Genomic DNA, 72,089 nt, shown 5'->3' on the forward strand with positions numbered 1-72,089 from the left:
CATGTGTTTTTAAAATATTTCTGGCCATAATCTGTAATGACTGAAAAACAGCCAAGTTGTTGAACAAGTCAGCTTCTGTGCCGGCGACGAAGGCGAAGTGGAGTGGGTGGGATAGAACCACATGGTCCTACCTAGGTTCCACAAACCAAATCTCAAACCTCAGACCTTCCCACTCTGACGCTTCGGGAAGTCATCGCGGAAAAAATGGGACGTAGTACTATAAACTCCGCCCTCCATTCATCCCAACACGAATAAACACACACACACACACACACACACACACACACACACACACAATCCATAGCATGTTTTTAATATCAAAGGGTTATTCCATACACTGGCACCTATGAAACCCAATGTCCACAGTTCTCACAGATTACTGAATAATTAATATTAACCTGTCGAGGTATTTTCAAGGGCTCTGTGTAACACAGTCGGAATTCTCACCACGGTTAACAAAGCGTACGCCCCATAATAAAGAAATTACAAGGCAAAGAGAACAGACCCACGCTAGGAAGAACACGGCGCTCGGACTGGATGATCCCCCTGCCCTTTCGACCTTCACTAATATTGCAAGAGCGAAAATCCACATCTCCCCCCACCGGGGGACCTGGCGGAGAGAACACGGCTGGGCACCGTCTGCCCCAGCTCCGCACTCTGGCCACGACACTCGCTGCCTTACCCTGTCCGTAAAGACGGTCGCCGGTGATGTCTGCGTTGTTCCTTATCCTTCGGCAGCTTCCCCTCTCCCCAGTCCGATCGATTAGTGCTTAGAGTCCGTGACGTTCCAATAATGGTCGACATCGCAACCCGGCACTTTTTTTCTTAGTTGTGGTTTCCCCCTCCCTCCTACCATCATCCACTCCTCCCTGCAATGTTACAGTTACAATTTACAGCGTGGACTGAGAATACAACACATACACACACACACACACACACACACACACACACACTCACTCAATCTCACACGCACACACTCTCACATACATGCACTCACAAACACACTCACACACACACACTCTCTCACACACATGCACACACACACATGCACACACACACAAACACACACTCACACACTTACTCTCACACACATGCACACACACTCACACACACTCTCTCTCACACTCACTCACACGCACACTCACTCACTCACTCACACACTCACTCATTCATACACACACACACACTCACACACATGCACTCACATGCACACACACTCACACACACACACACTCACACACACGCACACATTCAATCTCACACTCACACACACGCACACACACTCTCACACACATGCACACACTTTCACACACACTCTCACACACACTCACTCACATGCACACACTTACTCTCTCACACACGCACACACACTCACACACTCTCTCTCTCACACATACTCACTCACACACACACACTCACTCACTCACACACACACACTCACTCTCACACATTCAATCTCACACTCACACACACGCACACACACTCTCACACACATGCACACACTTTCACACACACTCTCACACACACTCACACTCACACACACTCACATGCACATACTTACTCTCTCACACACATGCACACACACACTCACAAACACACACACACTCATACACACACTCACACACTTACTCTCTCACACATACTCACTCACATACACACACTCACTCACTCACACACACACTCACTCATTCATACACACACACACACGCACACACACTCACACACACACGCACACTCACATGCACACACACACACACACACACACAGAGTCTCATCGGTTTGCACAGTCTGTTCTTTTGTGGGAGTGGTTATTATATTTAAATGAAAGCATCCCTTCGGCATTACTATCTCAAAGACTGCTCTAATTTAAAGGCTTGTATCGCTTCATAGCCAATCCACTACTTTTACACTGTCCTCAGAGGAATGTTGTGGGTTACATAGGAAGATCCCTAAATAACAGAAGTTTTGAGAGCAGCAAACCATAGCAAGTTGTTAGACCTAACACTTTGAAGGAGTAACTACATAAAATGCTGGAGAAACTCGGCAGGCCAGGCAACATCTATGGAAATGAATAAACAGTTAATGTTTCGGCTGAGACCTTCCTTTGGGATAAAACTTCCATGCTTGTCTTGACCATCAAAACATGGAGGAATTATCACGAACTCCCACGTTCCCCCAATGGGTCTGTGATTTCAGTCTCTGAGGCCGACATATGAGCATCCTTGAACCCACGAAAAGCATCCGGCCCAGACAGGGTGCCTGGCCAAGTCCTAAGGACCTGTGCTGATCTACTGGCTGGAGTGTTCACTGAGATTTGCAACCTCTCACTTCGGGTGTCTGAGGTACCCACCTGCTTCAAGCAGGTTTCAATTGTATCAGAGTCCAAGAAGAGTGTGGTGACCTGCCTCACTGGCTATCAACCAGTTGCACGTATTCACAGTGATGAAGTATTTTGAGAGGTTGCGATGAAACATATCAACTCCCACCTGAGAAGGGACTTAAATCTGCTCCAATTTGCCTCCTGGAGCAACAGGTGCACAGCCGATGCCGTCTCAGCGTCTCTTCACTCAACCCTGGAACATCTGGATAGCAAATATGCATACATCAGGATGCTGTTTATCGACTACAGGAGAGTATTCAATGCCATCATCCCCTCAGAACTAATCAATAAGTTGTTCATGGCCTCAATACCTCCTTGTGCAATTGGATCCTGTATTTCCTCACTTGTAGACCCCAGTCAGTTCAGATTGGCAACAATATCTCCTCCACGATCTCCATCAGCACAGGTTCACCTCAAGGCTGTGGGATTAGCCCCGAGCTCTACTCCACTTACACTTATCACTGTGTGGCTAAGCACATCTCCAATGCCATATTCAGGTTTGATGTTGTGGACCAAATCAGAGGTGGTGACAAATCAGCAAATAGAAGGGAGGTGGTGTCATAACAATAACCTCTTACTCAACGTCAGCAAGACCAAGGAGCTGATTATTGACTTCAGGAGAAGGTAACCAGAGGTCCATGAGGATCAGCAACTTTAAACTCCTCTCTGTTATTACTTCGGAAGACTTGTCCTGGGCCGAGCACAGAAGTGCAATTACAAAGAAAGCACAGCTGCATTTCTGCTTCATTAGAAGTTTGCAAAGATGCGGCAAGACATTTAAAAACTTCGACAAACTTCTATGGATGTGTACTGGAAAGTATATTGACCGGCTGCATCATGGCCTGGTATGGAAGCACCAATGCCCTTGAACAGAAAATCTAACAAAATGTAGTGGGTACAGCCCAGTTCATCACTGGTAAAGCCCTCCAAATCTTTGAGCACATCTTATATGAAATGCAGTTGCAGGAAAGCAGTACCCACCACTGAAGATCCCCACCAGCCAGGCCGTGCTCTCTTCTCTTTGCTGCCATCAGGAAGAAGATACAGGAGCCTCAGGACTCACAATACCAAGTTCAGCAACAGTTATTACCCCTCATGAACCAAAGGGGATAACTTCACCCAACTCAGCTTACCCCTTCACTGAAATGTTCCCATAACTCCGGCCATATTATTTGCCAAGGGAAATCTCGCATGTAATTGTTGTTGTTGTGTACATCCCTCCCTCTGCCAACCCGACGTCGGCGTGTAACATCATTTACACCGTCATAGCCAGATTAGAAACCCAGCACCCGACTCGGGTGACTTCAACCAGGTTACCATGGCTAGAACACTGCCCAACTTCACGCAGTATGTGAGCTGTACAACCAGAGGGGAGAGGACTCTGGATTTGATGTACGCTAACGTTAAGGATGCATACAGCTCCTCTCCTCTCCCCCCACTGGGAAGGTCAGTTCACAACCTGGTGCATCTAAAACCCTGCTACATGCCTCTGGTGAAGAGTAAACCTGCAACCTCGAGGACAGTGAGGGAATGGTCGGAGGAGGCTTATGAGGCGCTCCAGGGTTGTTTTGAGGTGACAGACTGGCAGGCACTCTGTGAGCCACATGGAGAGGATATTGATGGGCTCACAGAGTGCATCACTGATTACATCAACTTCTGTGTGGACTGCAATGTTCCGACAAGAACTGTCCTTTGTTATTCAAATAACAAGCCATGGGTGACAAAGGACATTAAGGACATCCTGAATGCTAAAAAGAGGGTGTTTAGAGATGGAAATAGGGAGGAGCTGAGGGCAATACAGAGGGACCTGAAAGCCGGGATCAGGGAGGCTAAAGACAGGTACAGGAGGAAGCTTGAGTGGAAACTCCAGCAGAACAACATGAGAAAGGTCTGGAGGGGGATGAGGACCATCCCTGGGTTCCAGCAAACTAGCAACAGAGGAGCTGAGGGCAGTGTGGACAGGGCCAACGAACTTAACCTGTTCTTTAACAGATTTGACATTGTGACCCCTGCCCATCCCCAACATGAGCCATCTGTTGTCGGCCCCCAACCAACACATATTCCACTCTCCCCTCCTACCCCTCCTCACAGTCCCCCACCCTGCTCACATGACTATACCCCTTCCCCACACAAAACCACCACGGTGGGCTTCACGGCTGAACAGGTGAGAAGACAGCTGAAACGTCTCAACCCAAGGCTGCAGGACTGGATGGTGTCAGTACCAGGGTGCTCAAAGCCTGTGCCCCTCAGCTATGTGGAGTACTTCGCCATGTATTCAACCTGAGCCTGAGGCTCCGGAGGGTTCCTGTACTGTGGAAGACGTCCTGCCTCGTCCCTGTGCCGAAGACGCCGTGCCCCAGCGGCCTCAATGTCTACAGACCGGTGGCATTGAACTCCCACATCATGAAGACCCTGGAGAGACTTGTCCTGGAGCTGCTCCGGCCTATGGTCAGGCCACACTTAGATCCCCTCCAGTTCGCCTACCAGCCCCGACTAGTAGTTGAGGATGCCATCGTCTACCTGCTGAACCATGTCTATGCCCACCTGGACGAGCCAGCGAGCACTGTGAGGGTCATGTTTTTTTTACTTCTCCAGTGCATTCAACACCATCTGCCCAGCTCTGCTGGGGGAGAAGCTGACAGCGATGCAGGTGGATGCTTCCCTGGTATCATGGATTCTTGACTACCTGACTGGCAGACCACAGTACGTGTGCTTGCAACACTGTGTGTCCGACAGAGTGATCAGCAGAGCTGGGGCTCCACAGGGGACTGTCTTGTCTCCCTTTCTCTTCACCATTTACACCTCGGACTTCAACTACTGCACAGAGTCTTGTCAGCTTCAGAAGTTTTCGGATGACTCTGCCAGAGTTCGATTCATCAGCAAGGGAGATGAGGCTGAGTACAGGGCTATGGTAGGAAACTTTGTCACATTGTTTGAGCAGAATTATTTGCAGCTTAATGTGAAAAAGACTAAGGAGCTGGTGGTAGACCTGAGGAGAGCTAAGGTACCGGTGACCCCCGTTTCCATCCATGGGGTCAGTGTGGACATGGTGGAGGATTACAAGTACCTGGGGATACGAATTGACAATAAACTGGATTGGTCAAAGAACACTGAGGCTGTCTACAAGAAGTGTCAGAGCTGTCTCTATTTCCCGAGGAGACTGAGGTCCTTTAAAATCTGCCGGACGATGCTGAGGATGTTCTATGAGTCTGTAGTGGCCAGTACTATCATGTTTGCTGTTGTGTGCTGGGGCAGCAGGCTGAGGGTAGCAGACACCAACAGAATCAACAAACTCATTCCTAAGGCCAGTGATGTTGTGGGGATGGAACTGGACTCTCTCACGGTCGTGTCTGAAAAGAGGATGCTGTCTAAGTTGCATGCCATCTTGGTCAATGTCTCCCATCCACTACATAATGTACTGGGTGGGCACAGGAGTACATTCAGCCAGAGATTCATTCCACCAAGATGCAGCACAGAGCGTCATAGGAAGTCATTCCTGCCTGTGGCCATCAAACTTTACAACTCCTCCCTTGAAGGGTCAGACACCCTGAGCCAATAGGCTGGTCCTGGACTTATTTCATAATTTACTGGCATAATTTACATATTACTATTTAACTATTTATGTTTCTATTACTATTTATTATTTATGGTGCAACTGTAACGAAAATCAGTTTCCCCCGCGATCAATAAAGTATGACTATGAACTGTGACCTAACTGATGGGCTCTCTCTCAAGGACCCTTCATTTTATGTTCTCAATACTTATTGCTTTCTTATTTATTATTATTTTCTTCTTGTATTTGCACAGTTTGTTGTCTTTTGCACTCTGGTTGAATGTCTTAGTTGGTGCAGTCTTTCATTGATTCTGTTATGGTTATAATTCTATGCCCACAAGAAAATGAATCTCAGATTGTCACGGTCCCGGTCGTTAATTCCCTATTTTCTCCTAATTTCCTTTGATCGGGCCACGGTTCCGAACGTTTATTTCCCATTTGCTCCTAATTCTCTTTGATGACGGCACACCTGGTTTCCATCAAGACCTGCAGCATAAGAACCCCGGCTTTACAACCACTAGTTGCCAGATCGTTGGTTTTGCCTCTATGGTAATTTAACATTTCCCGGCCGCTTAGGACCATATGTTCTAAGTTTTGCTCCTGTATCCAGAATTACCTGTGAAACTCAGTCTCTTTGTGTCAAGATAAGTTTTCTAAGTTCTACTCCAGTTCCGAGGTTTACCTGTGAAACCCAGCCTCTCCGCGCCAAGATAAGTCTTCTGAAGTTTTACTTCAGTATAACTCTGTCTCTCCATACTAAGAAGAGTTTTGTCTGCCCTTTCTTTCTCTACACTCCGAGTCAGGATAAATTCTGTCTGTCTCCTGCCTACCTGCTCTCTCTCCTGTTTTGCCGTTACTGTCTGCATAAAAACCAAATCTCAGTGCCTGTGTCCTACACTTGGGTTCGTCTCATTCGCTCTTTGCAACACAGATATATATATATTTACAAACGTTTGTATATGCACACACACTTTGGTAATAATTTTACTTTGAATTTGAAGATGCCGGAATAAAAAGGTGAGGGATGGGGGCAGGAGAATAGCTAGAAGGTGATAGATGAAGCTAGGGCGGTGGGAGAGGAAGGAATGTGATAGAAGAGGAGAGTGGACCACGGAAGAAAGGGAAGAAGAGGCACCAGGGAGAAGTGATAGACAAATGAGAAGAAGAAAGAGGCCAGAGTGGGGAATAGAAGAAGATGAAAGGGGCAGGGACATTTTTACTGAAAGGAGAAATTGATGTTCATGCTATCAGATTGGAGACTACCCAGACAGAATATGAGGTGTTGCTGCTCCACTCTGAGAGTGGCCTTATTGTAGCACAAGAGCAGCCATGGACCGACATGATGGAGTGGAAATGGGGATCGGAATATAAACGTTTGGCCACCAGGAAATTCTGCTCTGGGCATTATCTCAGGTTTCACCAATCGGGAGCATCGGGAGCAGAGTAGGGGTAGATGTCCCCAACAGATTCGCAGGTGAAGTGCTGCCTCACCTGGAAGGACTGTTTGGGGTCCCTGAATGGAGGTAAGTAGGCATAGCATTTCGCTGTCTTGCAGGTGTATGTGCTCCGAGGGAGATTAGTGGGAGGAATGATTGGACGAGCGAATCATGGAAGGAGTGATCCCTGTGGAAAGAGGAGAGTTGGGAGGATGTGTTTGGTGGTAGGATCCTGTTGAAGATAGCTGAAGTTGCAGAAAATGATGTATTGAATTTGGAGACTGACAGGGTGATAGATAGGGACGAGAGGAACTCAATCACCGTTAAGGCAGTGGGAAGATGGGTTGAGCGTGGATGTTGGGGAAATGGAGTAGATGCGGGTGAGGGCAGAATCAATGGTGGAAACTTTGAAAGAGTTGATCCCTCTCTACTGTTCTCTTTCCTCTGTCCCTTGTAAATGTGTTGTTTTCCCCAGCTTATATTCAATTACCTTTTGAAATGTTCTATTGATTGTGTTCCACCTTGCTTTCGCAAGAACACAACAAATAAACGCAGTAGGCCATTAAGCTTTTGGGCCTGGCCCCTCACTCAAAAGATCAATAGCTAACCTTTTACCTCAACACCACTTCCCTGGACTAAGCCCATATCTCGTGATTGCTTTAAAATCTAAAGATGGATGGATTGCAGTCTGAGTATGTTCAGTAACTGAGCCTTCATGAGTGGACATTTACAAAGATCCACAACTCCCAAGCTCCCATTTCTTTCTCATTCTTTGTCCCTTTTACTTTAAGACTGTGATAACCCAGGTATGGCAACTGCTCTGTACGTGACTGCGAGAGACTGTAGAGAGTTGTGAATGGGCTCAGTACATCACGGAAACCAAGGACTCTGTCTATACTTCTTGCTGCATCAGTAAAGCAGCTAGTATAATCAAAGACCCCACACACCCCAGACATTCTCTCTTCTCCCCTTTCCCATCAGGCAGAAGATACAAAGGACTGAAAGCACAGACTACAAGGCTCAAGGACAGCATCTACCCCACTGTGTGTGACTATTGTAAGATAATTGGGCTCTAAGAAATATTGTACGATGGACTCATTTACTCATCTTCTACCCTGCTGTTATGGCAATTAAATGATTCCCTAGTACGATAAGATGGACTCTTGACCTCACAATCCACCTCATTATGATCTTGCACCTTTTTGTTTACCTGCACAGCACTTACTCTGTCGCTGTTGCACTTTATTCTGCATTCTGTTATTGTTTCACCCTGTTCTACCTCAATACACTGTGCAATGATTTGATCTGTATGAACGGTATGGAAAAGAAGTTTTTCACTATATCTCAGACATTAATAAATAAACTTCAATTGCCAACATCTTTCCTGCATTTTGTCAAGTTTAATAAGAATTGTGTGCAATTCAATGAGATCCCATTCTTCTGAACTTAAGAGAGTGGAGACTTAAACCATTGTATCTCATAGGTTCAGTGGGAACATTTAATGTCAGAGAAACCTATACAATATACATCCTGAAATTCTAGTATCTCTCCACAGATAAAAAACCCTGCAACTCCAGGAAGCAAGGGTGATGGAACTTCATTGGCTCCTTACAATGACAATCATCGTATATCCTTCATTAGATAAGGATGCCAAACCTTACCAAGGACACAATGTACTTGTAGAATTAAAACCAGGAGAGGTTTTACACCATCAATGGTCATAAGAAAATTTAAGGGGAACTTGAGGGGTAACTTTTTCAGTCAGAGGGTCACCAGTGTGTGGGATGACTGGGCAAGAGGTGCATGCAAGCTCAATTTTAATGTTTAAGAGAAGTTTGGATGGTAAGGATATAGAAGGTTATGGTCCCGGTGCAGGTCGATGGGAGTAGGCAGCTTAAATGGCTTGCCACAAACTAGTTGGGCTTAAGGGCCTAAATCTGTGGTGTACTTTTCTTTAATTTTATGACACTAAGTGAGTGAAGAGAGCCAGCAACTTTAAACCTGAGCCCAGTATATAGTTGCAATCACAAGGAAAGGCCACCAGTGTCTTTGCTTTCTTTGGGTGTTAAGGAGGTTCAGCTTGTCACCAAAACCTTTGACAAAACTATGCTGACTGATTGCATCAAGAGCTAGCTGACAATTTTAAAGCACAGGAACATAAGAAGTTGCAGACTCTGCATCAAGAGCACGTCTCTCCCCACATTGGTAACATCTACAGGAGGTGCAGCCTCATCCATCATCAAAGATCCCCGGCATCCTGGCCATGGCTTCTTCTCTCAGTTACCATCAGGCTGGGGGTACAGAAGCAAGTTTCAAGGATCACTACCTCCCTAAAGTCATTTGATTCTTGAACTAACCAACACAACCCTAATCATTGGGAATTTGCAGCACTTTGATCATTTGCACTAAAATGGACTTATCTTGTTCCAGTTATAAGCACCAGATTCTGCCGTTGCTGGAAACCCACATATAAAACGATGTAGGAACTCAGCAGGCCAGGCAGAATCAACGTAGGGAAATAAACAGTCAACGTTCTGGGCCGAGACAGGACTACATCAGTAGCCCCAAATGTTGACTGTTTATTCCTCTCCGTTGATGCTGCCTGGCCTGCTGTGTTCCTCAAACATTTTGTGTGTTATGTTCATTCTTGTGAATGTTGTGTATAATCCATGTTCTCCTTGTGAATGCAGCTGATATAATGTTACATTCCTATGATACAGATGCAAGTAAGATTTTCATTGTAGTTGTGCTTAAATGCACTTGTCAATATGACAATAAACGAGTTCTACTTGTACACAAGTCCTCTTACAAAGCATCATTTCCCTTCCTAATTGCTTGGTGTATCTTCATGTTCACTTTTAATGATCCATGAATAAGGGCACTTCGATCTTTCTGAACACCAGTGCCTTTCCTAACAGCAGGAGTGAAGCTTTCTGCCTTTTTAACAGATGAACATGGATCATCCGATTCCTGCTGTCTTACCATCCACCTTGATGGGGTTAGACGTTCATCCTTCTCCTGAAAGGTCTTCAGTGAATTGACTCTGCAGCCTTTAGAGTAATGAATTCCATTGGTTCACTACCCTCTGAGTGAAGAAATGTGTCCTTATGTCAGGCCTAAAGCTCTTGCCTGAGAATCTGACACTGACTTTGGGTTCTATGAATTTCAGTTTATGGGACTTGACTTCCCTTAAATGTGTTTGCGGCAGCCAGGCCAGGATTATGCATATTTCAATCTGATCCCCTCTCATTCTCTATGGATGTACCAACCTTATATCTCCTTACATAACTGTCCTTCATCCAAATTACTGGTGGAGATTTGAAAAGCTGCATACAGCACTAATCCCTACAGCACAACAATTACCCATAGTTTCCCAACCATGTTTATTCCTAATCTTTGTTTACCTTCCATTAACAAATCCGTACTCAACACTTGCAGATGAGACAGGAACAGCATCTTCCACTCTGCCATCAGATTTCTCAACAGTCCGAGAACCTATGAACACCAGCTCACAATCCCTCTTTGGCGTTATTTATTTATAAGTAATTTGTCATATCTGCACTGTATTGGTGCCACAAAACAACAAGTTTCACGACTAATGTTACGGAAAATAAACCTAAATTTGGTTCTGGAAAAACAATTTCTCCTCATCTCCGTCCTAAATCTTCTCCCCTGAATCTTGAGGTAATGTCCCCTCGTTCTAGTCTCACCTACCAATGGAAACAATTTTCCTACTTCTATCTTATCTATCCCTTTCAAAATTTTGTATGTTTCTATAAGATCTCCTCTCGTTCTTCTGAACTCCAGAGAGAATAGTCCCATGCAACTCAATCTCCCCTCATAGGTTAACACCTTCTTCCCTGGAATCAAACTGGTGAACCTCCTCTGCACTGCCTCCAAAGCCAGCATATCCTTCCTCAAGTATGGAGACCAGAACTGCACACAGTACTCCAGGTGCGGCCTCACCAATACCCTGTATAGTTGCAGCATGACCTCCTTGCTCTTGAATTCAATCCCTCTAGCAATGAAGGCCAACAGTCCATTTGCCTTCTTAATAACCTGTTGTACCTGCAAACCAACTTTTTGCAATTCATGAACAAGCACTCCCAAGTCCCTCTGCACAACAGCATGCTGCAATCTTTCACCATTTAAATAATAATCTGCTCTTCTATTATTCCTTCCAAAGTGGATGATCTCGCATTTACCAACGTTGTATTACATCTGCCAGGTTGGCCCACTCACTTAACCTATCTGTATCCCTCTGCAGACTCTCCACATCCTCTGTACAATTTGCTTTTCCACTCAGTTTCGTGTCAGCAGCAAATTTTGTGATGCTACACTCAGTCCCCTCTTCCAAATCATCAATGTAAATGGTAAACAGCTGCAGGCACCCCACTCACCACTGACTGCCAGCCGGAGGAACACCCATTTATACCAACTCTCTGCCTTCTATTGGTTAACCAATCCACTATCCATGCCAATACACTTCCTCCGACTCCATGCATCTGTATCTTATAAGTCTCTTGTGTGGCACCTTATCGAACGCCTTCTGGAAATCCAAGTGTACGACATCCACCTGTTCCCTTCTATCCATTACACTCATTATATCCTCAAAGAACTCCAGTAGGTTTGTCAAATAGGACCTGCCCTTTCTGAATCCATGCTGCGTTTGTCTAATGGAACCACTCCTTTCTGAATGTTTCGCTATTTCTTCCTTAATGACAGCTTCAAGCATTTTCCCGACTACAGATGTTAAGCTAACTGGCCTATAGTTGCCCGCCTTTTGCCTATATCCTTTATTAAATAGTGGCATGACATTTGATGTCTTCAAATCCGCTGGGACCTGCCCAAAGTCTAGAAAGTTTTGATAAATGATTACCAATGCGTCTACTATAGTCTCCGCCAATTCCTTCAGCACCCTGAGATGCATCCCATCAGGACCAGGGGACTTATCTACCTTCAGGCCATCTAGTTGGCTCATCACTATATCTTTAGTGACAGTGATTTTATCGAGTTCCTCACCTCCCATTTCGTCCATAACATCCTTCTTTGGCATATTAGATGTGTCCTCCACCATGAAGACCGACACAAAATAGTGGTTCAATGCCTCAGCCATTTCTTTATCACCCAATATCAATTTCCCCTTCTCGTCTTCCAAGGGACCTACGTTGACTTTAGGCACCCTCTTCCGCTTTATATATTTATAAAAACTTTTGCTATCTGCTTTTATATTTTGTGCTAATTTACTTTCATACTCTATCTTTCCTTTTCTTATTTCTTGTTTAGTTGTTCTCTGTTGCTTTTCAAAGTTTTCCCAATCCTCCAGTCTCTCACTACTCTTTGCGACTTTGTACACATGATCTTTTAATTTAATACTATCTTTTATTTCCTTAGATATCCAAGGCTGGCTCTCCACACACTTACTATCCTTACTTATCACTGGAATATACTTCTGTTGAGCACTGTGAAAAATCTCTTTGAAAGTATTCCACTGTTCCTCAACTGTCCTACCAAATAGCCTGTGCTCCCAATCCACATTAGCCAACTCCTTCCTCATCCCGCTATAGTCTCCCTTGTTCAAGCATAATACACTAGTTTTAGATCTAATTGTTTCATCCTCCAACTGAATGCAAAATTCAATCATACTATGATTACTCTTTCCAAGAGGATACCTGACTACAAGATCATTAAGAGAATATTAAATACTGTCCACAGAACATTAACTACTGTCCACAGGACATTAATAATCTCCATAGAACATCATATACTGTCCACAGGACATTAAATACTTTCCACATCATTAAATACTGTCCAGAGAACAATAAATACTCTTAACAGAACATTTAATACTGTACCCTACATGAAATACTCACCACACAACATGAAATACTCTCTAGAGGACATTAAATACTGTCCATGGGACATTACATACTGTACACAGAATATTAAATACTCTCCACAGGGCATTAAATACTGTCCACAGAGCAATAAATACTGTCCATAGGACATTAAATACTGTCAACAGGACATTACGTACTGTCCACAGGACATTGAATACTGTCCTCAGAACACTAAATACTCTCTACTGAACATTAAATACGCTCCACAGGACAGTAAATACGGTCCATAGGACCTTAAATACTCTACATAGAACATCAGATACTGTCTACAGAACATCAAATACTCTCCACAGGTTATTAAATACTGTCCACAACATTAAATACTGTCCACAGGATATTAAATACTATCCAAAGAGCATTACATACACTACACATAACATTAAATACTGTCCAGAGAACATTAAATATTCTCCATAGAACATCAGGTACTGTCTACAAGACATTGAATTCTGTCCACAACATTAAATACTCTCCACAAGACATTCAGTACTGTCCACAGGACATTGAGTACTGTCCACAGAACATTAAATACTCCCTACGGAACATTAAATATGCTCCGCAGGACATTAAATACTCTCCACAGGATATTAAATACTGTCCACAGAACATTAAATACTGTCCAAATCACATTAAATACTCTCTACTGAACATTAAATACACTCCGCAGGACTTTAAATACTGTCTACAGAACATTAAATACTCTCCACAGGACTTATTTCTTCTTACAGAAACATCTGCATGATGCTAAGCTAGGGCACGTCATCAGTGATGGTACCTGGGGTCATCAGGTATTTCGGGTCTTTCAATGTCATACACCCTTTCCCAGGTGACCCGGCCTGTGCCCCAGCCTCAGCCCAAGGATCTGCCCTCTTTATCCAGTGCCACCTTGACGCTTTCTCTGCTGTATCTCTGGTGGTAGAAATGGCTCTCCTTCTTCCCTCTCCCGTGATTCCAAGTGCAGTGTATACTTTGCAGAGCAACTGGCCTGCAAAGCCACGACACCTGACCTCCACCAGCCAACACTTTGCTCTCCAGCCTCTTCTTTGGCAGTTGTTCTTCAGATCGTCATACTTGGCTCTTTTCCGCTCGTCGGCCTCCTCCATATGTTCTTCCCATAGCACAGTAAGCTCGAGCGTAAGAACGTGCTTCGATGAGTCGGACCACAACACAATGTCAGGCCGCAATGTAGTCTCTGTGATGTGGGGAGGAAACTGCAGCTGTTTTCCCAGGTCTGCTTTTAGCTTCCAGTCCTGCGCAGTGAAGAGCAACCCGGTTCTGTTGGTCTGTTGGCGGGAGGAGAAGATGGCTGTGCAACGCAGTGCGCACAGCTCTCCGGTGAAATGATATCGTATTTGTAAGTAGGATGTCGTGCACAATTCTGATTTGATGGAGACAGATGTGAGAAGCACAGAGGAACATCTGGAGAAACTTCTGAAATGCCCGGTTCGCTGCTTCTGCTACTGTGCGATCAAGAATCTCCGGAGGGAAGACCCCAAGATCCCCGTCTTTGCCTGCTGCTGCCGACCAAAGCTGGGGTCGAAGCGTTCAGCAGAGATGGTGCTCGGTACTCGGTGTCGGAGGGCTGTTCGGAGCTCAAAGTTTTCAGACAACTCAGAGTCGGACTATGGTCGGGCATGGCAGGGAGACTTTCGAGAGACTTGGAACTTTTTTACTGTGCCCATGGCCTGTTCTTCATCAAGTTATGGTATTGTTGCACTGTTGTAACTATAAGTCATAATTATGTGGTTTTTGTTAGTTTTTCAGTCTTGGTCTGTCCTGTGTTTTTGTGATATCACACCGGAGGAATATTGTATCATTTCTTAATGCATGCATTACTAAGTGACAATAAAAGAGGACTGCATGTCCTCATAATCTAATCTAATTTTTCTGCCTCTTTGACAAAGCAGATGGTATTCTTGACTTGTTTTCCAGCAGATGTTAAGGGTGCTGCGGGTTGTCTCAGCAATTGTCTGGAGACCTGGTCATGCCGCCACCGATAACGGCCATCGGCAAGAGCTCTGGGGCAGCAGCTCAGAATATGCTCCAGCGTACCAGTCTTCTCACAGAGGGGGCAAGCTGGTTGTTCTGCAAGGCCCCAGCAGTGCAGATTGGATGGTCTAGGAAGGACGTCATAAACAGCCTGGATATGGAACTTGATGCAGTGTGGATCCACTTTCCAGCGGTCGTTCCACATGATCTTTCGCTCGATCACCTGCTCCCATTTGGTCCAGGCTCCTTGCTGTTTCATTGCCACTGCTCTGCTGGTCCTCTCCTCCTCCACAGCTGCCATTACTTCATTCTGGACCATTTCTCGTCGCTCTTTCCCTTGTACTTTGTCAAAATGGGGGACTTCAAGGCTTCCAAGTCCAACTCTTCCCTTGTCGCACCTCAGCTTCTTCAACTGTAGCTTCTGCTCTCAACTTTCTTCCAGTTCTCACTGCCATTCTTGCTCCGGCAACCTCTGGATCTGAAGATTCCCGGAACTGCAGCAACTCTCTTGCTCGCAAAACCTTGAACTCCTCCTCGATGGATTTCAGGGGGAGCCTCAGTTTGCAGTTATTCCTGTACAGAGTGATGCTGCTGATGTTCCTTGGTAAACCCAGACATCTTCGCAGGAACCGGCTGAGTACCTTCTCTAATTCAGCAACGGTGGAAATTGGAAACTAATAGAGAAGCAGTGGCCAGAGGATTCTTGGTAGTGTACCATGCTGGTAAATCCATGCCTTAAACCGCCCTGGAAGGCCAGTCCTGTCAACCTCTTGCAACCATTGTTCAAACTCCCCACAGGTGTTTCTTATCACCGCCTTATCTCTGAGTATTTACTGTCAGGACATTAAATACTGTCCATAGGACATTAAATACAGAACATTAAATATTCTCCATAGGACACTAAATACTGTCCACAGAATATTAAATACTCTCCACTGTCATGGTCCGGCCCATGAAATCCGCATGCCGGTTCACGGTCCGGTCCGTCAATTCCTTATTCTGGGTTTTTCTGTTTTCCCTTCTTCCATTGGGTGCCTTAATCGAGGCACCTGATTCTCGTTTTGGGCTGGCACATAAATACCTCTCAAACCAAGGATTCCCTGCTGGGCTGTTCCCTTCCCCTTCCTTCTGAATCCTTGCCAGCATCCCCGTCAAGTTCAACAGCCGGCATGAGACTGGAGCCTTGCCGTGCCAAGATAAGGAACTATCTATCATTGAGTTTGGAACTATCTCTTTGTGTCCCCGTGTTTAGTGTCCGTGTCAAAGAAGAGTCTTGGCCCTGCAGTTTACCTCGGCAAGTGTCCTCAGCAGTTATCCCGGCCCTGCGTTCTACAAAGCATCCTGGCCCTGCATCCTAGAAAGCATCCCGGCCCTGTGAAAGCATCCCAGCCCTGCGCTCCAAGGAGGAGTCCTGGCTCCGTACCCAAGAGCCTATCCAAGCCGAGTCCAAGCGCCGAGCCAAACCTAGTCCAAGAGTCATGTCCTGTCCTGGAGTACCTTGTCCAGTCCACGTCCAAGGCTCTGAGCATCCAGTCCACATCCAAGGCTCAGTGTTCCTGTGTTCCAAGTTCCAAGCGCCGTGTTCCAGCCCTATCGAAATCTGAGTTTCGTGTGCTCATCTAGTTCCGGTGCCTCGCCCAGCCCAGGAGTTCCTCACCCATCCCGGTGCTGGGGCACCTTATCCTGTCCTGTAGCCACATCCTGTCCTTGCCAAGGTCCTAGTCCCGAGTCCTAGCCTAGACCCGGGTTCAGGTTCCGAGTCAAGACCCAGTTTCCGAGTCACAACCAAGACCCAGGTTCCGGGTCCTTGTCCAGGCTCTGGTTCCAGAGTTCTGTGTTCCTAGTCCAGGCTCCTCGTTCCTAGTTCCACGTCCGGGTCCCATGTTTCTAGTCCAAGTCCTAGCCCAGACCCTGAATCCTAGTCTCGTCCAGGGCCTGTGTCAATGTCCAGAGTTGTTTCTTCCTGACTCACCTTACTATCTCGATAAACCTAGTCCTGTTCCTAGTACTTCAGTGTCTGTGTCTTACATTTGGGTCTGCTCCCAATGCCCCCTTATAACATCCACAAGACATTAAATACAGTCCACATGACATTAAATACTCACCACAGAACATTAAGTACCCTCCATGGAATATTACCTACTCTCCACAGTACATTAAATACTCTGCATTAAACATTAAATACAGTCCACAACATTAATTACTGTCCAGAAGACATTCAATACTGCCCACAGGAACATTGAAAACTCTGCAGAGAACAATAACTACTCTCCACAGAGCATTAAATTTTCTCCACAGGACATAAAATACTGTCCACACTACATTAAATACTGACCATATGAAATTAAATACTGACCATATGAAATTAAATACTGTCTACAGAAAATTAAATACTCTCCAAAGAACATTAAATACTGTCCACAGGACACTAAGCACTGTCGATAGGACATTAAATACTCTCGACAGGGCGTTACATACTCTCCACAGAACATTAAATATTTCCCACAGACCAATACATACTGTCCACAGACCAATACATACTGTCCACAGAGCATTAAATACTGTCCGCAACATAAAATAGTGTCCACAGAACATAAAATACGGTCCATATATTTAAATACTGTCCACGGGACTTTAAATACTGTCCACAGAGCAATAAGTACTCTCCACAGGACATTAAATACTGTCCACAGGACATTGAATGCTCTCCACACAACATTAAATACTCTTTACTAAACATTAAATACTCTACACAGGACATTAAATATTTTCCTGTACTGTCTACAGGAACATTAAAAACTCCGTAGAGAACAATAAATGCTCTCCATAAAACATTACATACTCTCCGCAAAACATTAAGTACTCTCAACAGAACATTACGTACTATCCACAGAACTTTAAATACTGTCCAGAGGATATTACATACTGTCCATGGGACATTAAATACTCTCCACAGGATATTCAATACTCACCCCAGAACATTAATTACTGTCCATAGGACAGTAAATACTGTCTACAGAACATCAAATACTGCCCACAGGACATTAAATACTGTCAATAGATTTTGAAATTCTCTCCACAGAACATCAAATGCTCTCCATAGGACAATAAATATTGTCCACAAAATATTAAATACTCTCCACAGGACATTAAATGCTGTTCACAGAATAATAAATACTCTCCAAAGGACATTAAATATTGTCAACAGGACATTACATACTTTCCACAGGAAATTGAATACTGTCCACAGAACATGAAATACTCTCTACTGAAGATTAAATACTGTCCATAGGACATTAAGTACTCTCCACGGGACATAAATAGTGTCCATAGGACATTCAATAATCTCCAAAGAACATTAAATACTGTTCACAAAATTAAATACTATCCACAGGACAGTAAATACCCACCACAGAACGTTACATATTGTCTTCAGAACATTAAACACTCTCCACAGGCCATTACATACTGTCCATGGGACATTAAATAATCTTCATGGGATATGAAATACTACTACTACTATGTTGACTCAGACCTAGGGGGCCGGCGTCAGGCAAAATACGAAATACTCACCACAAAACATTAAATACAGTCCACAGAACTTTAAATACTGTCTGCAGAACATTAAGTACTGTCCACAAGACATTAAATACTGTCCAGCATCCTACATCAATCAGATTACAGCTAAAACAAATAAAATGCTGCGTACTCGGAGAGGAAACCTCCACTCACGTAGTAAATCTGTCAAGGACATGGCATACAAGACACTCGTCCGTCCAAAGCTTGAGTATTGCATGGCCATATGGGATCCCCATCAAGCTAACAATAAGAAGTCCATCGAAAAAATCCAACGCCGTGTTGCTCGTTTTGTATTAAACGATTACAGCAGGAAATCCAGTGTCACCAACATGCTCTCTAACCTTCAATGGGAACCACTTGAAAACCAACGTATTAAACTACGGTGAATTTTCATTTTCAAAGAAGTTCACAACATCACTCCATCAAACATCCAAATTCATCACAGGGTCAGTTCCACTCGACAGCAAACTGGATCTCGCATATTGGAAACTTCTTCATTCAATAAGATTTGCTACCAGTACTCCGTCTATCCAAGATCAACATGAGAGTGGAATCTTTTGCCGCCAGACCTGCATAGTATTTCTGACATTAATATTTTTGAAGATAGACTCAATCAAATCGATTTAGGGGATCTAGTCAAAAAAGCTTATTTTACAATTTAACTCCCACGCCGTTCACACTGACTGCGCATCATAACAGCCATCCCGCCGTGCTAACGCAGTACCAAGCAGAAGCAGAAGCATTAAATACTGTCGACATGACATGAAATACTCTCCACAGAATATGAAATACTCTCCAGAGGACATTAAATATGGTCCATGGGACATTAAATACGCTCCACAGCACACTAAATACTGTCCACAGGACATTAAATACTCTCCAAAGAACATTAAATACTCTCCATAGAACATTAAGTACAGTCCACAGGACATTAAATACTCTCCACAGCACATTAAATACCATCGACATGACATTAAATACTCTCCACAGAACATTAAGTACAGTCCACAGGACATTAAATACTCTCCGCAGCACATTAAATACTTTCGACATAGCATTAAGTACTCTCCAGAGCACATTAAATACTGCCTTCAGAACATTGGATACTGTCTACCGGACATTAAATACTCTCCACAGAACATAAAATACTCTGCGCAGAACATTAAATACTGTCCACAGGACATTAAATGCTCCCCACAGAGCATTAAATACACTCCACAGGACATTAAATACGGTCCAAAGGAAATTAAATACTGCCCACAGAAAATTAAATACTGAGCATAGGACATTACATACTGTCCACAAGACATTAAATATTGTCCAGGGGCATTAAATACTCTCCATAGGACATCAAATACTCTCCTCAGAACATTAAATACTCTCCATAGGACATCAAATACTCTCCATAGAACATTAAATACGGTCCTCAACATTAAAGACAATCCTCAGAACATTAAATACTCTCCACAGGACATCAAAGACTGTCCACAGAACATTAAATACTGTGTACAGGATATTAAATACTCTCCACGGGACATTAAATAGTCACCACAGGACATTAAATAATCTCCACAGAATAGTAAATTCTCTCCACAGACCATTAAATACTATCCACATATCAGTAAATACAGTCCACAGAACATTAAATACTCTCCACAGGACATTAGATACTCTCCAGAGGACATTACATACTGTCCACAGTACATTAAATACTGTCTACAGGACATTAACACTGTCCACAGAACATTTAAATACTCTCCACAGAACATTAAATACTGTCCACAACATTAAATACTCTTGACAGAACATTACATATTGTCCACAGGACATTAAATACTGTCCACAGGCAATTAAATACACTGCACGGAATATTAAATGTTGTCCACAGGACATTAAATACTGTCCATGGAATATTAAATACTCTCCGTGGGACATTAAATACTCTCCACAGAACATTAAATACTGTCCACATCCTACCAATGAAAAATAATAGAATAAAACTGAGGGGATTCTTATTGAAATCTATCAAATATTTGCAGGCCAGGATAGAGTGGACGTGGAGAGGAAGTCTAGGACCAAAGACCGTAGCCTCATAGCAGAAGGCTGTCCCTTTAGAACAGAACTGAGGAGTAATTTCTTTAGGCAGAGAGTGGTGAATTTGATAGCCATAGACGGCTGTGGAGGCCAAGTTATTCAGTATATTTATAAGCGAGGTTGATAGGCTTTTGATTAGTCAGGGTGTCAATGGTTATGGGGAGAAGGCAGGAGAATGGGGTTGAGAGGGACAATAAAGCAGCCATGATGGTATGGGGAATTAGACTCAATGGGCCAAATAGCCTAATTGTGTTCCTATGTCTTATGTTCTTATGGTTTTACAGTTTAATGAAGAAAAGATAAGAAATCACTATATATAGTCCACTACAAAGAGTAACAATCATCTCACTATATGAAGAAGAAGGAATCTATAGTTATTTATTTAATCAAAAAGATTTAAAAAGCAAGTTTAAAATAGGAGGGAAGTTAATGTCACTTTTTCTTTTCAGAGATTAGATTTTGATTCAAATTCTGGAGAACATAAAATGAAAGAAGGGTCTCTAGATAGATATATCCACTTCCCACAGGGCCTGCATTCTGCAGATAAAACAGTCCTACTCATAAATCCAATGTAAATTATTTGTTTGTTTTCCCAGTCCGCCTGCCTTGGATTTAGCCGGCATGAATGATTGTTCTGCTTGACATCATTCGCATAAAGCTACATCATAATTTCAATTCCACTTGTTGAGTTATTTCAGGAATATTAATCATAGGTTTGAAATAAAATGAGAGCCAGTCAAATCCACAATCCTAAGCTATGGATTGGTCTCTGGTTTACGTGCAGAATTTTGAAATCAATCCTATACTTACTTTGAATGACTCTCATAACTTCCATTATCCTCTTCTGATACATATGCTTGGCTTCAGAATAACAGTTTTACATGTTAAATATTTTGATAAAACTTTCCATTGTCAGAATCAGAATCAGGTTTAATATCACCAGCATATGTTGTGAAATTTGTTGACACTGTGGCACCAGTACAATGCAGTACATGATAATACAGGGGAAAAGGGAAAAAAACTGAATTATGGTAATTATATATATATTTAAATAGTTAAATTAAAATAAGTAGTACAAAAACAGAAATAAATAAAAAAAGTCATGTGGTTGTGATCATGGGTTCAAAGTCCTTTTAGGAACTGGATGGCAGAGGGGAAGAAGCTGTTCCTGAATCGCTGAGTGTGCGCCTTCAGGCTTATTTACCTCCCTGCCAATGGTAAAATGAGAAGAGAGAATGACCTGTGTGGTGGGCATCCTTAATGATGGATGCTGATTTCCTAGGCCATCACTTCTTCAAGCTGCCTTGGATACCAGGGAGGCTAGCAACCATGACAGAGCTGACTAATTTTACAGATTTTTGCAACTTAGTTCATTCTTGTGCAGTAGCCCACCACCCCAACCCAATACCAGACAGTGATGCAGCCAGTCAGAATTGGTACAATTGCTGCAACTGCTGTTGACTGAGTGGATAGAGTCAGAGTATTGGGCCTGATGCTTTAGCTCTTCGAGGCTTCAGCGAAGAGAGGCTCCAGTGAGAGAAAGCAAAAGGAAAGGAAAGCTCTAGGTTAAGATTTTTTTTCTTCCCTTTTTTATATAATCATATAACAATTATAGCACAGAAACAGGCCATCTCTGCCCTTCTAGTCCGTGCCGAACTCCTACTCTCACCTAGTCCAACCGACCTGCACCCACCCCATAACCCTCCATTCCTTTCCTGTCCATATAGTTGCCCAATTTAACTTCAAACGACAACATCGAACCTGCCTCAACCACTTCTGCTGGAAGCTCGTTCTACACAGCTACAATTCTCTGAGTAAAGAAGTTCCCCTTCATGTTACCCCTAAACTTTTGACCTTTAACTCTCAACTCATGTCCTCTTGTTTGAATCTCCCCCATTCTCAATGGAAAAAGCCTATCCATGTCAACTCTATCAATCTCCCTCATAATTTTAAACACCTCTATCAAGTCCCCCCTCAACATTCTACGCTCCAGAGAATAAAGACCTAACCTGTTCAACATTTCTCTGTAACTTAGGAGATGAAACCCAGGCAACATTTTTTAGTAAATCTCCTCTGTACTCTCTCAATTTTATTGACATTTTTCCTATAATTCGGTGACCATAACTATACACAATACTCCAAATCTGGCCTTACCAATGCCCTATACAATTTCAACGTTACATCCCAACTCCTATACTCAATGCTCTGATTTATAAAGGCCAGCATACCAAAAGCTTTCTTCACCACCCTATCCACATGAGATTCCACCTTCAAGGAACTATGCACCATTATTCCTAGATCCCTCTGTTCTACAGCATTCTTCAATGCCCTACCATTTACCATGTATGTCCTATTTTGATAAGTCCGACCAAAATGTAGCACCTCACATTTTTCAGCATCAAACTCTATCTGCCATCTTTCAGTCCACTCTTCTAACTGGCCTAAATCTCTCTGCAAGCTTTGAAAACCTACTTCATTATCCACAACGCCACCTATCTTAGTATCATCTGCATACTTACTCATCCAATTTACCACCCCATCATCCAGATCAGTAATGTATATGACCAACAACATTGGACCCAGTACAGATCCCTGAGGCACACTGCTACACACCGTCGTCCAATCTGACACACAGTTATCCACCACTACTCTCTGGCATCTCCCATCCAGCCACTGCTGAATCCATTTTGCTACTTCGATATTAATGCCTAACGATTGAACCTTCCTAACTAACCTTCCGTGTGGAACTTTGTCAAGGTCCATATAGACAACATCCACCACTTTACCCTCATCAACTTTCCTAGTAACCTCATCAAAAAATTCAGTAAGATTTGTCAAACATGACTTTCCACGCACAAATCCATGTTGACTGTTCCTAATCATACCCTGTCTATCCAGATAATTATATATACCATCTCTAAGAATACTTTCCATCAATTTACCCACCACTGACATCAAAGTCACAGGTCGATAATTGCTAGGTTTACTCTTAGAACCCTTTTTAAACAATGGAACAACATGAGCAATACGCCAATCCTCCAGCACCATCCCCGTTTCTAATGACATTTGAAATATTTCTGTCAGAGCTCCTGCTAGTTCCACACTAATTTCCCTCAAGGTCATAGGGAATATTTTGTCCGGATGCGTAGACTTATCCACTTTTATATTCATTAAAAGTGCCAGTACTTCCTCTTCTTTAATTGTCATACTTTCCATAACTACCCTTCTTGTTTCCTTTACCTTACACAATTCAATATCCTTCTCCTTAGTGAATACCGAAGAAAAGAAATTGTTCAAAATCTCCCCCATCTCTTTTGGCTCCGCACATAGCCATCCACTTTGATTCTCCAAGGGACCAATTTTATCCCTCACTATCCTTTTGCTATTAATATAACTGTAGAAACCCTTTGGGTTTATTTTCACCTTACTTGCCAAAGCAGCCTCGTATCTTCTTTTAGCTTTTCTAATTTCTTTCTTAAGATTCTTTTTACATTCTTTATATTCCTCAAGCACCTTATTAACTCCTAGCTGCCTATATTTGTTGTAGATCCCTCTCTTTTTCCGAACCAAGTTTCCTATATCCCTTGAAAACCATGGCTCTCTCAAACTTTTAACCTTTCCTTTCAACCTAACAGGAACATAAAGATCCTGTACCTTCAATATTTTACCTTCAAGTGTCTTCCATTTCTCTATTACGTCCCTCTCATAAAACAAATTGTCCCAATCTACTCCTTCTAAATCTTTTCGCATCTCCTCAAAGTTAGCCTTTTTCCAATCAAAAATCTCAACCCTGAGTCCAGTCCTATCCTTCTCCATAATTATATTGAAACTAATGGTATCGTGATCACTAGACCCGAAGTGCTCCCCAACACATACCTTCGTCACCTGCCCTATCTCATTCGCTAACAGGAGATCCAACACTGTCCCTTCTCTAGTTGGTACCTCTATGTATTGCTCCAAAGAACTATCTTGCACACGTTTGACAAACTCCAAACCATCCAGCCCTTTTACAGAATGGGCTTCCCAGTCTGTGTGTGGAAAATCAAATTCTCCCACAATCATAACCTTGTGCTTACTACAAATATCTGCTATCTCCTTACAAATTTGCTCCTCCAGCTCTTGGTTCCCATTAGGTGGTCTATAATACACCCCTATAAGCATCACTACACTCTTCCTATTCCTCAATTCCACCCAAATAGCCTCCCTAGACGAGTCCACTCATCTATCCTGTCAGAGCACCACTGTAATATTTTCTCTGACAAGCAATGCAACACCTCCCCCCCTTGCCCCTCCTATTCTATCACACCTGAAGCAACGAAATCCTGGAATATTTAGTTGTCAATCACTCACCTCCTGCAACCACGTTTCACTAATAGCTACAACATCATATTTCCAGGTATCAATCCATGCTCTAAGCTCATCCACCTTTCTTACAATGCTCCGAGCATTAAAATAGATGCATTTAAGAAACTCTCCACCTCGTACTCTCTGTTTATCCTTAATGCAGCAAACAATTTTGTTATCTTTTTCTTCCTTGTCCCCTACGTTTATATCTGCTCAGTTAGAACAGATGCCAGGCAGGATAGTGGAATGCTCCTCTTGTGGGATGTGGGAAGGCAGGGAGACGTCCAGTATCCCTGATGACTACAACTGCGAGAGGTGCATCCAGTTGCAGCTTCTAACAATCTGCATTGGAACTGGAACCGGAACTGGATGAACTTTGGATCATTCGGGAGGCTGATATATAAGACATAGAGAGAGGTAGTTACTCCCCAGGTCAAGACACAAGAAACTAGGTAACAGTTGGGAAGGGGAAAGGGTTTAAGGAGCCAGTGCAGAGTACCCCTGTGGCCATCCCCCTCAACAACAAGTATATCACTTTGGATACTGGTGGGGTGATGACTTAACAGAGGAAGTCAGAGTGGTTAAGACATTGGCACTGAGTCTGCCTCTGTGACTCAGATGGAACAGGGAAAGAAGAGGCACGTGTGGTGATAGGGGATTCATTAGCTAAGGGAACAGACAGGAGGTTCTGTGAGTGAAAATGAGATTCCCGGATGGTATGTTGCTTCCCAGTTGCCAGAGTCCGGGATATCTCAGATCGAGTCCTTAGCATTCTTAGGTGAGAAGGTGAACAGCCAGCGGTCATGATCCATATAGGTACCATTGACATGGGTAGGACAAGTGACAAGGTTTTTCAGAGGGAATTCAGGGAGTTAGGTGCTAAGTTAAAGGGCAGGACCTCCAGCATTGTGATCTCAGGATTACTACCCGTGCCACATGCTAGTGAGGTTAGAACTAGGGAGATTATACAGTTTAATATGTGGCTAAGGAGTTGGTGTGGGAGAGGGCATAAGATTTTTGGATCACTCAGCTCTCTTCCAGGGAAGGTGGGACCTGTACAGAAGGGATGGCTTGCACTGAACTGGAGGGGGACTAATATCCTAGTGGGAAGTTTTGTTAATGCTGCACACTAGAGTTGCTGGGGGATGGGAACCAGAGTGACAGGACAGTTATTGGAGAGGTTGTGGAGGCAGATGTTGGTAAGACCTCAGACAAAGTTAGAAGTTAAAAGGTTGAGCATGGTGCGACTAGTGTCCTGAGCTGCGTATATTTCAATACAGGAAGTATAGTAGGAAAAGCGGATGAGCTCAGGGCATGGATCAGCACCTGAAATTATGATATTGTAGCCGCTAGTGAGAGTTGGTTGCAGGAGGGGCAGGACTGGCAGCTCAATATTCCAGGGTTCCATTGCTTTAGACGTGATAGAGAGGGAGGGATTAAAGGGGGAGGGGTGGCTTTACTGTTCAAGGAAAATGTCACAGCAGTGCTCAGTCAGGACAGACTGGAGAACTCAACTAGTGAGGCTTATGGGTGGAAATGAGGACTAGGAAAGGTATGACCATGATAATAGGGCCATATTACAGACCACCCAACAGTCCGAGGGATTTGGAGGAACAAATTTGTAGAAACATCGCAGACTGTCGTAAGAAACATAAGGTTGTTATTGTAGGTGATTTTAACTTTCCACGTATTGGCTGGGAATCCCAGTAAAAGGACTAGATGGGATAGAGTTTGTCAAATGTGTCTAGGAAAGTTCCCTTCATCAGTCAGTAGAAGCCCCAATGAGAGAGTGTGAGATACTCGATCTACTATGAGGGAATGAGACAGGGCAGGTTGAGATTCTAAATTGGAGAAAGGCCAGTAATGATCAGGCAAGTGTGGATCGTTTTCTGGCAAAGGTGTACTTGGAAAGTGGGAGGCCTTCAAAAACAAAAAATATTGAGAGTACAAACCTTGTATGTGCCTGTCAGAATAAAAGGTAAAGATAACAAACGTAGGGAACCTTGGTTTTCAAGAGATATTGAGGCTCTGGTTCAGAGAAAAAAGGAAAAGCATGTCAGGTATAAGTAGGCAGGAACAAATGAGGTACCTTTGGAGTTTAAGAAATGCAAGAGGGCACTTACGAAATAAATCAGGTGGGCTAAAAGAAAGAAGAGGTTACCCTAGCAGACAAAATGAAGGAAAATCCTAAGGGATTCTGCAGGTATGTTAAGAACAAAAGGATTGCAAGGGGCAAAATTGGTCCTCTGGAAGATCAGAGTGGTAATCTGTGTGTGGAGCCGAAACAGATGGGGGAGATCTTAAATGCATGGAAAATGGCAGAGCGGCATCAACTTCATGGACCTTGTACAGAGTACAGAGAAGGAGATTGGTGCCCTGAAGCAAATCAGGGTGGATACGTTTCCAGGGTTTGACAGAGTGTTTCCTTGGACCCTATGGGAGGCAAGTGCAAAAATTGCCAAGGCTCTAGCAGAAATATTTAAAATATTCTTAGCAACAGGAGAGGTACCAGAGGATTGGAGGATAGGCAATGCTGTTCTGATGTTTAAAAAATGTTCCAAACAGAAACCAGGAAATTATAGGCCAGTAAGTCTGACATCAGGAGTGGGAAAGTTATTGGAAGGTATTCTAAGGGACTGGATATATGAGTATTTGGATAGACAAGGACTGATTAAGGATAGTCAACGTTGTTTTATATGTGGTAGTTCATGCCCCTCCAATCTTACAGCTTTTTGAGGAAGTTCCTAGGAAAGTGGATGAAGGCAGGGCAGTGGATGTTGTCTACATGGACTTTAGTAAACCATTTGGCAAAGTTCCACATGGGAGGCTGGTTAAAAAGGTATTCAGGATGAAAAGTAAATTTGATCAGACATTGGCTTTGTGGGAGAAGCCAGAGAGTTGTGGAATGCCTTGGGGATCAGTGCTGGGTTGTTTGTCATCTAATCAATGGTCTGGATGATAATATGGCCAGCTGGATCAGTAATTCAACAAGATTGCAGGTGTAGTGGACAGAGAGGAAGGCTATTATGGCTTGCAGACGGATTTTCATTAGCTTGAAAAATGGGATTACAAAATGGCAGATGGAATTTAATGCAGACAAGTGCAAGGTTTTGCACTTCGGTAGGGCCAACCAGGGTAGGTCTTACATAGTGAATGGTAGGGCACTAAGGAGTGTGGGAGAACAAAGGGATCTGGGAATACAGGTATACAATTTGTTAAAAGTGGCTTCACAGGTAGATAGGGTTGTAAAGAGAGCTTTGGCATATTGGACTTCATAAATCAATGTATTGAGTACAGGAGATGGGATGTTGTGTTGAAGTTCTGTAAGGTGTTGTTGAAATCAAATGTGGACCATTGTATGGAGCTTTGGTCACCTACTTATAGGAAAGATGTAACCAAGATAGAAAAGAGTACAGCGAAAATTTACAAGGATGTTGCTGGGTCTGGAGGACCTGAGTTATAAGGAAAGATTGAATACGTTAGGACTGTATTCTTTAGAACGTAGAAGATTGAGAGGTATTCAAAATTATGAGTGGTACAGACAGAGTAAATGCAAGAAGGCTTTTTCCACGGAGGTTGGGTGAGACTACAACCAGAGGTCATGGGTTAAGGGTGAAAGGTAAGAAGTTTCAGAGGAACATGAAGGGAAACTTCTTCATTCAGAGGGTAGTGAGAGTGTGGAATGAGTTGTCGACACAAGTAGTCCATGCAAGCTCGATTTCAATTTTTAAGAGAAGTTTGGATCGGTGTATGGATGGTTGGATATGGAGGCCTATGGCCCCAGAGCAAGTCCATGGGAATAGGCAGTTTAAATGATTTTTTCTGCATGGATTAGATTTTCTGAAGGGCCTGTTTCTGTGCTGTACTTCTCTATGACTCTCTGGTTCTCCATCTGAAGAAGTTTTCGAGTGTTTTAGGTGACAAACCAAATCTCCTCAAACTCCTAATGAAACATTGCCACTCTCTTGCCTTCTTTATAGCTGCATCAATATGTTGGGACCAGGTTAGATCCTCAGAGATCTTGACACCCAGGAACTTGAAACTGCTCACTCTCTCCATGTCTGATCCCTCTATGAGGATTGGTATGTTTTTCCTCATTCTACCCTTCCTGAAGACCACAATCAGCTCTTTCGTCCTATTGACATTGTGTGCAAGGTTGTTGCTGTGACACCACTCAACTAGCTAGTATATTTCGCTCCTGTACTCCCTCTCCTTACTATCTGAGATTCTGCCAACACTGGTTGCATCATTGACAAATTTATAGATGGCATTTGAACTATGGATTGCCAGTGTTGATCATCAATGAGGTGGAGATGTCAGATTGTGGTCTTCTGGTTAGGAAGTCGAGGATCCAGTTGAGGAAGAAGGTGCAGAGACCCAGGTTTTTGATTATGACTGTTGGAATGATGATGTTAAACACTGAGCTAGAGTCAATGAACAGCATCCTGACAAGGTTGTCTGTATTGTCCAGATGATCCAAGGCCATGTGGAGAGCCTGTGAGATCATGTCTCCCACAGATCTATTGTGGTAATGGGAAAATTGCAAAGGGTCCAGGTCCTTCCTGAGACAGGAGCTGATCCTAACCATGACCAACCTCTTAGAGCATTTCCTCACCTTAGACATGAGTGCTATTGGACGACAGTCGAAGGCAGCTCACACTGCTTTTCTTGGGCACTGGTATAATTGTTGCACTTTTGAAGAGGGTGGGAACTTCCGACTCTAGAAATGAGAACTGTCATATAAACATGCTAAATATTTCATGAAATTTATTAAATTGCTAGTTTAGTTACTTACATATGATAATTTTGTTCCAGGGTGGGGAGGTAAAAGAAAATTCATCATGTGAGCCAATTTCAAAAGTTGTATACAGTCAAGTATAGAGAGCTTAGTATTGGTTTTATGTAACATTTCTTTAAATTTGAATAAATCTATGGGTATTGTTACCACAGTATTTAAACACCAAATCCAATTATATTTATTTAGAAAGCCGTACTGAGAGCATGACTTAATAAAGAAAGGTCACATAATTTAAATCAGTATAATTTCTATAAATATGGGTTAATAAATGCATAATTTAAACAAGTCAGTTGTCTGTGGAAGCAATTTATTTTCACTGATTCGATAGTGAAAGAACACATTAGTTTTTAATTTTTCATCTCAGCTTGACCTTAATTCCACTTTCCTGATTACTGTGAGATGGGTGCAATGGAAAGCTGTATTAATCAAATATATATTGTTGTAACTCACACTGGTTGGTTTAAAATATGGAACTTTGAATGAACGTCTATTTTTACTTTATGTCTAATGGCCACAGAAGTCAAATAATAATTTGATTGAATGGTTTCACTTTGAGACACAGACCTTGAAGGAAATTCTATTACATGGTCATCTAACTAGCCACACTAACGAACTTAACTTCAAAATGAGTTTGTTTCCTTCTTCACTTTTACTTTTATGACTTTGCTTTCAGTGAAAGCTAAATGTCCTCCAAATAAATGGCATTTCATCTTTGCTTGTTTTTGTATTATTTGTGAAATGGGATCACCTCTTTTTCCCTTATTAGGGAGAGAGAGAACTTGTAGTATGTTGAATTACCAGGTGAACAAGTAGTCTTTGGAGCACTGCAAGACTGTGTCTATATTGATGCTTTGCTGCACGTTTTAGTGCTCAGTGGAGGGTGCTGGTGCTTTTTTTGTTGGAGGGAGTCATTGCCTTGCTGATGCTTGTGCGTAGGAGGGGGGAGTTGGGGAGGCTTTGGGGTTCTAACATTTAACTGCCATTTATTTCTGGGCACTCCCCTATTTTCGTGGATGTTTGAGAAGAAAAAGAATTTCAGGATGTATATTGTATACATTTCTCTGACATTAAATGTACCTATTGAAATAATTACCCCATTATTCTAAATGTCTGGCTTTTATTGCAAATAGCTCAGTTCAAATTCTAACATTTGATATTTGCAAAATAATACCGAGAAAAAGTGCAGGCATTTCATCTTGAAAAAGCACTATCATTTATATAGAGCCAATCATATAGTTAACATTTTCAAACATTTGTTCAGTCCATCAAAAAAAACAGCCTCCCCTTCATGAACACTGTTGACACTTCCCACTGTCTTGGAAAAACATTAGCATAATCAAAGACCTCTCCTACGCCAGGCATTCTCTCTCCTCACCTCTCGCATCAGACAGAAGATTCAAAAGCTGGAAAATCACATACCAATAGGCAAAAGCACAATTTACTGTATGTCTTGCTGGAGTCAGATTATTGAACAGGCACATGATAACATAGACTCTTGACCTCACAATCTATCTTGTCACGGCCTTTGCATCGCATTGAATTTCCACTGTAGCTCTAACACGACATTTTGGACTCTGTTGCTGCGCTTTCCTTTCGACAACCTTGATTTTCTTACATCTAGAAATGATCAAAATTAAAATTGCCACAATACCTTTGTCAGTACCGCACCACTGAGCACATCGACATGGAGTATGTCACAGGAAAGCAGCATCCGTCATCGGGGACCCCACCACACTGGACATGCTCTCTTCTCTCTGCTGCCATCAGGAAGAAGGTACAGGAGTCACAGGACCCGCAGCACCAGATTCAGGACTCTGAAGGAATCTTCATCTCATGTTCTTGATTTTATTGCTTTTTATTTATTATTATTATTTCTTTACTTTTGTATTTGCAGTTCATTTGTCTTTTGCACACCTTTTATACATCTAGTGGTGTGGTCTTTCATTGATTCCATTTTTAGGTTGATTGATTATGCCCACAAGAAAATGGATCTCAGAGTTGTATATGGTGACATATATGTACTTTGATAATACGTTTACTATGAACATTGAGGTGGGTTTGTACTTCAAGGATTGTAACTTCTCATAATTTCATAAATGCACTGAACATAAGACTTTCATTATGAAATCAATGACTCAACTTATCGTCTTCCAATACACAATGCATTTTTAGAAATGAGCACAGACATAAAGATTTGACCTCTAAACCGTCATACATTGTAGCTCTTCATAGATAAGTCTTTGACATACTTTTCTCATTTTTCTCTTGTGAATATTTTGACAACTTGTGGTTTCCTAGCTTAAGAAGGATAAACTCTTAATGGAGGTATTGCAGCAAAGGTTGTTTTGTTGAGCTGGGAAGTTGGGCTTAAAAGGAGATATATAGCAGACTATTTTGAAGAGACAAGAGACTGCATACTTACTGATGCTGCAACTCGGAGCCACAAACAAACTGGTGGAGAAACTCAGTGCATCTGTCGGGGTGAATGGACAGTCGAAGTTTTCAGACCCTTTGACAGTCCAGTGGTTTATGTTGGGGCTCTTTACTTGTCATTTATTTGGATCTTCAGAAGGACTTTGACAAGGTCCGCACATGATGCTGCTTAACGAGAGCCCATGGTATTACAGGGAAGATTCTAGCATGGATAGAAGATTGGCTAACTGGTAGAAAGTAAAGAGTGACAATAAAGGGGGCTTTTTCTAGTTGGCTGCTGGTGATGTGAAGTCCCACAGGGGTCAGTGTTGGGAACGATTCTTTTCACATTATATGTCAATGATTTGGATGATGGAATTGATGGCTTTGTGGCCAAGTTTGCAGATGATACAAAGATAGGTGAATGGGATTGGTTGAGGAAGCAGAGAGTATGCAGAAGGACGACTTAGGTGGATTAGGAGAAAGGGCAAAGGGCAAAGATGTGGCAGATGGAATATAGTGCAGGGAAATGTATGCCCATGCACTTTGGTAGAAGGAATAAAGGCTTAGAGTACTTTCTAAATAGGGAGAAAACTCAGAAATCAGAGGTGCAAAGGAACCTCATGCAGGATTTCCTAAACGTTAAATTGCAGGTTGAGTCACTGGTAAGGAAGGCAAATGCAACGTAAGCATTAATTTAGAGAGGATGAGAATATAAAAGCAAAGAAGTAATGTTAAGTCTTTATAAGGCATTAGTCAGACCACACTTGGAGTATTGTGAGCAGTTTTGGCTCCTTATTTAAGAAAAGATGTGTTAGTATTGGAGGGGGTTTGACTGTTCACTCTTTTCCAAAAATGCCATAACCTGCTGAGTTCCTCCAGTATGTTGTGTGTGGTGCTTGGATTACCCACCTCTGCAGATTTTCACATCTCTCTGCAGACTAAATATCTTTAATTTGGGTGACAATGTTCCAACTCTGAGCACGAGAAAGTTTCCAAAGCAATGCACACAAAATGCTGGAGGAATTGCACATTCCATTTAGTTTCCCAAGATTCTATTACTCTTTGCATGTGCTTGTACAGTTCATAGCAGTTTATTTTGGAGAATGGTTCCACTCAGTTACAAAAATTATCCCTGCATTACCTTCAAGACTCTTGTCAGCAGGTAGAGTAATTATCTGAATTTAACTCAGTCATTCAATTTGTTTCAAACTGGACTCTCTGTTTGACTTTAAGACTCAGAACTAGCTCTTTAAGTCAGTTTCTATGCAAAGCTTGTCATCACTGCTGAAGAGTTATTTAAATAAAATGACGCTTGGAAAGTAACTCAAGTCACTCCTGCTCCCAGAAGATTAAATGCACTCACAATTCAAAGCTACTATTATGATCCTCAAACTTGAAGCCTCCCTGGTGAATAAATGTAATTAAGTAAGGCACTCAGAGAATTTAGATTTCTCATTAGTCTGTTATGAATACAGTGAAATTGAATCAACCAAACCCGATTATAGAAGTTGTCATTTCAGTCCTCACTGATTTTTTTTGACAAGGATTGATTTGAACTAACTTGTGGTGTTTTAACCATATTCTGTGCCAAAGGTAGGATAAATCTGTTTTGGGTGATCCCCATTAAAAAAAATCTTGCATTTAAACATGAACACTGTATGCTGATTAAATAACACACATTGGAAGTCCATATCAGTAATGTAAGGACAATACTATTGAAAACAAACACATATCAGATGGAATTTAATAGGGATGATTAGAAACATGTTTTGGTTATATTTGACTGGGAGGAATTAGGGAAGAAAGGAACACAGGACATTGGATAGACTCCTCTATCCGTTCTCTATCTATCTCTCACTTGTTCTGCCACAGAGTTCCTGGCCAGCCACGTCGATCTGCTAACTCCAATCCTTCAATACTCTTGACCAGTAAAATTCCATTTTTAAATCTTTTTATTAATTATTATTGAAAATTGACAAAGAAAAATACATTCAAATAATCAAGTCAATAGATTAATAAGTATAATAAGAGTCAAGCTATTAACCAAGCTAAACAGTATATCAATAATAATAATTTAAAAAAACAAAATGTTAAAGCTATATTTTTTTGAAAAAAGAAAGAAAGAAAAAAGAACCCCTACTAACTAAAACAAAAAAAAACTAACAAGCAAAAAAAACGAGAAAAGAAACCCATTTGGAGCACAAACCCGGAGCTATACGCCTATTAAAAAAAAGACATCAATCTGCCAACCAAATCCATTTACCCAAGAATCAGAAGGGAACCATCTTAATTAACTCAAATCAAATGATAGCCCCATCTTTTCTCAAAGTCAAATTGAGGATCAAAAGTTCGACTTCTGATTTTTTAAACTAAGACATAACATCACCTGAGAGAACCATTGTATCAAAGTGGGAGCAGAAGCCTCTTCCCATTTTAATAAAATAGCCCTTCTAGCCAATAATGTAGCAAATGCAATTACATATTGGTCTAATATAGAAATACCATGAATATATTGAGGAATTATACCAAACAAAACTGTCAATTTATTAGGTTGTAAATCAATTTTTAAAGCTTTAGAAATTGTAGAAAAAATAGATTTCCAAAACTGTTTCAATACAGAACATGACCAAAACATATGTGTCAATGTAGCTATCTCAGTTTTACATCTATCACACTGACTATTAACATTAGGAAATATTTTAGACAGTCTCTCTTTTATCAAATAATAATGATGTACAATTTTAAATTGAATTCGAGAATGACTGGCGCAAATCAAAGAAGAGTTGACCAACTTCAAAATTCGCAACCGATCCTCTGTTATCAAGGTCATGTTAACCTCTCTTTCCCAATCTTGCTTAATCTTAAATAGGGGATAATTATCCTGTTGTAATAGTAAATTATAAATTTTCCCAATGAAACCTTTCACTAAAGGGTTGATTTTTAAAATAGTGTCTAACAGGTCAGAATCTTGTATATATGGAAAATTACTTAAATATTCTTGTAAAAAATGTCTGACCTGAAGATATTGCAAAAAGTGTGAGTATGAAAGAGAGTTTTTAGTTACTAATTTCTCAAAGGACATCAATCAGCCTTCTTGAATCAAATCCATAAAGGAATAAATTCCTTTATTCCTCAAAAGAGAAAAGGTAGGATCACTAAGTGAAGGTTTAAATAAATAGTTTCGATAAATTAAACTAAGGTTAAATTTTTTAAGATTAAAAAACTTACGAAACTGGTACCAAATTCGTAATGACTGTTTAATCATAGGATTAGCATTTAAAATAGAAATTTTGGCTAGTTGTACAGGTAAAGAAGCTCCTAATAACGAACTTAAGTAAAATTGTTTCACAGCTTTCAATTCGAAGTCAACCTACGGTGGACGTTCATTTTTATCAGTCTAATATAACAAAGAACACGCATAGCGTATATTAACTGCCCAATAATACATTCTTAAATTAGGCAAAGCAAGACCTCCATCCTTTTTTAATTCTTGTAAATGACATTTTCCAATTCTTGGTCTTTTATTATTCTAAACAAAAGATGAAAAACCAGTAAAATTCCAATGACTTACAAATACCTGACAGCTGATTCCAGAAAGTAACTAACATAATTAACAATCCCTCCCGTCTTTCTTCTCTCCTCTTCCATTGGCTAGAAGATACTGTACAAAGGCCTGAGAAAATATAGCACCAGCATCTGGTCTACTCTTATCAGACTCTTGAATGGAGCTCTCATGTGCTAAGAGATAAATTCTTCATCTCCATATCTCCCTGATCGTGGCTGTTGTACTTCATTTGTCTGCCGGTACCTGTAACTACAACACAATATTTTGCATCCTGTTCATTTTTACTCTGGTGGTGGGCATGATCTGTCTGAATCACATACAAACTAAAGCTTTTAACTGTAAACACGAGGAAATCTGCAGATGCTGGAATTTCAAATAACGCACATAAAAGTTGCTGGTGAACGCAGCAGGCCAGGCAGCATCTATAGGAAGAGGTACAGTCGACGTTTCAGGCCGAGACCCTTCGTCAGGACTAACTGTACCTCACTTGCATGTGATGATAATAAACCCATACCAATAACACCATGTGTGCCAATGAAATAAAGCAATTTAATAAGGTTAATGAGATAATTTTATTTACAAATGTAAAATCAGAAAACAACCTCTCCCTCAGTGTCACAAAAACAAAGAAGCTGGTTGTGGACTACAGGAGGAATAGAGACAGACATCAATGGATCTGGGGTTGAAAGAGTGAACAGCTTTAAGTTCCTCAGCATACACATCACCGAAGATCTCACGAGGTCTGTATACTCCAGCTGTGTGGTGAAAAAGGCCCACAGTGCCTCTTTCACTTCAGACGGTTGAGAAAGGTTGGTGTGGGCCCCCAAATCCTAAGAGCTTTCTACAGGGGCACAATTGAGAGCATTCTGACTGGCTGCATCACTGCCTGGTATGGGAACTGTACCTCCCTTAATCGCAGGACTCTGCTGAGAGAGTGGTGCAGACAGCCTGGTGTATCTGTAGATGTAAACCTCCCATGATTCAGGACATTTACAAGGACAGGTGTGAAAAAAGGGCCCGAAGGATCACTGGGGACCTGAGTCACCCCAACCACAAACTGTTCTAGATGCTACCATCCGGGAAATGGTGTTGCAGCATAAAAGCCAGGACCAACAGGCTTCTTCTACCAGGCCATCAGACTGATTAACTCATGTTGATTTGAATGTATTTCTATGTTACATTGGCTGTTCTATTTATTATAAATTACTATGATTGTACATTGCACATTTAGATGGAGACGTAACATAAAGATTTTTACTCCTCGTGTATGTGAAGGATGTAAGAAATTCAATTCAGTACAATAAGGACAAGCTTGTCTAAGAACAAGCAAACAGAAATTGTGGTTTTCACTACAAAGGATTTGTCTGTGCACTGCTGAGGGCTGTTTCCAGTGAAATTTTATACTGTGCAAGTGCAGACTTAAAGTCACCATTTGCTAACCTTTCAGACAAAACTGATGGAGATATTGAAAATGATTATGTTGGTAGAAATCTTTGACCATCCCACCTTGCATCAATGTTTGTCACCCCTCCTGAAGCCTAACCCCAGCTTCAATAAGGAACAGACACTACTCTGAGTGGCGCTTTTCTAGCCCCTGTTTGTTCTAGGTAGTTTCTGTTCCAGCTGAGAGTCCAGCATTTGCAGAAGGAGGAGATGAGCAAGTCAACTAAAATTCAGGCTAAAGAAAAGACTGACCTTAAGGAAGCAGGAATGGGTGCACGTGGATCTGAAGCCTAGGTTATTGAAGGAGGCAAGAGACGAGACTGCTAGGCCCTTGACCAGTTGTGTCCTCTCTAGCCACAGGTGTGGTCCCAGAGCGCTGGCAAATGGCCAATGCTGTACCTCTATTTTAGAAGGGAACAAAGGAAAATCCTGGGAACTATAGACCGGTGAGCCTCATGTTAATTGTAGGGAAGTTGCTAGAGAAGATTCTCCGGGAGCATATGTGAGCATTTGTAAACCATGGTCTAATTAGGGAGAGCCAGCTTGACATTGTGCAGGGCAGGTTGTGTTTTACCAACCTGATTGAGTTTTTTGACAAGTTGATGAGAGAGATTGATGAGGGTAGGGCAGTGTTGTCTACATGAATTTTAGTAAGGCATTTGACAAAGTCACTCATGAGAGGCTGTTCCAGAATATTAAGGTGCGTGGGGTCTGCGGCAAATTGGCTGTTTGTATTCAGAACTAGCTTGCACATGGAAGATAGAGGGTAGTGGTCGAAGGGACCACTGGGGGTCTGTAATTAGCGGAGTCCCACAAGGAACTCTGCAGTTTGTGATGTATATAAATTTCCTAGATTAAAATGTAGATGGGTGGGTTGGTAAGCTTGCAGATGATATCAAGATTGGAGGAGTTGTGAATAGTGTAGGTAAGAGACTGGCAAACAACACAGCACAATATAGATAAGTTGCAGATACAGGCAGAGGAAAGGCAGATGGAGTTTAACCCAGATAAATGTGAGGTGTTGCACCTCAGTAGGGAAAATGCAAGGAGACAGTAGACTATTAGGGGTAAGATCCTTAACAGTGTTGTGAGCTGAGAGATCTTGGGATCCAAGTTCATAGCTTCTTGAAAATAGCTGCAAAGGTTGATAAAGTGGTTAAAAAGGCTTGGGGAAATGCTTGTTTTTATTAGTCAAGGCACTAAGTTCAAAAGTCAGTTGCAACCTGGTTGGTGGAGGTGGAGGTAAGATGGCGTTAAACGGCGACTCCTATGCATGCATCTTCAGAAACAGGTCTATTTCCACCTTTAATATCTTTACTTTCCCTTTCAGGGTTCTTTTGAAGATCCTGACCTGGAGTTACACGCAGGCTTTGGTTCTTTGCGGAAATGGGACCGTTCTCGGGGTTTCAGAACCGGCTGTTGTCCGGCAGCCAAGGGTTCGGCCTGTGAGTCTTACTTGTATTTGGAAGCCTAAGATCGCGGGGCTCTGGAGATGGGCGGATCAAGGGTCAGTGTCACGGCAGGAGACTCGTGTGTCGTCAAGGAGGCTGGAAGACCTTTCACTGTGGGCCCAAAGACCCAAGATCTTTGCAATCTTCAGGCACAGAGCTCATAAAAAGCGACAAAACGGATTTTTTAACATTGTAAACCAGCGGGTTGTAGTTATGTGTCCCGCTCACTGTGAAAATGGGGGGACTTATTAGGGAGAGAGAGAACCTGTGGGTTGCCGAATGCCTGATGAATTGCGATAGTCTTTGGGGCAACTGCAAGTCTCTGCCTTTGCTATTGCTTTGCTCACACTTGAGTGCTCAGTAGCAGGTGCACTTTTTTTTATTGGGGGGGCGGATCGTTGTTTGCAGCCGCTTACGCGCAGGAGGGGGACTTCGGGGCTCTCACGTTTAACTATCGTTCATTCCTTGGGCACTTCTCTGTTTTCATGAATGTCTTCCGAAGTAAAAGCATTTCAGGATGTATGTTATATACATTTCTCTGACATTAAATTTGGCCTTTGAACCTTTGAACTTTATAAAGTTCTGGTTGCCTTACTATAGTAAGGATGTTGAGGCTTTGGAGAGGTTTGCCAGGATGCTACCTGATTTAGAGGGCTTGTGCTATCATGAGAGGCTGGATAAATTCTGTTGCCTTCTCTCAAGCATCAGAAGCTGAGGGGAGATCTGATAGAGGTTTACAAGATTATGAGAGGCACAGATAGAGCAGACAGGGAGTATCTGTTTCCCAAGGTTGAACTGTCTAATACCAGAGGGCATGCATTGAAGGTGAGAGGGTAGGTTCAGGGGGGATGTGAGGGGTAAGTTTTTTACTCAGAGAGTGGTGGATGCCTGGAATGTGCTACCTGGTACAGTGGTAGAGGCAAATACATTTGAGGCTTTTAATAGACATTTGGATGGAAACATAGATGTGAGGAAGTTGGAGGGATATGGATATTGTCTAGGTCGGAGGGATTAGTCTTTGGGTTTTTTGATTTGCTTTTTTGCTGGTTCAGTATAACATTTTGGGCCGAATGGCCTGCTCCTGAGCTGGACTCTGCAATGTTCTATGAAAATCTTCTGATCACCTTCAATGCATGCCCTCTGGTATCAGACATTTCAGCCCTGGGAAACAGATACTCTCTGTCCACTCTATCTATGCCTCTCATAATCTTATAAACCTCTATTAGATCTCCCCTCAGCCACTCCAAAGGAAACTGGTTTTGGAGACCCTTTGTCAGAGGTTATGACAGGTTCTGATGAAGGATCACCAGAGGGAAACATTGAGTCTTCTTCCTCCCACAGATACAGCCTGATCTGCTGAGAATTTCCAGACCTTTTCTTGTTGTAAGGTTTGTCAATTTTCAGTTAACTTAAACTAACTGAAGAGAGTTGATTGTGTTAAAAGGGATCACTATGGGTACAGGAATATTGATTATCAGCATTATTAAATTTGTTAAGTAAATTGCAGCAAGTACAGAGAAGCAAATCTCAATCTGTTCCTTGAAAAGCCAGTGACTTGCACTCTGAGTGACTGTGGTAGAATGTACTTTTCCCTTTCTTGGTAACTGCTGTCTAAAGTGTCAGTGATAGGCTCCATTAGACATTTTTCAACTGTTCCCTTTATCTCATAATCAATGTTCTGGCCCTACTTGTTTTAAGAACCTTGCTTTGCCTTACCACAAGTATGTTTGTGGTGGTTTTGTGTATTTCTAAACTGAGTTAAGGTTTCCACTGTATCACTGTGAGGTCTCCATTGCTCAGGGTCGACCATGGATGTCACATGTCAGCTGTCTAGGATCAGTCAGGGCAGTATGATATGGAGACAAAGCTGTTGTCCAGGCAGCTGGCTCCTCCTCTCCAAACAGCTGATGAATCCAAAGGACTGGCACAGATCGATACAGCTTAACATCACAGGAGTTGCCAGTCAATGTAGAACTCAATGTAGGACTGTCTTAGGGACTCCAGCTCTGGATTTTTCCCTTGGGGTTTACTCTTGAAACCTTTCCCATGAGCGGGTATGGTTGCAAGGCAGCGGAAGTTTGAGATCAGAGTTTTCCTTCTCCTAGATGAGCTGCTAATGTTGGATGATGCCTGAAGCAACTGGATTTAAGACACCAGTAACAAACATTTGCCCCTTCTCCTGTCAGTTCTGCCAGGGATTGTAGCTAAGCCACACATGAAGGTCAGGAGCTGGTCTTGGTTGTTAGAGGCTATTTGAGATGCATGCTATTGGGAGCATTTAACAGGAAGTGGGAGCTTATCCCCATAGGAACCAACATATCATTAGAATATCTAAATTAACCAAAAGATTCCCGTCGAAGGGTCTCGGCCTGAAACATCAACTGTTTACTTTTTTTCCATAGATGCTGCCTGTCCTGCTGAGTTCCTCCAGCATTTTGTGTGTGTTGCTTGGATTTCCAGCATCTGTAGACTTTCTCTTGTTTGTGATTTAATGACGACTCTGTGAAGTCTCTTCTAGGGATGCGTAACCTGAAAAAGTTTAAATCTTCCCTTCAACAGGAGTTCAGTAAAACTCTCTCACTGCTTCCCCTCTGTGATCTCTGCTGCCCTCCAGTCCTGATGAAGGGTCTCGGCCCAAAACACTGACTGCACTCTTTTCTATAGATGCTGCTTGGCCTGCTGAGTTCCTCCAGTGTTTTGTGTGTTGCTCGGATTTACAGCATCTGCAGATTTTCTCTTCTTTGTGCTCCATACAGTTAGAAGTTCTGCAATACATTGCAATTCAAAGTAATAAAAAACTATAAATTGCAATAGGTATATATAAAAACATGAATTAAATTAGTGCAAAAGTACTGAGGAAGTATTCATTGGTTCAATGTTGATTCACAGATCTGCTGGCGGAGGGGAAGAAGATATGCGTCTGCAGGATCCTGTAAAACATTCCAGGATCCAGATGTCTGCTTACACCTGGACTCTGGAATCTAGACAGCACCACCCCAGCAAAGATCAGACTTCCTGGCATCACTACCACCTGATCCACACTTTACTATCAGTTGTAACCCAGGTCATTCTGACTGAGGCTGGGAACACAATTTAATAGCCGGGCAGCATAGCATACAAACCACAAACAAGAGAAAATCTGCAGATGCTGTGTGTGTTGACAGTATACAAACCATTGGTCAATAATATTAGTAGTTGCATTTTTAACAATGACAAACATGGAACAGAAGTCACCAATAGCGAACTAAACATCCTTGAAGAGAATGCATGATGTAGTCCAAGTGAGAGAGATCAACAGAGCCAGCACCACTCAAAGCTGGCAGGATCTGAATGCCCCAAGCACGGCAACCATTGGGCACCTACAACTCATGTATGAAACTGAGAGACGCCAAGGATTTGGCATCAGTGCCCTGAGAACCCGGCCTGCATCAAGTGAGCTCGACGGTCCCATTGCTGGGGCTAGGAACGCTGGGGACTGGGCAGAGAATGGGGACAGCTAACTTCTTCTCTCAAATCTTCAGCTGCTCGTTCCACTTGCTCACCACCTGGTGAAACAGGGAGGTAATATCACAAGCTATTCTCTTCTGGAGCTGCCACTGTGCGGGAGGATTCCTAATCCCATTCCCACGATATCTGCTGGTCTCACTGAAAAGGTTACGTTCCATATCAGAATCGTACACTGACAAGGAGTGCCGCACAATATAGGTTTGTTACTGCATCTAAACTTGACACAAAGAGGATTTCAAGTGTGCCCAGAAATTCATCCAAGGTCAGTAATACTAAACAAACTATATTGTCTACATAGCACGGGAGTGAAGCAACTAGAGTAACGCTTTACAGTGCTGGCGATCAGAGTTCAGTTCCCAAGAGTTTGCACGTTCTCCTGCGAATGTGTGGGTTTCCTGCAGCTGCTCCAGTTTCCTCCCACATTTCAAAGTTGTACATGTTAGTGAGGATTAGTAAATCGTGGATATGTTCTGACATTAATAGCACTTGCAGGCTGCCCCAGCACATGCTTGGACTGTGTTGGCCATTGACACAAACGACGCTTTTCACATTTTTATGTGCATATGGCAAATCTTTATCTTTTTATCTTTGTAGCTGAATCCCTAAGGCAACATGCAATATATTGTTGTAACTTTGTACCCTGTTTAGCCCTTCTGACAAGGAATAAACTTATGAAGGATGATACACCTGCCAGCTATCACAATGGATCATTATAACCTTATCCATATGAGAGGAGGGGGACACTGCACAGGATCAAAATAGGCTGCAGAAAGTTATAAACTCAGTCATCTCCATCATGGACACCAGCCTTCCCAGGACATCTTCAAGGAGAGATGCCTCAAAAAGGTGGCGTCCATCATTAAGGACCGTCAGCACCCAGGACATGCCCTTTTTCACTGCTACCATCAGGGAGGAGATACAGGAGCCTGAAGGTTCACACTTAATGATGCTGTAATAGCTTCTTCCCTCTATCATCTGATTTCTGAATGGACAATGCACCCTTGGACACAGCCTTGCTACTATATTTTTTCTCTTTTTGCACTATTTATTTTATATATATATACTTTTTATGTATTCTACAGCTTTTTATTGTTAAGCACTGCATTGTATTGCTGCCACATAACAACAAATTTCACGACCTAGCAATGATATTAAACCTGATTTTGATTCTAATTCCAAACACCGCATTATTGAACATACTCTTTCTCTTACGCACATTCTAATAGGTATGACAAGTCAAGTTTCTGGAACAGACTCTTTTGACAGGATCCCTCACAGATGCTTTGGGAAATTATGGGTGCATTTTACACAATGTTCCAATTCAACCTGAAAATGGCAAGGTTCTTTTACTTCTCAGCCAGCATCATTTTTCACAGCAAGAACAAACCCAGTTACTTGGGAAGTTAGTCTTTTCAGCTGACTCAGAACAGCATTGATATCATCCACTGTCTCCATTATCCCACAGATCAGCAGAGAAGTTAGATGAGATCAGAGGGTAAACAATCCATCACTTACTGCCCAAAAACAGTTAGTGCAGCAAAGTAGCTAGGTGCTGTGTCCTTACGTATTTGTCATCTACACTCAGTGGCCACTTGATTAGATACCTCCTGTTACTAATAAAGTGGCCACGGACTGTATGATTTTTGGTCTTCTGCTGCTGTAGCCCATCCGCTTCAAGAATCGACTGATATGCTCTTCTCAACACCACTGTTGTAACACGTGGTTATTTGAGTTACTGTCGCCTTCCTGTCAGCTTGAACCAGTCTGGCCATTCTCCTCTGACCTCTCTCGTTAACGAGATGTTTTTTTCCCACAGAACTGCCGCTCACTGGATCTTTTTTGTTTTTCGCACCATTCGCTGTAAGCTCTAGCGAATTGTGCAAGAAAATACCAGAAGTTCAACGTTTTCCTCAAACCACTTTGCATGGGACCAACAATCATGCCATAGTCAGTCATTTTGATCACATTTGTTCCCCGTTCTGATATTTGGTCTGAAGAACAGCTGAACCTCTTCACCAAGTCTGCATGCTTTTATGCATTAAGTTAGTAGATGCACCAAAATTGGTGATGTAGTGAAGAGGGTTGGCTAAGGTTGCAATAGGATATAGTTCAACTGGAAACATAGGCAAAGGAATGGTAGATGGAATTTGACCCAGATTTATCGGAAGTGATAGATGTTGGGAAGTTAAATCAGGCCAGAACACGAGCAGGGAATGATAGGGCCTGGTGAGTGTTGTTGAACAGAGAGGCCTGTGGTCAGGTACATAATGCTCTGATGGATTGCTCCATATACAAACCAACTCCTGAGAGAAAAAGATGTGCCCCTTAGATTGCTTTTAAATTATTCCTCTGTCATCTTAAACCCATTCCTTTTCGTGTTAGACTCCCCTCAAATGAGAAAGAGTCATTTTACACTATGGGATTCCCAGTCAATATGTGGAAAGGTAAAATCACCTACTAAAACAACCTGATGTTTCTTTCAATAGTCTGCGATCTCTGGTTGTTCCAGTATTTGCTGTTTTTATATCTGAAATCTGAAGTTTTGTTTTAGTTTTCAGTGAGCTTTGAGTATGTTTCAGGAGTATTTAATAATCACCTCCATTCCAACATTACATCAACAAACTGAATAATAATATGCCAAAGATATGGAAAGTACAAACTCTCTCTGTGCCTTGTGTCTGAGACAACTCTACCAGCAATGGGTTTATTTTCCAGTGAAGTCATAATAGGAAGCAATTTGAACCCAAGGTAAATCTTCAGTTTAATGTCAACAATTGCACCTCCAAAATTATATTTATTTCTCCAAATTATTTGTGGAAAGCGATTTACAGGTTAACAAACTGTTTGATTCTGTAAGGGTGAACAGAGCACGACAATTTCAATCCAGGCAAACCATGAGATATAGGGTTTATGAGCAATATCTATTGCAGTTTTATCAAAAAAATTTAAATGAAGACCAGTTTGGTAATACGTTCAATAATAATCTAATTGTTGTTAATTGAAGGCAGGGGGGAGAGGTTTTGTTGAAATTTACATCTGTCTTATGCCAGATGAACTAATTTCTCCAATGGGCAGTGACATTTGCCACCACTGTTATCATTGAGAGTGATCATCAGTACAGGTCAATGGCTCCCAACTGGCACAATATTCAAGGGGGACGATATAATTATTGACAAATGAGGAGATGAAACAGGGGATGGAATGTCTTAGCAGTACCATCTACCATCCCATCACAAATTAACATGCTCCTCAGCATCAGAACATCTGAGCTGTCTTAAAATAAACAATAACAAGAATGTGCCCCGGTGGAATCTGTGAAAGATGTCTGTACAAGGCTTGTGAAAGGCAACAATAAATCATTTGCATAAAGCAAGCCAATCCTTCATTCCTTCATGAAACGTGACTATAACACTATTCTGTTCATTTTTCCCACAGCGAGAATTTATGTAATTTAGCTGTGAAAATCAATTCACAATTCAACATCAGTGGCAAAATTATTGTATAACAAACATTGTAAACGAATACAAACCAATCAAGTCAGAAATCTCTCAACTTGGAATGCACCTTCTTCAAATGGTTTTGTAACTGCATCTTCTGTTCCCAGAACAAACTTTAATGCAAAGAAAGGTTTCCAGCGCTTTTGAAATAGGCAGGAAAATAGCAGCTGAGTGAGGAAGATAAATGGGAGCAATTTTAACTCCCGGATCCAGAAAATTAAAATCTGAATGAATCACTTGTTGTTTTCCCTTCCTTTTCTCGAGATTTAACTATTGGATGTTCTCTGAATTCAGGGGTGCATCAAGCACGTGTGGAAATCAGAGTCTAATTGCTTTGAGATGAAGGAAACAAATTGATCCATCACACCCTGCCATCTCTTTAAGAGCATTTGCTATTTCATCCCAATCTCACCCAGAGGACCCAATGCTGACTTAGAAGAGCACATCTGTGCTGACCTTGTAACCGACTCCACTCTCAGTCTAACCTTTCCCTGCTCCGTAGCCTGTACACCTCCATTTTCCTTTCATCCACGTGCCTAAGAACCTCTTAATGTCCCTCATGTATCTGCCTCTCCATTATCCCCTGCACTGCGTTCCAACCACTTACCGCTTCCTATGTAAAAAAAATTACCTGTGACATTCCCTCTGAACTTTGCTCCACTCACCTGAACCAATTGTCCTCTGCCACTAGCTATTGCTGTCCTGGCTGTCTACTCGATATGTGCCATTATAATCTTACACACCTCTATTGTTACCTTTCGTTCCAAAGAGAAAGGCCTTAGCTCACTCAACTTCTCACAAGGATTAATTTTGCTCACACAAGTTGTTCATTGTGTCCCTTCAGCTGATAGACTGTCAGTGTTGATAAACCCAGAAACCAACAGTGAAATTCACAATCAGAGGCTATTAGGCCTATTAGCATATTTAAAGTGTTATCCCACACTTTGTCTTATGCCAAATAAAACTGAAAGTGAATGGAAAACCATTAAGGTTCAGATTTAGAAAATTTAACAAATTAACCAAGTTGAAGTTTATTGTCATTCACCTAGCTAAACAAACATCGTTCCTCCAGGTCAGGGCCCAAAACACAGTTACAGTCACATATTGCACGCAGCACATGTAGTTACTGCAGCACATACAGTCAAGAAGAATACTAGCACAATAATATTAGCTCAATGACCATCGGCTTGTTAGCGTAAGTGAGGCAGGGATAGACAGGAGCTATAGGGAGGTCGTCACCCTCAGGCTACAGGAGGCAGATAAGTGAGTAACTCTCAGGAGAGGGAAGGGAGAATGTCAGATAGTGGAGAGCACCCCTGTGGCTGTCCCTCTCAACAAAAGTTCTCCATTTTGAGTGCTGTTGGGGGAGATGACCTACCTGGGGGGAGAAACAGCGGCCGTGCCTCTGGCACTGAGTCTGGCCCTGTGGCTCAGAAGGGCAGGGAACTGAAGAGGAGGGCTGCAGTAACAGGGGACTCCGTAGTCAGGGGGACAGATATGCGATTCTGTGGAAGCGAAGAGGAAGCAGGGATGGTGGTTTGCCTCCCAGGTGCCAGAGTCCGAGATGTTTCTGGAGGAGTCCACAATATCCTGAAAAAGGAGGGTGAGCAGCCAGAATTCATGGTACATATTGGTACCAATGACACAGGAAGATAAAAGGGAGGAGGTCCTCAAAAAAGAATACAAGGAGATATGAAGAAAGCTGAGAAACAGGAGGTAGAAATCTCGGGATTGTTGCCAGTGCCACGCGACAGTGAGTATAGGAAGAGAATGAGGTGGAGGATAAATGTGCGGCTGAAGAATTGGAGCAGGGGGCAGGGGTTCAGATTTCTGGATAATTGGGACCTCTTCTAGGGCATGTGGGACCTGTACAAAAGAGATAGGTTTCATTTGAACCCAAGGGAGATTAACATATGCAGCAAAGTTTGTGGATGATATGAAGATAAGTGGAGGGGTAGGTAGTGCTGAGGAAGCAATGCAATTGCAGCAGGACTTAGACAAACTGGAGGAATGGGCAAAAAAGTGGCAGAGTGAATATAATGCTGGGAACTCTATGATAATAAATTTTGGATAAAGAAACAATAGTGTTGACTATTACCTAATTGGGGAGAAAATTCAAACATCAGAGGTGCAGAGGGACTTCAGAATCCTCGTGCAAGACTCCCAGAAGGTTAATTTACAGGTTGAGTCTACGGTAAAGAAGGCAAATGCAATGTTGGCATTTATTTCAAGGGGACTAGAGTACAAAAACATGGAGATAATGCTGATGATTTATAAGACTCTAGTTAGGCTGCAGTTGGAGTATTGTCAACAGTTTTGGGGCCTTATCTTAGAAAGGATGCATTGTCATTGGAGAGAGTCCAAAGGAGGATCATGAGGATGATTCTGGGAAATAAAGGGTTAACATATGAGAAGTGTTTGGCTGCTTTGGGCCTGTACTCACTGGAATTCAGAAGAATCCGTGGGGATCTCATTGAAACCTACTGAATGTTGAAAGGACTGGATAAGGTGGATGTGGAGAGGATGTTTATTCTAGTCGGGGTGTTCTGCTGAACTAGAGGGTACTAAAGGCCACCCTTTAGAATAGAGGTAAGGGGGAGTCCTATTAGCTGGAGAGTAGTAAATCTGTAGAATGCTCTGCCTCAGACTGCAGTGGGGGCCAAGTTTGTGTGTATATTTAAGGTGGAAGTTGATCATTTCCTGATTGTTCAAGGCATTAAAGGATATGGTGAGAAGGCAGGTGTATGGTGTTGAGTGGGATCTGGGATCAGCCATGAAGGAATGGTGATGCAGTCTCAATGGGCTGAACGGCCTAATTCTGCTCCTATGTCTTATGGCCTTAAGTCCCTGAGAAGCGTGGCTTGAAGATGAATGGTTATTGGGTTTGTGTCCTGGAGCCATGTTTCTGCAGGAACAGGTACACAGCATTTCTCATCTCATGCTGGGTCAACTGCAGATGAAGGCAATCCAACATGTCTTCCAGGGAGCGAACACTGGAGAGCAACACCAACAGGAGGGCTCTCCCCTAACCCAGCACAGGTTCCAGTGCTCCCACTACACCTCTGTCCTTTCCCACACCGCCAGTGGTGTGTCCCGCCGCTGGGTGGCTGTAACAGCTGAAGCACAACATGAGGGTCTGGTCCACGCAACTGAGGCCACGTGGCTCCCTCGCTGCTGGCCACCCATTAATGGATTATTAGGGTGGAATGTGAAAAGTTAAAATTTCACCTAACATCTTCTCCTTGGATTATTATTTTCATAGACCTATGGAAGAACTTGAGAAGTTCTCGGCATGTGTTTCACACAGAATGCTGGGTGTGTGGAACATGCTGCCAGGGCTTGTGGTAGAAGCAGGTATATTAGGAAGATTTAGAGACTTTTAGATAGGAACAGAGATGAATAAAAATGGGGGGCTACGTGGGAGGGAAGGGTTAGATTGATCTTGGAGTAGCTGAAATGGTCAGTACAACACTATGGGCCAGCGTTACACGCTGTGGTGTTCTATTCCCAATGTTTTGAGTGTTGTAGCTTGAAGCAGCGTAATATCTTGAAGATGAAGGGGAAATCATTTTCTTCCCTCGAACCTCACTGTTCTTGTTCTCAGATTTGCCATTCTTCACAGCTCAAGAGCCCTCATGTACATATCAATCACTTCTCCATGCTTTTTCCTGTCAATTCCAAGGCAAGACGACGTCAACCTTTGTATTCCGAGTGGATTTACAAAACATTAGAACAACTTGCATCAGTTCATATTCAAATGCCCTTGATGTGACTTGTAGAACATAACGAGTTTTGGTTAGAACAGTTTCACACAACAGAACTTTTAGTTAAATATTAATAGTCACAGATAGATCTTTTCATTCATTCCTTTTCTGATAGACACAACCTTTTACTTTAACGATCTATATTAGCATATATTAGTTTCTATGCTGTAATCCAACATCTTAAAGCATCTGCTTGTTTGATACACATTGAATATTTTACTATCAATCCTTATCAATACCCATTAACTAGTCTAGAAACTGTCATCAGTGTATTTTTATTAATATGGATCTTCTCTTCAGCGCTGCAATAAATTAGTTCAAAGTTTAGTAAAACCATAAAAGAACCTTGCCAGAGAAGCATCAGAGGCTTCCTCATTAAATATATTTAAGACTCTGTTAGATATATTTTTGCATATCCAGGGAAATAATGGTTGTGGGGAAAAGGCATGTAATGGAGCTGAGACAATGGTAGATCAGCAAGGATATACTGAATAACAGAACAGGCTCGATGGGCCAGATGGCCGACTCCTGCTCCTAGTCCTTATGCTTTTATGTTTTTAGCTAAACAGAAGAATGATGCAAGCCACTGACTCTGTAAAGAATATATTCTGTCGAATCAGAGAATCAGCGAACCCTGTGGTCATTTGACCTACTGGATCAACGCTAGAAAATTAAATTTCTATTGAAACTAATCTTCAACAATTCCCAAAAAAAAATACTAAAGATGCCTGTAGTTATGGGTCAGGTAGGTTGATTGTCTTTGAAAATCTCACAGATGGAGTTGTATCAAATCCTCAGTAAATGTAAGCTATATCCATTGTATTAACCTCATCTACTGCTTTTGTTATAAACAGGTTGCTGAGCTTCCCCCCCACCATCCCGTCCCTACCTGCCTCTGTCATGTCTGCCTGGTGTATCCTCTACCTGCCTCTGTCACGCCTACCCCAATGTATCCTCTACCTGTCTCTGACATGTTTGCCTGATGTATCCTCCATTTGATGTACCCTCCACCTGTTGTATCCTCCACCTGATGTATCCTCCACCTGCCTCTGTCACACCTGCCCTGATGTACCCTCCATCTGATGTATCCTCCACCTGCCTCTGTCTCCCGGCTTCACTCTTCAGCCTATCTGACTCAATTTGCCCATTTTCTACCACCACTTCCCCTTCAGCACACCTCTGACCCTGTGTCAGCACAACCCCTCACCTCTCTGCCCACTCCACTCTCAGTTCTGACCCTGAGCATCAACAATTTGTTTCCATTCCTCCCAGAGATGCTACTCAACGCACTGAGTTCCTCCAACAGATCGCTGCTCCAGAATCCATGATCTGCAGTTTTTTGTGTCTCTCGATCTGAGCAACATCTTTAATCTTTAACTGGAAAAAAGATTTGCAGCTATGATCTCTTTCATGACCTCAGGACAGCCTGAAAGGTCTTGTGAAGTCCATTTACTGAAGAAATGCAATAACAACCCATTCAAATGACATTTGTAAGTCCTACAGATGTCATTAGTGACCAGATTACAAGGTTACTGCTGAAGGGACAATTATTTATCAGGTTATAAAGGAACTCCTTATCTGTTCTTTGAAATACAGGTAATTCCTTGGCCAATTTTACACTTGAATGGGCTTTACTTAAATACTTCTTCCAAAATACATCACATTTGCATAACCCTCAACCGGTTCAGTTCTGGGGTGTCAGCACTGAGACCATGAGACCATAAGATAGAGGAACAAAATTAGGCCATTTGGCCCATTGCAACTGCTCCACCATTTCATCATGATTGATCTATTTCCCTCTCAGCCCCGGTCTTCTGCCTTCTCCCCGTATCCCTTCATGCCCTGACCAGTCAAGAATGTATCCATCTCTGCTTAAGTATACATAAAGGCTTGGCCTCCACAGCTGCTTGTGACAAAGAATTCCACAGATTCACCACTCACTGGCAAAAGAAATTCCTTCTCATTTCCATTCTATAAGGACACCCCTCTATTCTGAGGCTGTGTTCTCTGGTATTAGACTTTCCCACCATAGGAAACATCCTCTACACATTCATTCTGTCAAGGTCTTTCACTATTTGATAGGATTAAATTCAGTCATGACTCATTTTCATGAATACAGGCTCAGAGCCATCAGGCACTCTTCTTATGACAAGTCATTCAAATTGGAATCATTTTCATGAATCTCCTTTGAACCCTTTCTCAATGGTCAGCACATCCTTTCTAAGATGAGGGGCCCAGACTTGCTCACATTTCTCCAAGTGAGGCCTCGCCAGTGCTTTAGAAAGTTCCAACATTACATCCTTGCTTTTATATTCTAATCCTCTTGAAATAAATGCTAACATTGCATTTGCCTTCCTCAACATGGGCTCAATCAGCAAATTAACCTTTAGGAAATCCTGCACAAGGACTCCCAAGTCCCCTTGCACCTCCATTTTTTCTCTCCATTTAGAAAAAGTCAACCCTTTCATTTCTTCTACCAAAGTGCATGAATATACACTTCCTGACACTGTATTCCATTTGCCATATCGTTGCCCATTCTCCTAATCAGAGTCCTTCTGTAGCCTCTCTACTTCCTCAAAACTACCTGACCCTCCACCTATCTTCATATCATCTGGAAACTTTGCAAGAAAGCCATCAATTCCATCATCCAAATCGTTAACATATAACATTAAAAAGTATCAGTCTCAACACAGACTCCTGTGGAACACCTCCATTCACTGGCAGCCAGCCAGAAAAGGCTCCCTTTATTCCCACTCTGTGCCTCCTGCCAATCAGCCACTGCTTTATCCATGCTAGAGTCTTTCCTGTAATACCATGGGCTCATAGCTTGTTATGCAGCCTCATTTGTGGCACCTTGTCAAAGGCCTTCTGAAAATCCAAGTACACAACATCAAGTGATTCTGCTTTGTCTATCCTGCTTGTTATTTAGAAACATAGAAGCATAGAAACATAGAAAATAGGTGTAGGAGTAGGCCATTCGGCCCTTCGAGCTTGCACCACCATTCAGTATGATCATGGCTGATCATCAGACTCAGAACCCTGTACCTGCCTTCTCCCCATACCCCCTGATCCCTTTAGCCACAAGGGCCATATCTATCTCCCTCTTAAATATAGCCAATGAACTGGCCTCAACTGTTTCCGGTGGCAGAGAATTCCACAGATTCACCACTCTCTGTGTGAAGAAGTTTTTCCTAATCTTGGTCCCTTTATCCTCAAACTGTGACCCCTCATTCTGGACTTCCCCAACATCTGGAACAATCTTTCTGCATCTAGCCTGTCCAATCCCTTTAGGATTTTATACGTTTCAATAAGATCCCCCCTCAATCTTCTAAATTCCAACGAGTATAAGCCTAGTCGATCCAGTCTTTCATCATATGAAAGTCTTGCCATCCCAGGAATCAATCTGGTGAACCTTCTTTGTACTCCCTCTATGGCAAGAATATCTTTCCTCAGATTAGGGGACCAAAACTGCACACAATACTCCAGGTGTGGTCTTATCAAGGTCTTATACAACTGCAGTAGTACCTCCCTGCTCCTGTACTCGAATCCTCTTGCTATGAATGCCAGCATACCATTCGCCTTTTTCACCGCCTGCTGTACCTGCATGCCCACTTTCAATGACTGGTGTATAATGACACCCAGGTCTCGTTGCACCTCCCCTTTTCCTAATCGGCCACCATTCAGATAATAATGTTTTCCTGTTTTTGCCACCAAAGTGGATAACCTCACATTTATCCACATTAAGTTGCATCTGCCATGAATTTGCCCATTCACCTAATGTATCCAAGTCACCCTGCATCCTCTTAGCATCCTCCTCATAGCTAACACTGCCGCCCAGCTTCGTGTCATCCGCAAATTTGGAGATGCTGCATTTAATTCCCTCGTCTAAGTCATTAATATATATTGTAAACAACTGAGGTCCCAGCACTGAGCCTTGCGGTACCCCACTAGTCACTGCCTGCCATTCTGAAAAGGTCCCATTTATTCTCACTCTTTGCTTCCTGTCTGCCAACCATTTCTCTATCCACATCAATACCACACCCCCAATACCGTGTGCTTTAAGTTTGCACACTAATCTCCTGTGTGGGACCTTATCAAAATCCTTTTGAAAATCCAAAGATACCACATCCACTGGTTCTCCCTTATCCACTCTACTAGTTACATCCTCAAAAAATTCGATGAGATTCGTCAGACATGATATTCCTTTCACAAATCCATGCTGAATCTGTCCGATAATTTCACCGCTTTCCAAATGTGCTGTTATCACATCTTTGATAACTGACTCTAGCATTTTCCCCACCACTGATGTTAGGCTAACCGGTCTATAATTCCCCGGTTTCTCTCTCCCTCTTTTTTTAAAAAGTGGGGTTACATTAGCCACCAATCCTCAGGAACTAGTCCAGAATCTAAAGAGCTTTGAAAAATTATTCAAAGAAATTTCTTCAAAGAATTCCAACTGATTTGTCAGGCAAGATTTTCCCTTGAGGAAACCACGCTGACTACGGTCTATCTTATCATGTGCCTCCAAGTACCCTGTGACTTCATCCTTAATATTCAAGTCAAACATCTTCCCAATCACTGAGGCCAGACTAACTGGCCTATAGTTTCCTTTCTTCTGTGTCATTTGTAAAGTGACATTTGCAAATTTCCAGTCTTCCAGAACCATTCTGGAAGTGATTCTTGAAAAATCCACAATGTCTTCAGCCACCTCTTTCAGAACCCTGGAGTGTACATCATCTGGTCCAGACCTATCTACCTTCAGACCTTTTAGCTTCCTAAGAACCTTTTCTCTAGTTATGGTAACCTCACACACTTCATGACCCCTAATACATGGAACTGTCATCATACTGCTAGTGTCTTCCACAGTGAAGACTGAGGCAAAGTACTTATTCAGTTCATCCACCATTTCAATGTACCCCATTACTACCTCTCCAGCACTGTTTTCCAGTGGTCTGATATCTGTTCTCATTTCTCTTTTACACTTTATGTATTTGAAGAAACTTTTAGTATCATCTTTAATATTATTGGCTATCTTACTTTCATATTCCATCTTTACCTTCCTAATGGTTTTTTAGTTGCCTTATGTTGGTTTTTAAAAGCTTCCCAATCCTCTAAACTTCTCACTAATTATGTGCTCTATTATGTTTCCTCTCTTTGGCTTTTATGTTAATTTTGACTTTTCTTGTTAGATACAGTTGTGTCATCTTTCCTTTAGAATACTTCTTCCTCTTTGGGGTGTACATATCCTGTGCTTTCTGAATTGCTTCCAGAAATTCCAGCCATTGCTGCTCTGCCATCATCCCTCCCAGTTTCCTTTTCCAACCAATTTTCGCATGCCTCTGTAATTCTCTTTACTCCACTATAATACTGATATATCTGACTTTTGCTTCTTCTTCTCAAATTTCTGGGTGAATTTGATCATAGTATGATTATTATTGCTCCAAGGGCTCTTTTACCTTAAGCTCTCTAATCAATTCTGGTTCGTTGCACAACACCCAATCCAGAGTAGCTGATCCCCTAGTGGGCTCAACCACGAGCTGCTCTAAAAGGCCATCTCATAGGCATTCTAGAAATTACCCCCTCCTGGGATCCTGCAACAGCCTAATTTTCCCAATCTACCTGCATATTGAAATTGGCCATGACTATTGTAACATTTCCCTTCTGGCATGCATTTTTTATCTCCCATTGTAATTTGTAGACCACACTCTTAGTGCAGCTTCTGGGTTTGTATGCAACTTCCATCAGGGTCTTTTTATCCTTCACAGTTCCTTTGCTCTCTCCATAATGATTCAACACCTTCCAACTTATGTCCCTCTTTCTAATGATTTGATTTTATTTTTTACCAAAAGAGCAATGCCACCCCCTCTGCCTTTCTGCCTGTCCTTTCAATACAATGTGTATCTTTGGACATTTAGCTCCCAGCTATAATCTTTCAGCATGATTCAGTGATGCCAACAACATCATACCTGCCCATCTAACTATGCTGCAATTCATCCACCATATTCTGTACACTGTGCTCATTCACCCTATTGTCCAACCATGCTCAGTCTGAATCAAAAGCCTGAATCTAAGATTGAAAGCAAAGTATCCCCAGTTGAGCACTGTCACAGTGCTTTATTGACTCTTTGAAATACAGCCACCTCTAATGTGGCCGGAGTTTATTGCTTGCCATGGATTGTCCTTGAGCATGTGGCAGTGAATCATCACCTTCACTTTAGCGAAGGTGCAGTCACAATGCCATTGGGTAGGAGGTTCCAGGATTTAGAGCTGGAGATGATTGAAGAATGGTGATGTATTCTGAGGGCAGTGTGGTTTGTGACTTGAAAAGGAACCTGCATTTGGCGGCACCCTCCTGTACCTTTGTTTTTTGGTGAAAGAGATTAAGGTTTGTCTAGGCAAATAAGTGTAGTGCATTCTGTGGCCAACGTGTAACTTTGATCATCTTCATCATTATGAGCTGTGTCGTATGGCGTGGGCGATCATGGTCTTTCCATGATCATGACTGTTTTCGGCAAACCTTTCCACAGACGTGGTTTGCCATTGCCTTCTTCTGGGCAGTGTCTTCACAAGAAGGGTGAGCTCAGCCATTATCAATACTCTTCAGAGATTATCCGCCTGGTGTCAGTGGTCACTTAACCGGGGCCTGTGATATGCACCAGCTGCTCATAGGACCATCCACCATCTGCTCCCGTGCGTTCATGTGACGGTGATTGAGTGGGGGTGGGGGTGCTGCTCAGCAGGCGCTACGCCTTGCCCAAGTATGAGCTACGGGCTAGCTGAGGGAAGGAGCACGTTACACCTCCTTTGGTAGAGACATATCTCCACCCCACCACCCTGTAACTTTGAGAGGGGGAATGAGTGCTCAAGGTACTAGATAGGGGGCCAGTGAAGTGTGCTACTTGGTCCAGGCTGCTACGAAGTTGCGTGAATGTTATTGGAGATGCACTCATCCAGGCAAGTGAAGAGTATTTCATCTTATTCCTAACTTAGGCCTTCGAGATGTTGGAAAGCCTCTGTGGTAAGTTGCTTGCTGCAAGATACCCAGGATCAGACATTCTCCTGAATCTATGATACTTGGGCAGCTGGTTCATTTGAAATTCTGATGAAATCTACCAGAACACTCAGCAATATTGAGTGCCACAGGTAGGTGATTAGATTTTCTACTCTTGGAGATAGTTGTTTTGATGCTCTGTGGCACAGAGGATATTAGCCAATTATCAGCCTGTGAATTAACGATGCATTAACAAGTTATTAGCCAATTAACAGCCCATAAATTAATGATGTGTAGGTCTTGCCGCAAGCAGGCTAAGACGGCTTTATTTGTAAATGGAAATGAATGCTGTGTATTTATCTGTGAACATCAACACCTGACATGATGATGGATAATAGGTTATAGTTTAAAGAGCTGAGAGTAGTTGGACTTCAACAGTACAGAGAGAGACTGATGAGAATTTTACACTCAGCCAGCTCAATCACAGGCACAGACCTCCCCACCATCAGGGACATCTTGAAAAGGTGATGCCTCAAGGATGTGACATCCATCCATTGGAGACCTGCCTTCTTCTTGTTACTACCATCAGGGAGAAGGTACAGGAGGAACCTAAAGACCCACACTCAAAGTTTTAGGAACAGCTTCTTCCCTCCTGCCATCGGATTTCTGAATGGGCCACGAACTCTATCTCTCTATCTATCTAAATACATTAGATTCTGCAGATGCTGGCAATCCAGAGTAACACACACAAAATTCTGGAGGAACTCAGCAGGCCAGGCAGCATCTATGGAAAGAACTTGATGAAGAGTCTCGGCCCAAAACATCAACTGTTTATTCTTCTCTATAGATGCTGCCTGAATGCTGAATTCCAAGAATTGTGTGTGTGTCTGTGTGTGTGTGTGAGTAAAAGGAATGTCGATTCATCAGGCTAATTGGTTGGCAATTTTGGACACGGTTGCTTATATAACTTGTGTTTGGTCACCTTATGGGGGCCGCAGAAGAGTTCTTTTCCTGTCTGTCCCTTGTTTTGGGTGGCTGTTTATTTTTGTCTTTGCACAAGCAGTTTGCTGTTAAAAGAGGAGCTTAGTGTGGTTTTGATGAGAAAGCGAGACAATAATTACATAGTGGTGAAGTTGTTGTCAGCCTAATAAGGCAGAACCAAGAGTCACTTTGCGGTATAGTTTACCGGCAGAGAAAGTGAATTGATCAGAGAACAGGGAAGGTCTGGGCGTGTGTCAAGCACGAGGTGCCATCTGGTCCATTGGGAGTAAAGTAGGAATGGTAATGCAAATAGCAGTTTAAATAAAGAAGTTAAATAAGTACTATCACTTAATCTTCAGAGTTCAGTAGTTCCTTCCCCACTAAAAGTATAACAATGCAGCCTCTGCAATATCAGCCTTGCCTTGTGTTCACATTCACGGACACTTGCTCCACTGGAGAGTCCATATGTAAGAAATGTCAGCAGATCCAGCCCTCGGGAACAGGTGGGTGAACGTGAGGAGGAGGTAGCTGACCTGCGATGTTGTAGAGAATTGGCAGGTGTTCTGCAGACGACCTTTAGGGAAATAGCGTGTACTCCAAGAGACTCCAGACCAGAAGGAAAGAGACAGGTGGGTGACGGGGGGTGACCGGTGGGTGACTGTGGGAAGGAAGCTCAGGGTAAGAGGGGCACACTGTCCAGGGGCATCAACCCCAGAGGTGGAAGTGTCCAACCACTTTGAGCATCTAAGGATGCTCGACAACAACCATGAAAGCTCCGAGTTGGTAGGCAGACAGAGGAGTCCCCACGGGACTCACTCTGCCGTCCCTAGTCCTAAATCAAAACACTGTTTAAAGAAAGTAGTGATAGTGGGGACTCAATTATTGTGTGGGGAGAATCAGGAGTGTACTGACGAGGAGTCTCGTACGGTGCGTTGCCTACCAGGAGCACAAGTAGGAGATCTCCCCGAATGAGTAGATGAGCTCCTGGCTAGAGTTGGGGTGGATCCAGTAGTCATTGTCCACATCGGAACAAGTGACATAGGTAAGGGCTCGTTGTCCGATCTGCACGGCAAACCTAGAGACAGAACTGACTAGGTGGTCTTCTCGGAAGTTCTGCCTGTGCCACACACCAGTCCAGGTAAGATGGAGAAGATTAGAATGGGTTGGGGAATCAGGATGGGTTGCATTTGAACCGGGGGGCACTAATGTACTGGGCAAGCATGTGTTCCAGTTATTTGAGGACTGTTTAAACTGGGAAATGGTGGGATGGGGGGGAGGGTTGGGGGTTGGCAGCAGGCCTTAGAAAAGGCCAGGCTCAACTGTTTAAACACCTTAGTGGGGAATAACATATTAGGACATAAACCAATTACAGGCTTCAAAAATATTAAAATGGGTCACAGTAGGATGAAAGACATCAGTAATAGATTAGGATGGCTTGTATAAATGCAAGAAGTATTAAGAATAAAATATATATATGGAATTATATGCAAATGTGTATATACATCTGATATAATAGCAATAAATAACAGCTGGCTGACCTCAAGAGATGGTGATGAATATAATATTAAAGGACATACTTTACTTAGGAAAGATAGGCAAGATGGTAAAGGTGGAGGAGTAGCCATATACACAAGAGAGAATTTAAACATGAGGTTGCTTATGATCGGAGATGAATTGAGACTCAGTGAAGGTATCTGGGTGAGAATTGAAAGTTATAAGGATAAAGGAATAACATTGGGTCTATGTTATAGATCCCGTAATGCTGACAGTGATTTGAAATAAACAACTCTATCAGAATATTAAAAAAGCACATTCTGAGGGTGATGTTATGGTTATGGGAGACTTCAATTTCCCAAATATTGAGTGGGAGAACCCGGTGACTAATGGATTACAGGCAAGAGAATTCATTGCATTATTGAATGATTGTTTTTTAACCCTGTTTGTAAATGCACCAACAAGAGGGAAACACACACAAAATGCCAGAGCACCTACAGAAATGATTACAGTCAACGTTTTGGGCCAAAACCTTCGGCAGGACTTGTTGAGTACCTCCCGCATTTTGTTTGTGTTGCTTGGATTTCCAGCATCTGCACATTTCCTCTTGTTTGTGATCAAGGGGGAAGGCCTGTCCAGATTTGATATTCTGTAACAATCGGGTTTGAATTTTGAGTACGGGAGTTATAGAACCTTTAGAAACAAGTGATTATAATATTGTTAGTCTCAAAGTTTTTTGCGAGAGTATATCAGTGAAAACCAAAGCTATTAATTGAATTTCAAAAAGGCAAAATTTGTGCAGATGTGCCAAAGAATTCAGAAGACAAACTGGAAGGAACTGCTTGACGTCAAGTCAGTTGAGGAAAAATGGGGTTGATTTAAAGAGGTAATACACACAGTGCAGGAAATGTTCATACCCAAGGTCGGGAGAAGCAATAAAAACGATAGATCAACTACATGGATGAATAAAGATATACATAACAAATTAAGAAAAGAATTAAGTAAGGAATTGAGAAAAAATATAGAAATGATGTTAACTGTAGGGTGTATGAAAATGTGAGAGCGATAGGCAATAGGGAAATTCGGATTACCAAAATCAGGTTGTGAAGGATATTGCTGATAAGGCTAAGAATGACCCAAACAGATTTTTTCAATACTTTAGTAGTAAAAGAAAAGTCAAGGAGGAAGTTAAATGAATTAGGAAAAATAATGGGGTGTTAAATTATGCAGAGAAGGCTGTAATGGATACTCTTAACTCATAGTTTGCTGAAATATTCACCTGCAAAGATGTTAGCAATATGCAGTAAGTGCAGAGAAAATAAGGTTGCTTTTAGTGACTCAAGAGATTTTAGAAAGTGAGGTTGTGCTTCAGCTGAAAAGGCTGCAAGTTAATAAATCTCCAGGGCCAGACAACATATATACAAGGGTGCTTAAAAAGGTCTCTGATTATGTATACAAACCTCTAACATGTATTTTTTCAAGTCAGTGAAGACTGGTGAAATCCCTCAGAACTGGAGATGGGCTAACATTATCCCAGCATATAAGAAGGGTGACTGCATTGCCCCTGGTAATGAGAGACCAGTAAGTTTAACATGTATCGTAGGTAAGATAATGGAATCAATAATAAAGAATGAGTTGGAAAAGCAGCTGATAAGAGCAGACATGTTCACAGAAAGCCAGTATGGATTCAGAAAGGGGAAATTATGTTTTATTAATATGCTGGAGTTGTATGAAGAGGCAAGTAAAATTTATGATAACAACGGTTGTTATCACTTACTTGATCTTTCAGAAGGTTTTTGACAAGGTACCCCATGAGAGGTTAATAATCAAATTACAGGAGGTAGGGATTCAGGGTAAGGTGTGTGAATGGGTGCAGAATTGGCTCAAAAACAGAAAATAATGAGATATGGTGAGAGGATCATTTTCATACCTAGAAGATATTAAAAGTGGGTTCTACAGGGATCAGTTTTGAAGCCGCTGTCGTTTTTAATTTACATTAATGATTTGGATAAGCACATAACAAATTAACAAGTAAAGCTTGCCAATGACACAAAATTAGGGGGACATTCAGGCAGCAGAATCAATACAGTTAGATCTAAACAAAATGCAAATTTGGGCAGATAAATGGCAGATGAAATTTAATGTAAGTAAGTGTAAAGTAATATACTGTATATATATATATAAAGTAGAAAATTAGATATAAGTATACAATAGGAGGTCTTTAGTTAGAAAGTACACTGTATGAGAAAGATTTGGGCATCCTGGTAGACTCATCACAATCAACATCTAGACAATGCACAGAGTGATCAGGAAGGCTAATAGAATGTTGGGCTATATAATGCGTTCAGTGGAGTCCAAGTCTAGAGACATTCTCCTTAAGCTGTACAATACACTTGTGAGGCCACACCTTGTGTACTGTGTACAGTTTCGGTCTCCATATTGTGTGAGGAATACGAAGGAATTGCAGAGAAGGGCAACGAGACTCATTCCAGGACTGCAGGGTATGAAGAAAGATTGAAAGAATGAAATAATTTTCACCTAAGTAGATGTAAAATGAGAGGAGACATGATAGAAGTGTATAAGGGTATAAGTAAGGTGAATGCCAGCTGTTACTCTGAAACTAATCCATCGTCAAGGACCTGGGGCCACAGATAGAGACGGTTAAGGGGAGATTTCAGTCCAATATCAGGAAGCATTTCTTTCCATGAGTTGTGGACACATGAAACAAACTACCTAATTGTGTAGTTGAGATTAATACCTCAGAGACTTTCAAATCTAAACTCAATAGTTATTTGAGCAACTATGTGAATAGGAATTTAGCAAGATTTGTTAGGCAGAATGGCCTGCTCTTGCCAAAAACTTTCAAGTGTGTAATTAGGCAGATTGGAGTTGTCTTTATGAACAGGAGCTGTATTGTATGTCAGGAAGTTTCCACATTGATAGTTAGATGCCTTTGTTGCAGAACAACTTGGCTAGAAATATGTCTGGGTCTGAAGTGCAGCTTTTCAGCAGAGATGCTCTGATCCTGTGGTCTTTGTTATACCACTGCTCTCAGCCATTTCTTGATTCAAGTTGTCTAAAGGCTGGTTGCTGTGATCCTGGGGATATCAAAAGAAAGCTGAGATGGTTGATCCACTTAGCACTTCGAGTGGAACATAGCAGTAGTGTTTTGAGTAATTTTCTCCGCCAGGATAGTAAGATTACTGGCAAATGGCTGTAAAATACCAGACACCCATCTCTCAGCACAGCTTTTCACTCAGCTAGAGCACAGATTGGAGACTTGGTTGCAAAGACCTTCATTTCTGTTTGCAGCAGTCTCTATTTACCAGCCATTTAGTTTAGTGACCAAGAAACCAACAAAGTGGGCTTGTTGGTGTCTGGAACTTGCTCTCTGTTTGAACTCCTGTTGATTGACATTTCAGAATCGGTGAAAATCTGGCCCATATGTGTTTGGTTCTGGTCTCTTCATTATAGAAAGGACGTGAAAGCTTTAGAGAGGGTGCTGAGGAGATTTACCAAGGTGCTGCATGGACTAGAGAACGTGTCTCAGGAGGATAGATTGAGCTAGCCAGGGCTTTTCTCATTGGAGTGAAGGAGGATGAGAAGTGTATAAGGTTGGTAAGTTGGTAGGTTGGTCATTGTAAATTGCCCGTGATTAGGTTATAGTGTTAAATTGCGGATTGCTAGGCAGCACCGATCAAAGGGGCAGAAGGGTCTGTTCCACATTATACCTCAATCAATCAATAACAAAGTTAATAAGATGAGACGAGGTGTTAATAGAGTGGGCAGACAGAGACTTTTTTATACCTCAATCAATCAGATGGGAAGATAAAAAACATTAATAGACCAGACAGTCAGAGACTGGAAATGCCTGACATGAGGGAATGTGAATTTAAAATTGGAAGAAAGTATAGGTAAGTAAGTAGGTCAGTAGATGAGAGGTAGGTTTTTTTTAAGCTAGAGAGTTGTGGGTGCATGAAGTGTACTGCCAGCAGCGGTGGTAGAGGCAGATATGTTAGGGGCACGTAAGACTCCTAGATAGGCTCATGGATGAAAGAAGAATTGGAGGGCTCTGTGGGAGGGAAGGGTTAAATTGATCTTGGAGTAGGTTAAAAGGTTGACACAACATCTTTGCACTGTGCTTTGTGATGGTTACTCTGCGCTGTGCTCCTCTGCCAAGGGGGCAAGCAGAATGTTTTAATTGGTGACCAGTTGTAGACCACTGATGTTCTGTCTGCAATAGCCATCTTGAGCTCATAGTCACAACTCCCTTCAAATGACCTCCCATTCCCACAATAACTTGTCGACTGACAGGGTGAGGTCAAACACGAACTAGAGGAAAAGCACCTCATACTCTACCATTATGAACTTTGAATTCTCCATTTTCAGGTAAGCTGCACTTTCTTTGCTCTCCTGTTGATACATCCTGACCCTATCACACACGCACTCTTTTTCAATACCTCCTAGGCCCTTGCTTCCCACTTTCAGGACAGGTGTGGCACCACTTGCATCCGAATTAAGAAGGGAAGACTTTGGTAGGGTTGGAGAGTGAACCTGTTGAAAGAGGACAGGGGGAGAGGTGGTGGATCCCTGCAGAAGCTCATGATAACATTGAAGGAACGTAGATACTGGTGGGTGAATGGTGAAGACAGGGGAGAACTCATCAGAATTAGAATTAGAATCAGGTTTATTGCCACTGACATTCATCATGAAATGTGTTGTTTTGTGGCAGCAGTACTGTGAGGCATAACAAATTACTGTAAGTTACAAAATAAAGAGTGTGAAAGAGGAATAATGGAATAATGAGGTAGTGTTCACGGGTCAAGGACCATTCAGAAATCTGACGGCAGAGGGAAAGAAGCCATTTCTAGAACATTGAGTTTGGATCTTCAGGTTCCTGTACCTCTTCCCTGATGGTAACAATGAGAAGAGGGCACATCCTGGGTGGTGAGAGTCCTTAATGATGAATGCCACCTTTTGAAGATGTTCTCAATGGTGGGGAGAGTTATGTCCATGGTGAAGCAGACTGAGTCAACAAGCCTCTGCATCTCCATTTGATCCTGTACATTGGCACCTCATATCAGGCAGCGAAGCAAACTGTCAGAATCCTCTCCGCAGTACATCTGTAGAAGTTTGACAGAGCCTTTGGTGACATAGACTCCAAATCCCCCTGCCCTGCCCAGAACTGAGATAAGATGCAGTCAAGGACTCTGTCAATTATGGTAGAGTAGAGGTCAAACCTCAAAAAGACGGCGTCCATCATGAAGGACCCCCATCACCCAGGACATGCCCTCTTCTCATTGCTACCATCAAGGAGGAGGTACAGGAGTCTGAAAGCACACACTCAATGTTTCAGGAACAAACACCGTCAGATTTCTGAATGAACAATGAACCCATTTACGTTACTTCACTATTTTTGTTTGCTCTCCTTTTACACTACTTTTTAATTGATTTTTTGTTTTAATTTTATATATATTTCTTAGTATAATTTAGTTTTTTTTAAAATGATGTATTGTACTGTACTGCTGCTGCAGAACAACAGATTTCAGGACATCTGCCTGACTGATTCTGATTGTGGTGATTAAAACAACAGAGGTACAGAGATACCCACATAGAAAGTCGTATTATCAGAGCAAATAAGGTGGAATGAAGGAGCTGAGAGAATACAGGAGGCAGGATGGGAGGAGATAGAGTCAAGGTTACAGACTTGGGTCTAGTTAATAGTCTGGGTGCAACAGTGCCAGGAATTATTAGAAGCTGTGGGAGGAGACGTCTGCCGCTGGGTCACTTGCCTGAGAATCACGACCAATGAAAAGCATGTTGCTTTAGATCCCTTATCAGCCACAGACTGGCTTTGATATTGCACCAGATTAAAACAAAATGATTTGTTACACTCTCTAAATTTTGATTGTACCTAGTTTTTGCATTGGTGGAACAGTTTATTGTTATAGTGATAAAACATGGAAGCAAAGGGGCGAAGAACCTTTCAAGTCACAGAGATATTCAAGACAGACACAGGCTTTTCGGCCCAACACATCTATACTGATTATCATCTCTAGATCTACTTATCCCCTTTGCCTGGATTAATTCCATAATCTCTCTATGCCCTGCTCATTAAACTACCTCTTAAATGTAATTACTCATCCTGCCTTCATCACCTCATCCAGCAGCTCATTCCAGATACCAACAGCTCCTCGTGTAAAATATTTATTCGTTAAACCTCCTTCCTTTCATTTTAAACCTCTAGTTTTAAACACTCTTACTGTGGGAAACAGTGTCCTCCTATCTACCCCATCATGTCCAACATAATGCTATATACCCTGTCATTGGGTGATGGCGTGTGTCCCAGCGAAACTCAAAAGGAATGACTTCCAGACAAATTAACATACTTCTAAATGGAAGGCAAAGGTAAAATATGGAACCGAATGTGATTGTTTATGTGTGGGTGTATCAGAAAATAAATGGAAGGATGGTTATAAAGCTATATTTATCTTCTCAGCATTCGTACCACAGTACTACTTATAAATTTTGAGTTGTATCATAGGAGCAAAAAAAGAAATGTACCAATTGAAGTATAAATAGCCTTGTGAATAGTCTTATCGTGAAGTTGTGCTCGCAATTCATTATTAAGCCATGTTATTGTTTAGCAAATGCACTCATTACAGGCCCAGTAATGATAACAGGCTATCAATCTGAAAAGATAACTCTGTTTAACTCTGTTTCTCCTAGCTTGGAGAAGGGAGAACTTATGTTTGGACAATGTGAAAGAATCATAGATGTCAGGGGAGTGATTTATAAGGGTACTGTGATGTTAATGTGGTGGCTTGACATTATATGAATCTTGTTCAGCAAAGCAATAGAATTCAGTAGTGGGGCTGTTGGGGCCTGAAATTGGTGTGAGAACACCTAGGTCTATTATGAAGATGATGACCAGGTCAGATTTGAATAGTTTAATGTCAAATACAGCAGGGCACAATGAATAAATACAACAATAAATACAATGATCATGATCAATACCTACAATAAAACAACAATAAAACATCAATAGAACAACAATAAATAAAACAATAAAATAACAATAAATACAACAATGAAACAACAATAAATAACGATGATTAAGGATTAGTTTTCTTCACCAAACACATTTACTTGTATTAGGGGATTTGCTGAGGTGTGTTGGCAGGACATGCAACAAAAAAGAACAATATTCAGCATTTACACAGAATAAAGATTTATTTATTGTGATACAGCATGTAATTGGCCTTTCGGCCCTTTGAGCCACACAACCCAGAAATCCCCCAATTTAATCCCAGCCTAATCATGGGACAATTTACAATGACCAGTTAACCTACCAACCAGTACACCTTTGGACTGTGGGAGGAAACCAGAGCACCCGGAGGAAACTCATGCAGTTATGGAGAGAAAATACAAACTCCTTACAAGCAGCAGTGGGAATCGAACCCAGGTCACTAGTACTATAAAGCTAACCACTACACTACTGTGTTGCTTGTATACTGTGCCGTATACAAAAATAAAGTTAGGAGAACACATAGGGAATAAAATGTGCACAAATACAACATGATTTTACAATGTAAAGAACATTATAGAAAGTGTTTACAGTCCAGAGCATTAGGAACTGGAATGGTTGATCAGATTAACTGCTTGCAGAAAAAAAACTTTTAGCATGATGAGAAGTTCTTGAAGATGAGCACAAGAATGAAGAATGGTGTAAAGGTTGTGGTGCGATCTATGCTAAAAGAAATACTGAAATGGCAATCACCAAATAACCGAGAGTAACAGTGAGAAGAGACTGAGAATATGGCAGCACCGTGGGGGGTGGGGGCGGAATGGGATGTGAAAGAGCTGATTGGCAGAGCAGTGGGGTAAGACTGGGTATCCAAAGTCTCAAGCTGCTGTGCCTTCTCACAGGCTTGGATGGCAGGCATCCTTGGTGATACTACCAGCCATTCTGAAGCAAACCACCAGGAAGGCCTCACCTGTTGACTCTTCCCAGCATTTTCAGTCTCGAGATTCAAGATTCAAGTTTGTTTATCAAAAGCATATAGTGGAATGCAACACACCCAACAGTGTCAACATAGCAATCCCAGCATGCTCAGCAGAGCAACACAAAACATAAAAAGACAAAACAGAACAACAGCAAAGCTTCATTACTATCAAAAGAAGACTAAAAATAATACATTCATTGAGGGACTGGAGCAGCTGTGGAAACTGTTCCTTAACTAAGATTTTAGTAATGAGGCATCAGCTGACAGAGTCCAGGCAAGTAGCATGGTCTTCATAAAAAGCCTTGTGTACCAGTGAGAACTTGCACATCACAGATACTGCATTGAGATACCGGCAGGGCAGCACCTGCAATCTCCTGCCTCTCTGTCAGGGAGTTGACATCAGTCGTGTCCATCCAGAACAATCCCACCAAGCACATCTTTTGCCACCCCCCCAAACCACTTTCTGCTTTCCACAGGGATCGCTCCCTACACGACTCCCTTGTCCATTCGTCCCTCCTCACTGATCTCCCTCCTGGCAGTTATCCTTGCAAGCGGAACAAGTGCTACACCTGCCCCTACACCTCCTCCCTCACTACCGTTCAGGGCCCCAAAAACGTCCTTCCAGGTGAGGCGACACTTCACCTGTGAGCCTGTTGAGGTCATTTACTGTGTCTGGTGCTCCCGGTCTGGCTTCCTGTATATAAGTGAGACCTGACGTAGATTGGGAGACCGCTTCACCAAGCACCTATGCTCCGTCCACCAGAAAAAGCAGGATCTCCCAGTGGCCACCCATTTTAATTCCACTTCCCATTCCCATTCTGATGTGTCTAACCATGGCTTCCTCCACTCTTGTGATGAGGTCACACTCAGGTTGGAGGAACAACACCTGATATTCCATCTGGCTAGCCTCCAACCTGATGGCATGAACATCGATTTCTCAAACTTCCAGTAATGTCTCACCTCCTGCACTGTTTCCCATCCCCTTTTCCCTCTCTCACTTCATATCACAAACCAATTTCCCAGCTCCTTACTTCATCCCTTCCCCTCCAGGTTTCACCAGTCACCTGGTGGCTCTCTTCCCCACCCCCACCTTTTAAATCTACTCCTCAGCCTTTTCCCTTCAGTCCTGCTGAAGAGTCTCCACCTGAAATGTCGACTGTACTTTTTTCCATCGATCTGCCTGGCCTGCTGAATTCCTCCAGCATTTTTTGTGCATTGCACCTCTATGTTCAAACAGAATCAAGGGAAGAATTGCGGTTAGAGACACAAGGCAACACTATAGACCATAAGATACAGGAACAGAAGTAGGCGATTCAGCCCATCGAGTCTGCTCCACCATTCAATCATGGGCTGATCCAATTCTTCCAGTCATACGCACTCCCCTGCCTTCACCCCATACCCTTTGATGCCCTGGGTAATCAAGAACCTATCTATCTCTGCCTTAAATGAACCCAATGACTTGGCCTCCACAGCCGCTCGTGGCAAAAAATTCCACAGATTTACCACCCTCTGACTAAAGTAATTTCTCCCCATCTCAGTTCTAAAAGGGCATCCTTCAATCCTGAAGTCGTGCCCTCTTGTCCTAGACTCCCATACCATGGGAAATAACTTTGCCATATCTAACCTGTTCAAACCTTTTAACATTTGGAATGTTTCTATGAGATCTCCCTTCATCCTCCTGAACTGCAGGGAACACTAGAACTAGACACTAGACACCAGAATACTACCGCACAGTACAGGCCCTTTGGCCCGTGATGTTGTGCTGACCCATATATGCCTAAAAAAAACTACTGAACCCACACTACCCCATAAGCCTCTATTTTTCTTTCATCCATGTGCCTGTCCAAGAGGCTCTTAATGTTTTAACCTCCACCACCATCCCTGGCAAGTCATTCCAGGCACCCACAACCCTCTGTGTAAAAAAACTTACCCCTGGTGTCTCCCCTAAACTTCCCTCCCTTAACTTTGTATATATGCCCTCTGATGTTTGCTATTCGTGCCCTGGGAAATTGGTACTGGCTATCCACCCTATCTATGCCTCTCATAATCTTGTAGACCTCTATCAAGTCCCCTCTCATCCTTCTACGCTCCAAAGAAAAAAGTCCCATCTCTGCTAACCTTGCCTCATAAGACTTGTTTTCCAATCCAGGCAATATCCTGGTAAATCTCCTCTGCACCCTCTCCATAGCTTCCAAATCCTTCCTATAATGAGGTGACCAGAACTGAACACAATACTCTAAGTGTGGTCTCATCAGAGATTTGTAGAGTTGCAACATGACCTCTCTACTCTTGAACTCAATCCCCCTATTAATGAAGCCTAGTATCCCATAGGCCTTAACTATCCTATCAACTTGTGTAGCAACCTTGAGGGATGTATAGATTTGAACCCCAAGGTCCCTCTGTTCATCCACACTCTTAAGTAACCGACCATTAACCCTGTACTCAGCCTTCTGGTTTGTCCTTCCAAACTGCATCACCTCACACTTATTCGGATTGAACTCTGCCACTTTTCTGCCCAACTCTGCGTCCTGTCTATATCGTCTTGTAACCTTCGACAACCTGATCTGCAAACTTACTCACCCATCCTTCCGCCTCTTCATCCAGGTCATTTATAAAAATCACAAAGAGCAGGGGTCCCAGGACAGATCCTTGCAGCACTCCACTAGTCACTGACTCCCAGGCAGAATACTTTCCTTCCACTACTACCCTCTGCTTTCTTCCTTTAAGCCAATTTTTTATCCAAACAGCCAAGGTTCCACTGATCCCATGCCTCATGACTTTCTGGATGAGTCTCTCGTGGAGAACCTTGTCAAATGCCTTGCTAAAATCTATGTAGACCACATCTACTGACTTACCCTCATCAATTTCTTTTGTTACCTCTTCAAAAAACTCAATTAGGCTCATGAGGCACGAGCTTCCCTTCACAAAGCCATGTCGACTCTCCCTAAGTAGACTGTACTTCTCCAAATACTCGTAGATCATATCCTTAAGAATCCTTTCCAATAGTTTGCAGACCATCAACATAAGACTCACCGGTCTATAGTTCCCAGGATTCTCCCTATTACCTTTTTTATACAAGGGAACTGCATTTGCCATTCTCCAATCCTCCCGCACCTCCCCTGCAGCCAAAGAGGATTCAAAGATCATAGTTACTGCTCCAGCGATCTCTTCTCTCACTTCCCACTTCCCACAGCAACCTGGGGTATATGATGTCCGGCCCTGGGGACTTACCAATCTTGATGTTTTTAAGACGATCCAACACTTCTTCTTCCTTAATCTCCGCATTGTCCAGCACACAGGCCTGTTCTATTTTGACTTCACCCTGATCAAGGTCCTTTTCACTTGTGAATACTGAAGCAAAGTATTCATTTAGGACCCCCCCAACCTCCTCCGCCTCCAGGCACATGTTGCCTTCTTTATCCTTTAGCGGCCCCACCTTCATACTTGCCATCCTTCTGTTCTTCACATACGCATAGAATGCCTTGGGGTTCTCCTTAATCCTACATGCCAAGGCCTTCTCATGTCCCCCTCGAGCTCTCCTAAGTCCTTTCTTAAGCTCCTTCCTGGCTACCCTATATTTCTCATGAGCCCCTCCTGCCTCCTGCTTCTTATATCTAACATATGCTTCCTTCTTCCTCTTGATGAGCTGCCTCACGTGTTTCGACAGCCATAGTTCCCTTTTCCTACTATTTTTTCCCTGTCCCAGTGGGACAAACCTATCCTGAACCCAACACAAGTGGTCCCTAAACTTCCTCCACATTACTTCTGTGCTTTCACCCTTGAACATCTTTTTCCAATTTCCTCTCGCTAGATCCTGCCTCATCCCTTCATAGTTAGCCCTTCCCCCCTTAAGCACTTACCCACTTTGTCTGTTTTATCCTTTTCCATAGCTATGCTGAAGCTAAGGGAGCTGTGGTCACTCTCACCAAAATGCTCCTTCATCAAGAGGTCTGCCACCTGACCAGGTTCATTATCCAGAACTAGATCCAGTATGGCCTCTCCTCTCGTCGGCCAGTCCACATACTGTGTCAGGAATCCTTCTCGAACACACCTGACAAATTCAGCCCCATCTATCCCCTTTCCAGTCAATATGAGGGAGGTTGAAATCACCCACAACTACAACCCTGTATTTCCTGCACCATTCTAAAATCTGCCTGCTTATCTGCTCCTCGGTTACCCGAGGGCTATTTGGGGGCCTATAGACTACTCCCAGCACAGTGATTGATTCCTTCCAATTTCTGACTTCCACCCACACCGACTCAGTGGACACTCCCTCTGTAGCGTCCTCCCTTTCTATAGCCGTGATACTATCCCTGACCAGTAATGCTACATCCTCCCCCCCCCCCCCGCCTTTTCTATCTCCCATCCTATTCCTTTTAAAACACCTAAACCCCGGTACCTGCATCAGCCAATCCTGCCCTTCCTCCAGCCAAGTTTCAGTAACGGCCACAACATCATAGTTCCACATACTGATCCGTTCTCTAAGTTCATCTCCTTTATTCTTAATACTCCTAGCATTGAAATAGACACGTTTCAACCCCTCTAACTAGCTACATTTATGTTTTGTCCCCTGCCTGTCCTTTCTCACCAACTCAGAACACATAGCATTATGCCCTTGTCCTTCTACCCTGATCTCTGCACTCACATTCTGATTTCCACCCCCTGCCAAACTAGTTTAAACCCTCCCCAACAGCTCTAGCAAACCTGCCCGCCAGGACATTGGTTCCTTTCCAGTTCAGGTGCAGCCCGTCCTTTTTGTACAGGTCAGACCTTCCCCAGAAGAGATCCCAATGATCCAGAAATCTGAACCCCTGCCCCCTGCACCAACTCTTCAGCCACACATTCATCTGCCATGACTTCCTGTTCCTACTCCCTCTGCCTCGTGGCACAGGCAGCAATCCT

General features: G+C 42.5%; 1 protein-coding gene across 1 annotated transcript in view; it reads right to left on the reverse strand.

Annotated features, from left to right (window-relative positions):
* LOC134351795 (monocarboxylate transporter 2-like) overlaps positions 1–833 on the reverse strand; it is a 208,108-nt gene extending 207,275 nt beyond the window's left edge. The window contains exon 1 of the mRNA XM_063058491.1: positions 683–833. The gene's annotated coding sequence lies outside the window, so the exon portion shown is untranslated. The remainder of the gene's footprint in view (positions 1–682) is intronic.
* Positions 834–72,089: the final 71,256 nt, after the last annotated feature.

This window comes from Mobula hypostoma, chromosome 9, assembly GCF_963921235.1.
Source record: "Mobula hypostoma chromosome 9, sMobHyp1.1, whole genome shotgun sequence".
Classification (NCBI taxonomy): Eukaryota; Metazoa; Chordata; class Chondrichthyes; order Myliobatiformes; family Myliobatidae; genus Mobula; species Mobula hypostoma.